At 46.8% G+C, this 72,089-nt stretch overlaps 1 non-coding gene across 1 annotated transcript; it reads right to left on the bottom strand.

Annotated features, from left to right (window-relative positions):
- Window positions 1–27,657: 27,657 nt before the first annotated feature.
- On the bottom strand, window positions 27,658–27,732 carry Trnas-cga (transfer RNA serine (anticodon CGA)). Its single transcript has one exon. It is a non-coding gene; the product is annotated as a tRNA-Ser (tRNA).
- Window positions 27,733–72,089: the final 44,357 nt, after the last annotated feature.

Here is a 72,089-nt window from a genome sequence, read left to right as displayed (position 1 = left end):
ATAAGAAGCAGCCCTCCTTTTCTGAACGCCGTAGCACAACTGAAAGTAAAATGGCCGGCACGAGAGCGGGTGCGGAAACAGTTGTTGCCTTGGCCACTAGATGTCACAAGCTGTCAGTACCGAAGACATTTCGCGCTGTTTTCAAACTTTCTATGCTAGAAAATGAGTGTAGGCTTTATTAGGAACCCGGCCTTATTTGGCACATGTGCCTCATTACTGCTGCCGGGAGTCAGTGTAAGTGTGGAAAAGATGAGCAGGACTTGACTCATGAAGCTGTTTCATCAAAACAATGACAATGGTGCTGGTGCTCCTCTGGAGCGTCGACGCGTTGAAGAAATACGGAGAGGTCCTCTTTCCATACCAGAGTTGACGAACGTAATTCGCAAGTTCGATTAACTGGTGATTTGCGAACTGCTCTGGGAGAGGCCGACGGTCAATTGCGCAACGAACTGTTACTGTTGCCGTGGCTGACAGTGCTGGAGGCAAAGTGTGCTCTTGAAGCAGTGCAAGAGCCGTGTCACTACACCAGAACATTCCATGGATTACCATTCGAAAAGTGCTACAAACAAGTGTGGAATGGAGCCTCTAGTGCATTTCCCGACTGTTGTGGATGCAGATGGTCGTCACATTGAGCAGCATTTGCAACGTGGAACATGAACATGACACGCAGCTAACAAATGCCAGATGCGACAATTTCATGTGGAAATTAAAATGTGTTTCTTTCAACGGTTTTTTTCGTTATTTATCTTCCGAGCTTTCTGACAGATATTCCTACAAGTTTCACGGTCGTACCCTCGTTTTTTATGGAAACTTTCTCAAGCTGCGAAAGTTTAATTATAACTATGCTGTATTCGGATATTAATTTTAGGTATGTTCCCAAGAACTCCGCCTGTGTTCAGTTGCCTTGCACCAGCCACTGCCGGTCCCGAGCCCAGATAAAGAAGGAGCTTTGGGCATTGGGCTAACAACCCAATCCTGCAAAACAATGCTTTGTTACGAAACACAAACTTGCATCGGACATAGATGGATACAATGGAATACGAAAACTGGAAACGAAAAACGGTATACGATTTACAAATTTTAATTTTGGATCATGGAATGTTCAGAGCCTGTATAGACCAGGAATCATCCAGACTATAGTCTCAGAAATTAACCGATATAAACTGGAACTGGTGGCGGCACAAGAGACAAGATGGCAAGGGGAGGGAACTCACAAAGAGGATGGATACAAACTATTCTACGTCGGATGTGTAGATGAACACGAATTCGGCACTGCTTTTGTAATACACAACTAAGCAGCAAATTCGGTTAAAGAATTCAAAGCTGTTCACGTAGTACTTGGAAACCAAGTGTTAGACATCATATTCATTAATTAATTAACTTTTTATACCTGGGATCCACGGTCATGTAGAAATATATAAAAGACATCATATTTACGCTAGTGACTGTAACACTTTCTTTATTTCACGCTTGCAGTTTCGGCCTTAGGCCATTATTAAGTGAAGATGTTTTGGCTATTGAGCCATGTCAACCTAAAATGAGCTGACACATTTAAATGTCGTTGTCATTACTATTAAGTACATTGGTGACGCTGATACATAGTGCGAGCGCACATATACATATGTCACACAACAACATAATCCGTAGCTGTGCGGGATTAGCCGAGCCGTCAGAGGCGCTGCAGTCATGGACTGTGCGGCTGGCCCCGGCGGAGGTTCGAGTCCTCCCGCGGGCATGGGTGTGTGTGTTTGGCCTTAGGATAATTAAGGGTAAGTAGTGTGTAAGCTTAGGGATTGATGGCCTTAGCAGTTAAGTCCCATAAGATTTCACACACATTTCAACAGAACTAAAACTTTTCCTATTCATTACATATTTGAACATTTGAACAAAAAGTCTGTAGACACTCATGTTCGATGGCCCATCACTAGTCATATATGCACTTGATATTAGCCTAAGGCCGAAATTGCAATCGTGAAATAAAGAAAGTGTTACAGTCACTGGCGTAAATATGATGTTTCGCTGGCTCTGTTATTATTTGATTTGTTTTACTATTATTCGCGTACAACTAATATATGAAATAAAATATGTTACTACGAAAAGAGCCCCGAAATACCTTTTAGTGATGCTGTGCTGTGACTTTATTTGGATCATTAATTTTCAACTAAACAAAATATATTATGTTCTTATTATTCTGGATCTGGCTTTCTACTAAAGGAACATTTTTTCGTTACTGTAACTCACTATAAAGTGCAACATATCTTCCTTACTTTATAGTTATTGAAACGGTTAATGCAAATTATTTCGTTATCAATACTGATGTTACAGTACGCAATGATTGTTCAACATCAAAATTTTGCAGTGGATTTTTGTTAACAGTAAAACACCAATAATTACCACGACTAACACGAGAACATGAGACTATTGTCATAGAAAAAGATGTTTTTACTATAAGGTTTGCCAGACCAGAATTACGCACATCCAGATTTCTTTTATGTTATGGAGGTAAATTATCTTTTTGCACTGTTAATAATATATTATCAGCAACCCGCGTCAACCTGTAAAACACATCATAAAATCTGCTGCTCTGCTATTCCGGAAACTGAAAGAAATAATTTTACTTCACTATTACCTACCCGCTTCTTTGCGGTATGATAAATTTCATTTAATGGAGTTTGAATGTGCCGCGGCAGCGGCTCGTTCGTCCGTAGCGCAGCTCTCCACCACGAATAATATTTAAATAACTGAAAATGTCTTAAAGGGATGGGATAAAATACCAGGCAAGCTTATTACAAATCATAATGCAAGGTTTCACTAAGTAACTCTATTCAAAACATTTAAACAAATCAATTAATTACACACCTTTCCGAGGTTATGTCTAATGGCTTCCCTCTAACAATCTTGACAAAAGAATGCTACGCAGGCGTACAATATAACGTCACAGGCTCTTCCTACTCACGTAACTACAAGACGACGACAGAGAAATTAATGTTCTTAAGTATCGTCTGTGGCGGTTTCAGTACTCGCCGACACAGAGATTATCTAAATAAAAAAAAGTGCATAATTCTATACAAGAAAATACATGACACACAATGTTTTCTCTTTATTACATAATATGTCTTTTGCTAAGAGACGTTACAGATGTCTTTTATAACATTCATCAATGTTCATGCCCAGACTGTGCATAAAACAGACGAGGAAAAGGAAGAGTTCTATGACCAACTAGAAAAAACAACTGAGAGCGCACCAACTAGAAATATCAGGATAGTGCTGGGAGGTTTTAATGGAAAAGCAGGAAAAGAAGAATTCTACACACCAGCTATAGGAAGGCCCAGTTTGCATGATGAGATCAATGAGAATCATCAGAGGATGATCAGCTTAGCTATCTCAAAGAACCTAAGAGTAAGTTTGACTTACTTCGAACACAAGAGAATACATAAGGGAACATGGTGTTCACCGGATGGAACAACCACCAACCAGATAGATCGCATCCTGTTGGACCAGAGCTATAGCCATAGAGTCATGGACGTCAGGTCGTATAGAGGAGCGGACTGTGCGTCAGACCACTTCCTCATTGTATGCAGGCTTAAACTCATGTTCACCTACATGCATAAGAAGAAGGGGACACTATAACCTGCATTGAATGCTGAGAATCTACGAGAAAGTGAAATTAAAGAACAATATGCTATAGAAATAAAAAACCGTTTTGAGCTCCTAGAGACCCTAGAAGCAATAGAGAACGTGGAGGAAAAGTGGAAAGAAATAAAGTCCATGGTATTAAGTGTAGTGGACGATATATTGGGAAGAAAGAAGATAATGGAGAAGAGAAAATGGTTCAACGTGACATGCCAGAAGGCCACAGAAAAGAGAGGGAAGGTGAGGGAGAAGTGACTAGCTGACAGGGAGAATCAACAGAAAAGGGAACATTTTATCAACGTCAGAAGGGAGACAAAGCGAATCCTAAGAGCAGAGAAGAGAATATATCTAACCAGTTTGCTAGAACAAGTTGAGGCAGAGAGCCAAAAAAAAGAGTTCAAGGAAATTATTCTAATAAATAGAAAATGGGAAACGAGAATTTCAGAGCCCAGCCTTTTTCGTTAGAGATAAGAGCGCTAACTTGATAAATGTAAGAATTGTAGAAAGATGGAAAGAATACTTCGCAGAACTGCTGAGTCGCCCAGACCTGCACACACTACGGAGGAAAGGAAGGACGAAGAAGAATGGGAAGTTAGTGAAGAAGAGGTGAAGGTTGCAATCAAAGGACTCAGAAACAACAAAGCCCCAGGGGAGGACAGAATAACATGACAATTAATCAAGGAGGGAGTTGAGAGCTTACACTTAGAGATGTATAAACTGATGCAATTGATATGGGAGAAGGGGAGACTGCCAGAAGAATGCAAATTGGCTATAATATGCCCAGTATACAAGAAGGGAAGCAAAATGGAATGTGGTAACTACAGAGGAATCAGCTTGTTGAATGTAACGTATAGGGTACTGTCCATAATTAACCTCAGAAAATTTCAACCATTCACAGAGAGCACCATACAGGAGTACCAAGCTGGCTTCCGACCAAACCGATAGACAATAGATCACATATTCAAACTGAGACAATTGTTTCAAGACTCTGGGAATATGATAAAGATATCTGCAGCCTCTTCTTCGATTTTCGCCGTGCATATGACAGCATTTACAGGAATAGCCTATACAATGCAATGCGTGACTTCAGAATCCCTGAGAAGCTAGTGAGAATGATGCAAGCTTGTATGGAAGGGTTAAAGGCAGCAGTACGTTTCCGAGTAGCCACATCAGAAACATTTGTGATTGAGGAACCGGGCACAAAACAGGAAGAAACAGAGGCAGTTTGTGGAAACAGCGTGTGGTCTGCAGGGTCTGTGATAGCTGGATATCATCTGTCTATGTTTCCAAGACAAGGATTGTTATAGCATAATCGTGTTCGCAAGGTACAGCAACAGTTTTACCACATGTTTGAACTCAGTATTTGCATTAATAAACTACAAAATTTTGCGTAAGAAGGTGATTACCGTTACTGTGAAGAGTGTGTGAGAATAAATCCCGCTTTCAAGCACAGTGCTCAACCTGCAAGATGAAACTGGTAGTAAGAAAGTAGGGACGACCAAGCAAGCTAACAAAGCACAGTGGTTGTTCACAGCTTGCTGCAAAGTTTACAGGCTGATTAAAAAAAAAAAAAAAAAAAAAAATACTCCCACTTTTGACTGTCGGCAATTTTCCTTTAGGTAGCGTTCTTGAAATATGCCTGATACACAGTCTGTCTTTGAAGGCACAGTGCCGTTACTTTATCGCTGTAGTCCGTAGGTAAGCTCCCATTTAGTCCAGGCCTGGCCAAATTGCACTCCGGCTGTCCTACGTAGCACTCCTAGCGTAGCGGCGAATGGGGATGAGGGGTAAGAAAGAAGAGAAAAATAAAGGCTGTAGCCAGACGCCGTTTGAGCAAAGCTTCCACCTTGTCAGACGCCAAGCACTTTGATGGCAATACTACTTGTGTTAGATTTATGTTCTACATCAGAAATATTAGGGCGACTACACATTTGTCTAAAGAAAAATAGGTCGAGTAGTCTCATCGTTCAAAAAAAAAAAATGGTTCACATGGCTCTGAGCCCTATGGGACTTAACATCTGAAGTCATCAGTCCCCTAGAATGTAGAACTACGTAAACCTAACTAACGTAAGGACATCACACACATCCATGCCCGAGGCAGGATTCGAACCTGCGACCGTAGCAGTCGCACGGGTCCAGACTGAAGCGCCTAGAATCGGTCGGCCACCACGGCTGGCTCTCATCGTTCAACGCCGAATGGGAATTGCCTTACTTTTTGTATCGTTTAAAGGCCGTTCGAAGCGTTTAATATCACACTGTATAATTATGGACTGGATAAACACTAAGTCACCATTACAACATACACCAGAAAGACATTGTGACGCACTTGTCTTCTGACGAATCATATTGAAAGCTGACTGAAGTGAAGGCGGTCATCAGAGAAAAAACTGAATTAAAGGTAAGTAGAGTGGTGGAAAAAGACCACGTATTATTTGAATTCATCAAGTGTCTCAGTGCATGGGGGAGAATTATTAGGTGACATGTAGATGGTATGATTAATACCATCAAACAAGAAGCAATCCTATGGAAAAATCAGCTTCAAGTTGATGATTTGGAACATTTCCCGTAATACAAGGCAGTCATTTGTGGACCAGACATGGTTGACTTCGTTTTAGTACTTGGAACATTTCATCATGATTGTCAGATCGTTCCCGAGTTTTCACTGCTAATGTGCATCAATGGTGCCAACCTGAGCTGACAGACGTACAGTACAGCAAACACCTGAACGTTATGTTTGTCCAATGCAGGTCTTTACAAGGCTTTTATAAAATATCATCCCAAGAGGAATATCCTCGACTGCACAGACAAACCGCTAAAGTTATTTCAATGTACGGTTCAACACACGTGTGTGAACTTATTTTTCTGTGATGAAATTGATAATATCGCGCCAACGTTCAGGTGTGACAGATTTTAATCTACCTAACTCCGTGTGTCTGACTGCATCACGAGCCATAGTTCCAGATATATTACATAGTACACAATATAAATGCGTATAAATTTATAAAGGTCTGTATACAAAGATTTCTGTGCATCTGCTCACCAACTTACCACTAACTAACGTATTTCTTTAAACAAGTAATAAAAGTTGTTATTTTGGCAGAAAATAAACATATCCACATCTGCACCAAACTCCGCAAGCAACCTAATAATGTGTGGCGGAGGGTACTTTCTGAACCACTAAATGAGTCTTCCACCCCTATTCCACTCGTGAATAGCGCGGGGGAAGAATGACTGTCTGTAAGCCTCTGTATTGGCTCTAATTTCACGAATTTTCTCCTCATGGTCTCCAGACTATACGTATCTGGCAGAAATGATACGTTGTCTGACTCTTCCCGGAAAGAGCTCCGTTGAAATTTCAATAGTAAATGGGGTATGTTCAGCATCTCGGTAACCCTCTCTCACAGGCTAAACGATCCCTTGACAAAACTTTATGCTCTTCGTTGGACCTTCTCTACCTGTCTATCAGTCCTACCTGGTAGGAATCGCAGATAGATGAACAATACTCAAGAATCGGGCGAACAAGCACGTAATAAGCCACTGCCTTCGAGGAAGAGTTACAATTCCTTAAGATTGTTACTACGAATCTGAGTCTGGCATTTGCTTCTGCCATTATTTGTTTTATGTGGTTATTCCATTTCCTCCTACATATGATGCGGTAGATACGGTTTCAGTTTCCAGAGCCTGCACAATTCATCAATTCTGTCGAGGTCATTTTGCAAATGGTTACTATCTTCTAGCACTTCTACTTTGTTATAAATAACCGAATGATCTGGGAACACCCTTGAAGAGCAACCCACCGTTTCTGTTGGATCATTTGTATTTACTTTAAACAGTAACGGTCCTATCACACTTCCTTGGAGTACTCCGGAAGTTATCTTTACGACTTTTCTTCCGTTAAGAGCGACCTGATGAGTTTATCTGCAAGGAAATCTTGAATCCAATCGCAAATCTGCTCCAGTATTCGATATGTTCGTATGTTTCTTCACTAAATGGCATTTCGGGACGGTGTCAAATGCCTTCCTGAAGTCTAGGAACGCGGCATAAACCTCAGTGCCGATGTCTACGGCGCTGTGTATCTCATGGAGGAACTGAGTGAGATGAGTTTCGCGAGACGTCTGCTTGCGGAACCCATCTTCATGTTTATAGAGGAGATTCTCCAAAAACGTTATAATTCTTATAATTCTTGGGCACAGAACGTGCTCCGTGATTTTACAACACATTGACGTCAGCGTTATTGATCTATAACTGTGTGCACCTGTTCTACGGCCTTTCTTACAAAAGAGAATGACCTGCACTTTCTTGCCACGCGTGGTAGCCGCGACGTCGCAGGTGCGTTGTCACGGTCGGCGCGGCCCTACCGTCAGAGCTTCGAGTCCGCCCTCGGGCATGCGTGTGTGTGTGTTGTCCTTGGCGTAACTTAGTTTCAGTTAGATTAAGTAGTGGGTAAGCTTAGGAACTGATGACCTCATCAGTTTTGTCCCATAAGGCGTTACCACAAATTTCCAAATTTTGCACTTGTCCGGATTCGGCAGGAAAATCGGCCGCTGGCCCAACAAGAGTGGCATCCCGTGCTGGCTCCGAGTTATCGTCAACACCGAGTCGCACCTCGTACCTAACGCTATGGCGTATTGAGCCAGCCGCACGTCCTGGTCCCTTTTTCACCTTCCACCCAGTGTTACGCGAACCCACCATTGTCTGCCACCCAATCTTGAGTGAAGACGAATCGGTCAGATGTTGCATATCAGAAGAGGCAGCGACACCCTGGTCACCTGGAGATTCCAACGACAACAATAGTTCCCAAGTCGCCACTAGCGCCTCGACGTCGCCATAACTTTGGACATTAGTCAGACGCATGTCGACGTAGACAACGCAGCTTCCAGCGTTTTATAGACAGCAGCCAGTTTTCCTTGGGCCCATTCACAACAAGCGCAGTCTCTAGGCCATATTTTACTGTGTATAAATAGATATAACATCTCAAATGGCGCTACTGAGTCTGGAATGTACGCAGGATATAACGAGGAGAATAAAGAAACACTAAAAACTGCTCTGCAGATTTCTTACTATAGCATGAGGCGGCAAGCCGTTAAGCAAAAATAAATTTCTCTGCTGATGTGGATACATCTATAGTTACCTGTTAGTACACTACTGACCATTAAAATTGCTACACCACGAAGATGTTGTGTCACAGACGTGAAATGTAACCGACAGGAAGAAGATGCTGTGATATGCAAATGACTAGCTTTTCACAGCATTCACACAACGATGGCGCCGGTGGCGACACCTACAACGTGTTGACATGAGAAACGTTTCCAACCGATTTCTCATACACAAACAGAAGTTGACCGGCGTTGCCTGGTGAAACGTTGCCTCGTGTACGGAAGAGAAATGCGTACCATCACGTTTCCGACTTTGATAAAGGTCGGTTTGTAGCCTATCGCAATTGCGCTTCATCGTACCGCGACATTGCAGCTCGCGTTGGTCGAGATCCAATGATTGTTAGCAGAATATGGAATCGGTGGGTTCAGGAGGGTAATACGGAACGCCGTGCTGGATCCCAACTGCCTCGTATCACTAGCAGTCGAGATGATAGGCATCTTATCCTTATGGCTGTAACGGATCGTGCAGGCACGTCTCGATCCCTGAGTCAACTGATGGGGACGTTTGCAAAACAACAACCATCTGCACGAACAGTACGACGACGTTTGCAGCAGCATGGACTATCAGCTCGGACACCATGGCTGCGGTTACCCTTGACGCTGCATCACAGACAGGAGCGCCTGCGATGGTGTACTCAACGACGAACCTGGGTGCATGAATGGCAAAACGTAATTTTTTCGGATGAATCGTAGGTTCTGTTTATAGCATCATGATGGTCCCATGCATGTTTGGCGACATCGCGGTGAACGCACATTGGAAGCGTGTATTCGTCTCCGCCATACTGGCATGTCAACCGGCATGTGGTACCGGGTGCCATTGGTTCTACGTCTCGGTCACCTCTTGTTCCCATTGACGGTGCTTTGGACAGTGGACGTTACATTTCAGATATGTTACGACCCGTGGCTCTACCCTTCATTGGATCCCTGCGAAACCCTGTATTTCAGAAGGATAATTCATGACCGCATGTTGCAGGTCCTGTACGGGCCTTTCTGGATACAGATAATATTCGACTGCTGCCCTGTCCAGCACATTCACCAGATCTCTCACCAATTGAAAACGTCTGGTAAATCGTGGCCAAGCAACCGGCTCGTCACTATACGCCAGTCACTACTCTTGATGAACTGTGGTATCATGTTCAAGCTGCGTGGGCAGCTGTACCTGTACCTGCCATCCAAGCGTATCGAGGCCGTTATTACGGCCAAAGGTGATTGTTCTGGGCACTGATTTCTCAAGGTCTATGCCCCCAAATTACGTGAAAATGTAATCACATGTCAGTTCTAGTATAATATATTTGTCCATTGAATACCCGTTCATCATCTGCATTTCTTCTTGGTGTAGCAGTTTTAATGGCCAGTAGTGTAGAAAGTCTGCATAGAGAAACTCTGCGTACCCAGAAGCTACTGCACGAGATGGGTTTGCAAACTAGAATGCATTGATTTAAGCTATATGCTGTGTGCTAGCACGAAATTTAAGCTTAGTGGCGAGACGTGGAGCTTCTGGTGGTGGGAAAATTACACTAATTACACTAGGGTAGCCGCCTTACACAAGGACAGGCGCCAAAACTTCCGCAAAAACAAGAACTTTGGGTAATTTGCTAACCTTTAGTCCCTACAGTAAAATACAAACGTATAGTTCACTTCTTCGCAGAAGTACATAAAAAGAACTAAATTACTGTGTGTCAGGCAACTGATGATGATGCTCCTGTTACCACTACCGGCGCGTCCATTCGGCTTGCCGTGTTGGTTATAAATGTGAGCTACAAATTTCGGCCCAGAATAGTACAGTGGTGGAGGAAGCCAGAGTATTGAGCGGACACAGCTGCACTCGCAGAGCGAGAGCGCGCTCTAGGTGTGCAGGTCTTGCCCAGGCCTGGTTCAGACGTTACGGTGGTAAGAGTGCTAACTGAGCACCGAAGCCTCAGAAGAAAAAGAGAAGCAACTAATACGATAAGCAATTACAGTGATGACTCAAAATATTGTGATCTCGGCCCACAACGAGATTGAATTCCGGCCAGGGGCGTTGTGGGCTTATGACACATCGAAAGTGGGAATCATTCTAACAACGATACAGGCCGCAAACACGGAAATCTACTGATACAAGTGATTTTGGAGAAGGATAGATTGTTGTAGCCTGGAGTCTAGGAACGAGCTTCACGAAAACAGGGAAGCTGGTGACTATTCATATACTACTGTCGGCAGCATCTATGGAAAGTGGTTAAATGACTCAAAAAACACTAATGACCAAAGTGCTGGGCGTACACGCCTCATCACCTCGCTCCTTCTGTAAATCAGGGTAAGCGGCAATCAGCGCCAGATCTGAATACAGACTAAAATGTTGGTGCAGCTCAAATGTTTCGGAGAGCACCATTTTATGCAAATTGTTAAACCTGATTCTCCACTGCAGACAACTGCTACATGCTCCGCAGGTGACAAAATGGCATTGTCAGCCACTATTGCACAAGGGTAATCCCAAAAGTAAGGTCTCCTATTTTTTATAAGTAGGTCTACATAGACCTGATTATTTCTGTAATAGTTTACATCAGTTTACAGCTTGAACATTTACCTATTTTTCGACATCATCACCATTTCTGTCGATTCATTTTTGTAGACGCTGTGGCAGTTTTTGTATGCCCATGTCATACCAGCTCGCCGCCTTGCTGTTCAGAAAGTTATGAACCTCTTCTTTCATCTCGTCGTCGAAGCTAAATCGCTGGGACCACAGATAACGCTGACAGGTACTGTGAGACTGAAAAAATCTCAAATCGGCAATTCAGAACTGGAGAAGAGGAATGTTGAGCAAGGGCGTACATGACAACGCTCGCCCACACATCGCTCGAGAAACCGTTGCACTCCTGCAACAGTTTCAGTGGAACATAATCACCCACCTACCCTATCGTCCTGACTTGGTGCCCAATGACTATCAACTGTTCCCTAGGTTAAAATAACATTTGGCCGAAAAGCGATTCAGCTCCGACGACTAGGTGAAAGAAGAGGTTCTAACTTTCTGAACAGCATGGCGGCGAGCTGGTATGACACGGGCATACAAAAACTGCCATAACGTCTACAAGAATGCATCGACAGAAATGGTGACTATGTCGAAAAACAGCTAAATTTTCAAGCTGTAAACTGATGTAAACCAATGTGGAAGTAAACAAAAATGTTCAAATGTGTGCGAAATCTTATGGGACTTAACTGCTAAGATCATCAGTCCCTAAGCTTACAAGCTACATAACCTAAATAATCCGAAGGACAAACACACACACCCATGCCCAAGGGATAACTCGAACCTCCACCGGGACCATCCGCACAGTCCATGAGTGCAGCGCCCAAGACCGCTCGGCTAATCCCGCATGGCAGAAATAAACAGGTGTAAGGTCTATGTACTGATAAAAAATAGGAGGCCTTACTTTTGGCATTACCCTAGTAGTGCACACAGGTACATCGAGATTGGAACGTGGATCAATGGAAACATGTTGCCTGGTCGCATGAATCAAGTTGCTTGTTACACAAGGTCGTTGGTCACGTCCGGATACGCCATCAATTATCCGAACAGCTGCTCGAAACATGCACAGCGCCGCGGTCATAGGGCGGTGGATATGTATTAGACTGTGTTGTGGAGGACATTCAGCTGAGTTTCAACGGGACCTGTGGTTGTAACAGAAATCGCCATGACAGCTGTGGACTACGTAAATATTATTGACAAGGGAGGAGCAACTGCATCCCTTCATGCTTGATGTCTTCACCGACAATAATGGCATCTTCCAGAAGGGTAACTGATCGTGTCATATGGCCGGAATCATACTGCAGTGCTTTGAGAACCAAGACAGGGAAATTGTTGTCTACTACTTCCTACGCAGCAATAAAGAGATGGACTACAATGTGATGCAACAGCTGTCGTCGTAGGGAAACTGGATAGGCGCAGAAATGATTAGGAGACACGGAAATACAGTGAACAGGAATCTTAACCTGCACCTTTCTCCAAGCGGTATGAAAAACTGTACAATAAAAGAAACGGCAATAAAATCCAGCAATTACAAGCAGCAAACTAAAGAATTATGTGCAGTGTGAGGCTTCTGCTGCTAATGCATGAACCAACTTTCGAAGGCTAAGACTGAAGGCTGTAACTGAGACTGGGGCGTGTAGCTGGCGCCGGCCATCCTCTACCGCGGCCGCACAGGGCGCTACTAGTCGGAGCTGCACGAGGCGTGGCGCAGCCGGCACGCGTCATTGGGCCTGCCAGATCCGCCGCGACTGTTCTCGGCGTTTGTCGCAATTGTACGTTTCCGTCACCGACTGTGAGACACCGGTGAGAGTGGTATCGATCTATGATACCTCAGAAATCACTTTGATATTTTGCCCACCATATTCGCCTAATTTGAATCCAAATGGAACATATCTCGCACGGAATGGGGCACCAGCTCTACATCTGCATCTACATGGTTATTCTGCAGTTCACACTTAAGTGTCTGGCAGAGGGTTCATCGAACCATTTTCATACTACTTCTCTACCATTCCACTCTCGAGTGGCGCGTCGGAAAAAGGAACACCTAAATCTTTCCATTCGAGCTCTGACTTCTCTTATTTTATTATGATGATCATTTCTCCCTACGTAGGTGGGTGTCAACAAAATATTTTCGCATTCGGAAGAGAAAGTTGGTAATTGAAGTTTCCTAAATGGATCTCGTCGCACTGAAAACCGCCTTTGTTTCAGTGAATGCCACCCCATATGCCATATCAGTGACATTCTCACCCCTATAGCGCAGTGGCACGAAACGAGCTGCCCTTCCTTGCACTTTTTCGATGTCCTCCGTCAATCCTGCCTGGTAAGGATCCCATACCACGCAGGAATATTCCAGCAGAGGACGGACAAGTGTAATGTAAGCTGTCTCTTTACTGGGTTTGTCGCATCTTCTAAGTTTTCTGCCAACAAAGCGCAGTCTTGGTTTCGCCTTCCCCATAATATTATCTATGTGGTCTTTCCAATTTAAGTTGCTCGTAATTGTAATTCCTATGTATTTAGTCGAATTGACAGCCTTTAGATTTGTGCGATTTATCGTATACCCAAAATGTATCGGATTTCTTTTAGTACCCATGTAGATGACCTCGCACTTTTCTTTGTTTAGTGCCAATTGCCACTTTTCGCATCATACAGAAATTCTCTATAGATCATTATGTAATTGGAATTGATAGTCTGATGATGTTACTAGAAGGTAAATTACAGCGTCATCTGCAAACATTCTAAGGGGGCTGCTCAGACTATCACCTAGATCATTTATATAAATCAGGAACAGCAGACGGCCTACGACACTACCTTGCGGAACACCAGATATCACTTCTGTTCTATTCCATGATTTACCGTCTATCACTACAAACTGTAATCTCTCAGAGAGGAAATCACGAATCCAGTCATACAACTGAGACGATACTCCATACGCACGCAATTTGATTAATAGTCGCTTGTGAGGAACGGTACCAAAAGCGTTCTGGAAATCTAGGAATATGGAATCGATCTGAGATCCCTTGTCAAAACCACTCATTACTTCATGGAAATAAAGAGCTATCTGTGTTGCACAAGAATGCTATTTTCTGAATCTGTGTTGGTTATGTATCAATAACTAATTTTCTTCAGGGTGATTCATAATGTTCGAGAACATGCTCAAAAAATGATGTGGGTCTGTAATTCAGTGAGTTACCCCTATTTTCTTTCTTGAATATTTGTGTAACCTGTGCTACTTTCCAGTCTTTAGGAACAGACCTTTCGTCAAGCGAGCGGTTTTATATGATTGCTAAGAAAGATGCTATTGTGTCTGCATACTCTGAAAGGAACCTGATTGGTATGCCATCTAGACCAGATGATTTGCCTTTCTTAACTGATATGAGTTGTTTCGAAAGACCTAAGATATCTACTTTTATGTCACTCATACTAACAGCTGTTCTGGTTTCGAATTCTGGAATATTTACTTCGTCTTCTTTCGTGAAGGAATTAGGAAAACTGTATTTAGTAACTCCACTTTAGTGGCATCATCATCGGTAACATTTCCATCGCTATCGCGCAGTGACAGTATTGACTGTCTCACAAACCACCGGCTTGCACAACAACTTGTTGAATCTTTGCAACGCAAAATCGTTACTGTATTGCGTTACAAAGATAGACCAAGGCTGCATTAAGAACACAGACATAACGTTGTAGTTCATCAGAGTATAAAAATGTTTCAAATGGCTCTGAGCACTATGGAACTTAACTTCTGAGGTCATCAGTTCCCTAGAACTTAGAACTACTTAAACCTAACTAACCTAAGAACATCACACACATGCCCGAGGCAGGATTCGAACCTGCGACCGTAGCGGTTTTACGGTTCCAGACTGAAGCGCCTAGAACCGCTCGGCAACACCGGCAGGCGAATATCAGGGTGTTTATTACGTTTTAGTACTTGTGAGTCATGATCACCCATCTGCCAATTTAACGATGGCCGTGGCAACTGGTTATCACCACCTGGCCTCGAAATGAGCTACGCTGCCGCTCAGGCAACCACCAAAATATTCTTCTCTCTCAGAACCGTTACCCATCACTTACTCGCCCCGTTGTTTAATCTTTCTCGTTAACAGTGTATCGCTAGTATTGAATTATAAACGTAATCTACTCCGGATTAGTTCTTTCGCTCATGATTGTCAATTTTTCCACTCTCTGGTACCTTTCTAGCATTAATATTATTATTCAGTCAGTGTCCTTTACTTGTCTGTACTTTCGTTGACTGCAACATGCCTTTTTTCTTTTTTTCTTTTTAGTCCAAATATGACATTGTTTGTAAAACTCCTATGTCATTCTATAATTTTATGTGTGTTATGATCACACAGAACTAGAGTCGTAATGTCCCAACTGTGGGTTCCTTGATTTCTCTCGGGGATGGCTCTTTGGACTACAACATAGGAAATACTATGAATAAAAGCTTCTCGTAACTTGATACACTCCTTCGCCATAGGAGTGCTTGATCATTTACCGCTGTCACTGGTAATTAAAGCATCACTTTCAACATTTACAAAAGTAAATTTTCACCTGAGACTTGAATAACTCTTCAGTCCTACTTGATGATGATGATGATGATGATGATGATGACGATGACGATGATGATGGTGATGATGATACCGCTTCAGCTGAGGTCACGAAATGGGACACAACGTTTTCATGTTGGGCTCTATACTGATCTCCGAGCGAGGTCCGTACTGTGCTGAGACCGTGGGCGTGTCTTTCGTCAGTCTCTCCTATTCGTTGTTGTGGACTCCAGCGAGACATCGCTAATGATTGTGGTATCGAAGCGCGTTGCTGACTTTGTACGATACCACAATGCTTATAGCTAGAAATTCCAACTGTGTTCGATAAGAAAGATGCCAGCAGGAAACGAAATTTTATGTTTCGGTATCTCGATGCCGATAGGAAATTTTCAAGCCAGTTGGTATTTTATTAGGACCTGCTCAACGCCTGAATATATTGTGGGTACTATCTTGTCAGAGCAGAAGGATTGTGTTTTACAATCGGACACCCAGGACGTGATTATCAGTGACATAGGAATATCCTTCAGTCTTTTATCCATACTCCCTTGGGAACTATTGAGACGAAAATTTAAAACAATTCCCATTTATTTTTCACTCTCAGTTGCTCATTTTTTATAACGTGACAGGTTTAGATCACCCGGAATCATCTCGAGATGTAAGTAATTGCGTCAGAAATCTGTCTTGTTTGTGTCAGAACCTCATAATACTATTCAATACTCCACTATTTACATATGAGGTTCTGACACAGAGAAGATACGTTGCTGACACAAATACTTACGTTTAAAACTGATCCTGGGTAATCGAAAAATGTTCTGAAATTAAAAATGTGCAATTGAGTCTGAAGAATAAATGAGAATTGTTTTAAATATCAATACAGTTGCTGATTCTCTCAGGACGAACGTCTCGGATATAATGAATATGCAAATAGGTTGACTTATGCTCATACTTGTGGATTAGTGTATGGAGTTTGCCCAGAATGTAAGGCACCACTTTTTTTTCTCAGCCCATAACAATTCTACGAATGCTAAACCTTACGTATGTATTATTTTAAGTCTCCTGAGTGAGCACGCCAAGTTTCCGTCACTTCCGACAGACAGCGTAGCTGCAGGACAGTTTCAAAATGGCGTCCTTAGGTGATCTACGTTACAAGCAATATGCAATCACTGAATTTCGCACTGTAGGCTGGAGGAGGCAGCGTTATGGTCTGGGGAATGTCTTCTTGGCATTCCATGGGTGATCTGGTCTTTCTGGAAGACACAGTGGATCAACACAAGTATGCATCTATTTTTGGAGACCATGTCGACCCCCCTACATGCTCGAAAAGCATCAGGATGAGTGACCCATATCCCCCTGGCCACTAAACTCATTGGATTTAAACCCACATCTCCGTCGGTATCTTCAAGAACCTCAGTGACTCTCTTGCTGCACATGTCGCATCCATGAGTTTCTCAACAAGTGCAGCAGACCATTTTAATGAAAATTTATTATACTTTAATTTTAGACAATACTTTGTTGTAACAGCCAAGTAACTACCTACTGTGTGAATGATGGATGCATGGAAAGCAGATGTAAGTCTTAAGTCTGTAAATAGTGGAAGTTTAATTTTAAATCTTGTACATAATCTGACTGTTCTTAACTGAGGATCACTGAAATGAATAATTTACTTTAAGTTTTGGCAATACTTGGTTGTAATAGCCAAGAAACTAGCAACTGTCTGAATGATGGATTTAATGAAAGCAGAGGTAAGTATTAACCCTGTAAATATTAGAAGTTTAAATTTTATTCGTGTACATAATTTTACTGTTTTTTGACTAAAGATCATTAAAATTAATAAAACTCAAGTTTTAATAATTACATTTTTGTAATGTGTTTATGTGACATGTTCCACACCCAGGAGGATTCCCTCTTTAATGGGTCTATGGAATGAATAATTAATCTAATCTACCCTAATCTAATCGCAGCGGTCGGCGCTGCAAAAAGGGATTATTGACGATCTTGAATGGTGCTCACATTAACTTTCACTTGATTAATTGAGCGTATGGCACCGATGGCCGAGAGACCTCATCCGGGAAAGTTCGGCCGCCAAGTGCAAGTCTTATTTCAGTCGACGCCACAATGGGCGACTTGCACGCCGGGATGAGGATGAAATGATGATGAGGACAACACAACACCCAGTCCACGAGCAGAGAAAATCTCCAACCCAGCCGGGAATCGAACACGGGCCCACTGCATAGAGGCAAGCACGTTACCATCTATCTAAGCAGGCGTACTACCCTCACTTGGTATCAGGCCTGCAAAAACATATTACAGGTTTGGGAAAATTTTTGGCAACAAATTGATCCCAGCTACTTTATGGCGCTAACATGTAAACGATATGTACAATAATAATAATAAGGATTTATTGAGAGACTCACCAACAATTTTGAAATTACAACGCCACATTAGCTCACTGCGATTAAGTTACGTGTAAGTTGTAAATATGTACTAGCTATTTTTGAAACATGAAGTCCGCAGCTCGTTGTCGTGCGGTAGCGTTCTCGCTTCCCACACCCGGGTTCCCGGGTTTCTATTCCCGGCGGGGTCAGGGATTTTCTCTGCCTCGTCATGACTGGGTGTTCTGTGATGTCCTTACGTTAGTTAGGTTTAAGTAGTTCTAAGTTCTAGGGTACAGTCTGCTTTCGGCTGCCGTGGGGCGAGGACGTCCGCTGCGCCCCGCCGTGCGCGACCGTGAGCGCTTGCTTGTGTTTACCTTCTCGCGGCGCGAGTTGTATTAGTTCCAAGTTCAGTGCGACTATGGCACACACATGGCGCCACGATACGATCAAAATTACTTTCCAACCAGATCACGTGCATCCTCGAGCCTGTGAAATAGAACAGTTCATACGCGACGATCTACGTTTAGATACGGCGACTGTCGTCGGAATACATTTTTCTATAACGGCGAGCGTGGTTTATGTTAAAATGACCAGTGCAGAGGTCTGCGTGACAGTGGTGTCTAAATACTCGAACTCTCTCAGATTCAAACATTCCGACGGGCATATCGGTGCGGTGACGGTGGATCATGCAGGCATGGTCCTAAGGACTGTAAGGGTTTTTGAGCTCCCCTTCGGGGTCCTAGAGGAAGTTGTCTAGGACGCCTTCCGACCATATGGAAATGTTTTCAGGCACGTTGCAGAAAAGTGGCAAACTTTCTCGACGTATAAGGTCTACAACGGTGTGCTCCAATTTGAACTTGAGCTCAAGAAACATGTGCCGTCCTATTTGAACATCGGTGGCTGTCGTGCAATCATCATGTACGACGGTCAACCGCGTACCTGTTCCGGATGTGGGCAGGAAGGCCATGTACGATCGAGCTGCTTACAACGTCGAATTACGCAGATACCAGTGGGAGACTCCGTTTCCCCGACGGGGACGACAATCCTGCCCCTCACGTACGCTCAGACGACGATGCGCACCATAGTTGAGGACGAAACGGGCGATCAGACACACCCATCGACGTCAGAAGCACCAAGGGAGGAAGAGGAAGGACCCCCGGTGTCAACCCATAAGTCGTCCCCTCCACAGCAACAACAGCAGCAAAAGTCCCACGGATTCCAGACGCAACGTAACATTCAGAACGCGATGGACGTGGACGCGAACGTTGTCCCGACCGCGGCTTTCCTAGCGGAAGGTGATACGACGCTGGATTGCCTCCCACATTCGGATACGGATGTCCACGTTCGAAAGCAACGTTCGCCGCGACGACGGAAGCGACGTCGGCGCACTCCTTCTGACGATTGCCTCCTACACACGGCCGGTCAGGAAGGTGACATCTCATCAGACGGCATGGATGCTGCGCCTGCTGAGGATCTAAGTGGTATAGACGGTTCACTTGCCCATAGTACGATTGCAAAGTTACTTCTTGCACCACAGATGCAGCAGGTCGCGTCGATGGATGGCGCTCCGTCTACCTCTACCAAAGACGACGTACGTGCGGGAGATTTAGGTGCCGATCAGCTACATAGCATCGTGTTGCAGCCACTGTGGTCGGACGATGTTGAGGAACTTCCTGAAGAGGGAATGGGTGACAGGGGAGGGGGTAGCATTGGGGATGCCACTCCTAGCGTGTAAGACTTATAATTTGTAACGGGTTTGGTGGGTCCGGCATCTCTTGCGGTTAGCTTTGACTGCCATGGCGTCTACCCTAGGTGAAGAGGCTAGGCAGCACACCTTTCTCCTTGCCACAAGCAATAACGCGTTAAGGGCACCACACAAACTGACAATGCTACACCGCATGCTTGATGCTGCGGACGTCGACGTGGCCCTCTTACAGGAAGTATGTGTCGCTACTTTCCCTGACTTCTACGGATATACCGCCCACATCTCCCACGCCTCTTCTACTGATTGTGGTGTGGCTGTTCTGCTACGGGACGGTTTGGCGGCTACGGACGTATTGTACTTACCGAGTGCAAGAGCCATGGCGGTAACTGTCAACGGTGTACGACTCATCAATGTATATGCCCCTTCAGGATCAGAAAGACGGAGAGATCGGGCCCGCTTTTTTTCGGAAGATATTACGCGTCTATTTATGGGCCGCATAGACGATATGGTGATCGGAGAAGATTTTAACTGTACAGTATCTCCGTCTGATCAGCAGCCACATCACGTCCCGTGTGCGTGATCTCCACCTGATCGACACGTGGCGCCACATCCATGGCCCGGCTCCTGGTTACACCCATTATACAAGTCATTCATCAAGTCGGTTAGACAGGACTTACGTCTCAAGTACCGTTTCGACGGCGACGAGAGGAGCAGAGCTATGGCCCACTGCATTCACCGACCACACAGCCTATATTTGCACCATTGTCCTCCAACCTGCACTTGTGTGGCGCAGTAGGTCCCCCTGAAAACTGAACGTCGCCCACCTGGACGAGCCGGCATGTAAATGTGCTATCAAAGAGTCGTGGAACGCGTCCTTACAGCGTCGTGGTCGTTACCGATCGACCCTGAGTTGGTGGATTGAATGTGCGAAGCCTGCTCTTTGGCGCACCTTCATGGCTTACGGCTGGGAAGCGGCGGCATGGAGAAGGAGCACGGAGAACTTTTATTACACCGTCCTACGGGAATGTCTTGCTATGGAGCCCTCGCCTGCCAGGCAGATCATAGTCAATCGCGCGAAAGAGCAGCTCGTCTCCTTAGCACGCCATCATTTACAAGGCGCTGCTCCAGACATGATACAACCAGAAAGGCCACCTATGCACCACGTGCTCCTAGAACGCAGGAGACGCCGTAGGGCACTGGTAACCGACATGATAACGGACGACGGACGACACGTGGCAGAACAAGCAGATGTAGCAGAAGCCTTCTATGGGCATTACGCTCAACTTTATTCAGCAGTGCTCCCTGACATGGCGACGGTAGACACCATTTCGGCACATGTCCATGGCACAGTTCCACCAGACATGGTACCGACTTTACTGGGAGAAGTGACAGAATAGGAAGTGCTCGACGCCATTGGTAAAGGTGCTCCTCATAAATCACCAGGAATCGATGTATTACCATTAGAGTTCTATCGAGCGTTAAAACAACTGTTGGTACCGTGTTGGGTTGAAATTTGTCAGGAATTGATGTCCCCGGGTATACCGTTGCCTGCACCGTTCTTGGAAGGACTGATTGTCCGCATCCATAAGCCGAAGGGACGGAATCATGTCCGCGATTATCGCCCCTTAACGTTATTGAACAGCGACTTCAAGATCTTTTCGAGGCTGCTATCAGAACATCTTCGCGGCACACTATTGCACGTCCTGTCCAGCGATCAGATGTCCTTGGGGGGACCCAACAACATCATAACTGCGTTATGTCGTTACAGAGATCTCATCTCCCTTGCACGGGTGAGACGTTTGCCGGCAGCCCTGGTGTCTATCGACTTTAGCCAGGCTTTTGACCGTGTGGGCCACACTTTCCTCACGGCCGTTCTACGGCACATGGAATATCCCGACCCCTTTATCTCAGTGTCGACACGCCTTTTGCATGGGGCTACTTCTCGAGTTCTTGTTAATGGAAGACTGACGGTACCCATGCCGATCCGCCGATCAGTACGACAGGGATGTGCATTATCAACATTGTTATTTGCATTGGCCTTAGAACCTTTGTTGTGTGGTCTCCGAGACAGGCTCACTGGGATACAGTTCGGCGGCTCCATCTATCGCTGCACCGCATATGCAGATGATTTGATGATCGTCATACGAGGAGCTGACGATATGGCCGCGGCGTTGGACTGGATTGCAACCTACGGTACAGCTTCTGGTAGCCAAATCAACGTTGACAAGTGTGTCGCCTTGAGCATCGGGATTGGGCTACCGCAGGAACACCTTGCCTCCCTTTCGCTTCAATAATACTGTCCGCTGCTTGGGCTTGGATTTCATGAACGACATGCGACGCGCGACGACGCTCAATTATCGACGCCTTCTGCACCAAATTAGGGCCGTAATTGCAAATCAGCGCTTGCGATCCCTCAACATCGTTCAGCGATGTAATGTATAGCGATGCCAATGTATACCTTGCGTCCCGCATACCGCATGTCACCCAAACGCTACCCATTCCGAAACCCTTGGCTCGTAGCATTATGGCAGCGCTGGGATACTTCATCACCACTGGTATGTTACTGAAGATCAGATACGTATCTCTTACCCTCCCCAAGCAAAAAGGTGCTCTTTGTCTAGTTAACGTCCATGATAGGGCCATTACCCTCTATGTTAGCTCAAATTTATGTCTGCTGCGCCGTTGTCCTGCGAGCCTCACGAGTCTGCTTCTGACGGCGCTACGACCTGCTTCACTAAGAGCGCCGGTGCCACTACAGGACACCCCAACGCCTCTCTTTTATATAGGACGTTTCTATTTAGAACAAAGTTATTGCAGTGTAGCGCTCACGACACCACAAATGGCCACGACTCGACGCCTATATCACGACATGCTGCAACGCCGCCCTATAAATGTGGTCGAACCTAAATATCCTGAAGTACGGTGGCGCGTGGTGTGGAAGACTGTACACGATGCCATGCTTGATTCCGATATTGTTTCCCAATGGTACGTAGTCGTTAATGGGAAGCTGGTGACGCAAGAACGTCTCTATAATATCCACATGGCGGAATCTCCCAATTGTGTGGGTTGTAATACAGAAGATTCTGACGAGCACCGCCTCAGTTAGGCCGGATCATATATCTGCACGCACGTTATTGTTTCCGGATGAGACATTTTACCCCAAGACTCGAAACAACTCTGTCACCTGGATACGTGGACATGCGGTCCATTACCTCTGTCGTGACGGACACAAGAATTACCTTGACTTCTGGCTCTATTTGCAAGAAAGACATCATGCTATTTCCGGGCATACCAGATATCGACAATGCTTTGCAAACTACCTATGGAGTGCCTTTCACAGCCCGCCGTGCAGCTGGAATGTTCCAGGCAGTGGCAGATGAGGTCAGAACGAACTGCAAACGAGCACATATTGAACAATCTTTATCAGTGGGCGCAGTCGCTGGGAAGCCTAACTACGACGTGGTAGCTTTCTTTTCATGTTATTTATGTTTAATATCTTCGACGGTGTCTTCATTCTGTTTTAGTTTTCCAGGCTTTGACAGTTCGCACATTGATATCTATATAAATAAAAAAAGATAAAAAAAGTGGGCAGGAGACCTGCGTTCGTATCCATATAAATACACAAGAACAAACTAAGAACAAAATGAACAACGAATAAAATATAATAAAGTATTATACCGTTTCCTTTCTCCTTTTATTATTTTTTTATAAAACGTTCAGAGGCATATTTAATTTTTGTTTCGTTGGCGGAACCTAAAGTGGTGGCGAACGGCCGTCCTAGTTAGCTGTAGGATGACAGTGGCTGTGGCACTAGCTTTGTTTTTGTTTTTAGGCTAGATAGGTAGTACGGGTGATAGGGGCCAACGCCTCAAGTGGAAGAGGTAATTTTGTTTCTTTATTTATATATAACTAGAAAACCAGAATGGTAAAAAAAAAGTGGCGCAGCGGGGAAAAAAAATGGTCAGCGTGACGAACTGCTGTCCTAAAGGGCCCAGTTTCGGTTCCCGGCTTCGTCGAAGATTTCCTCCCTTCAGGGACTGGGTGTTGTGTTGTCTTCATCATCATTTCATCCCCATCCGGCGCGCAGGTCGCCCAATGTGGCATCGAATGCAAAAAAAAAAAAGGCTCTGATGACCATAGATGTAAAGTCCCATAGTGCTCAGAGCCATTTGAACCATTTTTTTGAAATATGAAAACATATATACTGTTTAGTTTGTTAAGTCCCTAAAATTATTTTAGTACAAGATATTCATGTACCTCACACTAGATAACAGTATTGTAATTAATTAATCTTGGAAAGTTCATTGTGGTTTGGTTGGAAAAACAGGTAACCAAGGTTCATCTGGCCAAAATTGATTCAAAGGTTTCTCACCCGCCTTGTGTAAGCCAGTTGTTATTAGTAGACCAAATAATGTCTGCAGTTCTGTAGAGTCAGGCGCAATCCAGCGTTCAAGATATGGGTATAAGATTTTACTGTCATCTGCAAGATTATTGATATGCATTACTATTACACTCAGCATGTGATTGATAGTAAAAAGTCTGACACAATCTGCCCTTGTGTGTAACTGTGGTCCAAGATGAAGTGAAATACTTCACGTACTACAGTCCTTGAGACCTGCTTGCGCACGGTAGATGGTCATATGTCATATGTTACCTGTCAACTTCCAGATAAAACTCTGGAGCACTACTCTGCTGAATATCATTATCATCTTCTTGACATTCATTCACATCAACTTCATCTCCGACCTGTATATCTTCCTCAATCATATCTACCTCAGCAACATTCTCATCCTCATTTCATAAGACTGATTTATTATCACTATAAGTCTTATGCAAATCTGCTAAAGCCTGCTCGATAGCATAGCTCCTTTCATAACATTTCTCATCATTTCTCATCATCCATAACGAATAAAACACCACGTCCTACTTCAGCAAAATGCAATTCCTAATTGTGAATTTGCCATAACAATGCACATGTTTGTATTTTCTACGAATTGTTTACAAAAATGGACATACAAATGTCGATTTAGAATATACATTGCCGCCAAGCTTTTATTTTCGTAACAAAGTTGCAGTATAACACTGAAAATACCTGGGGTACCTTCTGAACCCACAGCAAGAATTACAAATTATTGTACTAAAGGCTGTTATACAACGATTAATATTATAAAAAGGATATAAAAAGCATATCTGGTGGATTAGAAGTCTATATCCACATTAAAACTTTTTTTTTCTCTGCCGTTAAACGAGCCCTGGGTTCTAAGAATATCCCATACACCATGCGAGGATTAATGCGAATTGGCAGTGGTCACGTCCTATTGAAACAAAAGTGACATGTGTTATGTAAAATTAAAATACATAAGTTTCTTATGAGCGAAGTTTTCATAAAAGTCGTTAACTAAACTGATGAGAAAACTCGCTGAATTTACTTCAATACTTTTCGCATTAATAGCTTAAAGTCACATTTGGCACCGACCCACGTAACTACCGTCTTCTGAGAGAAAAAAAAAAGTTCAAATGTGTGTGAATTTCTAAGGAACTAAACTGCTTAGGTCATCGGTCACTAGACATACACACTAATTAAACTAACTTATGCTAAGAACAACACAAACCCATGCCTGAGGAAGGACTCTAACCTCTGTCGGGAGGGGCTTCTCAGAGAAACACGTGGTCAGTAACGACACGTGGATCCCAAGTCCACAAGCGCTGTTCATAGTAATTTCGGAACTTGAATTAGGGATAATTTAACCATGAAATACAAGTACCTCACTAATGATTAAGAACTAGTGTTTCAAATATGCATTACCTAGCACACCACAATTACATGAACCATCTAACCAAACAGCAAGTCAAGGACCAGTGCATTCAACACCAGACTCGTCTTGTGTTCCCCTCACCAGGCCAGACTGTTTGAAAGAGAGTCCCAGCATGCATTGTGATGGGGACATCCGGAAGTACTGATCACGCTTCCCGTAAACCTCACGGAGAAAAACTCTAAACATAACCAGTATTTGTAGGCGATAATTGTTCCAGATTCATCTTTGCACTAATACTGCAATAATTAATTCGTCAAGTATTTGAGATGTACAAAAAGTAAAACTGAATATTGAAAATGGTGATTTAACAAGTGACTTTTAAGCTAATCAGATCTTTGGAGGAGCAACGCATCTAGGATCTAGAAGAGGATGGACTTCCCGGGAACTGTTTTGGCAACCAGCGTCCTGATAGCCGATTTTAGCCTTTCCAGGCTACATCATTTGTGCAATGGGAGACTAGTGAATTGACTGACCAGTGATAACAGAAATTAGATAAATTTTGTGATTAAATCTATTAGATTGCTCGAAGGGGTGGCTCGTATCTTTTGTTCCAACAGAAACTTACGTTTTGTAACGCAGTTATCAGAAAGTGCTGGTTGCGTCCCTTTCTGATGTGCAATAGTTCCATTACTATAATGAGCTAAACCATTTTTCCCGCTTCGTTTCTAATAAGCCTAACGAGCGATCGATGTCTATCGAAATTTGATGTACACAATTTCCAAACGGTTTCATTTGCAATTTGAAGCTGAATTATGCGAGCGGTATAATGTTCCTGTAGTAGCACAGGTAGAGCTTTAATCGCCATTAATAGAGCTTAATTCAGTAATATGACCGCTCTGGATGCGAATCTTGGTTTATTAGTATTGTGTGAGAAATGAGAAGATTAAATAATGCCATACAGTCTCAGTACGGTTATACAAGTGGCTATGAACTTGTTTTACAGTGTCGCTCGACTCATAATAAGCTGATTGCAGCGTCCGTAGTAGAAGATACGGTCCCTGGTAGTACCTAGCGCCACTAGCAGATTCTGCAAATACTTTAAAAAATCTATTGTCACTTGTAGCCAATGGTATATGTTTCCGAATCACACAATGCTTAAATACAGCCAGATCTCTTCATAAATCCCGTTTTGTTCACCATGTACAGGATGCACCAGAAGGAATGGTAAATATCCAGGGATACGACTGAAACGATCGTTCGAAGGAATAACGTTTAGTAAACGTGTGATATAAAATTAATTCATCCTCGATATTTCCAGAATGAGATTTTCACTCTGCAGCGGAGTGTGCGCTGATATGAAACTTCCTGGCAGATTAAAACTGTGTGCCCGACCGAGACTCGAACTCGTGACCTTTGCCTTTCGCGGGCAAGTGCTCTACCAACTGAGCTACCGAAGCACGACTCACGTCCGGTACTCACAGCTTTACTTCTGCCAGTATCCGTCTCCTACCTTCCAAACTTTACAGAAGCTCTTCTGCGAAACTTGCAGAACTAGCACTCCTGAAAGAAAGGATATTGCGGAGACATGGCTTAGCCACAGCCTGGGGGATGTTTCCAGAATGAGATTTTCACTCTGCAGCGGAGTGTGCGCTGATATGAAACTTCCTGGCAGATTAAAACTGTGTGCCCGACCGAGACTCGAACTCGGGACCTTTGCCTTTCGCGGGCAAGTGCTCTACCAACTGAGCTACCAAAGCACGACTCACGTCCAGTACTCACAGCTTTACTTCTGCCAGTATCCGTCTCCTACCTTCCAAACTTTACAGAAGCTCTTCTGCGAAACTTGCAGAACTAGCACTCCTGAAAGAAAGGATATTGCGGAGACATGGCTTAGCCACAGCCTGGGGGATGTTTCCAGAATGAGATTTTCACTCTGCAGCGGAGTGTGCGCTGATATGAAACTTCCAGGCAGATTAAAACTGTGTTCCCGACCGAGACTCGAACTCGGGACCTTTGCCTTTCGCGGGCAAGTGCTCTACCAACTGAGCTACCGAAGCACGACTCACGTCTGGTACTCACAGCTTTACTTCTGCCAGTATCCGTCTCCTACCTTCCAAACTTAACAGAAGCTCTTCTGCGAAACTTGCAGAACTAGCACTCCTGAAAGAAAGGATATTGCGGAGACATGGCTTAGCCACAGCCTGGGGGATGTTTCCAGAATGAGATTTTCACTCTGCAGCGGAGTGTGCGCTGATATGAAACTTCCTGGCAGATTAAAACTGTGTGCCCGACCGAGACTCGAACTCGGGACCTTTGCCTTTCGCGGGCAAGTGCTCTACCAACTGAGCTACCGAAGCACGACTCACGTCCGGTACTCACAGCTTTACTTCTGCCAGTATCCGTCTCCTACCTTCCAAACTTTACAGAAGCTCTTCTGCGAAACTTGCAGAACTAGCACTCCTGAAAGAAAGGATATTGCGGAGACATGGCTTAGCCACAGCCTGGGGGATGTTTCCAGAATGAGATTTTCACTCTGCAGTGGAGTGTGCGCTGATATGAAACTTCCTGGCAGATTAAAACTGTGTGCCCGACCGAGACTCGAACTCGGGACCTTTGCCTTTCGCGGGCAAGTGCTCTACCAACTGAGCTACCGAAGCACGACTCACGTCCGGTACTCACAGCTTTACTTCTGCCAGTATCCGTCTCCTACCTTCCAAACTTTACAGAAGCTCTTCTGCGAAACTTGCAGAACTAGCACTCCTGAAAGAAAGGATATTGCGGAGACATGGCTTAGCCACAGCCTGGGGGATGTTTCCAGAATGAGATTTTCACTCTGCAGCGGAGTGTGCGCTGATATGAAACTTCCTGGCAGATTAAAACTGTGTGCCCGACCGAGACTCGAACTCGGGACCTTTGCCTTTCGTGGGCAAGTGCTCTACCAACTGAGCTACCGAAGCATGACTCACGTCCGGTACTCACAGCTTTACTTCTGCCAGTATACGTCTCCTACCTTCCAAACTTTACAGAAGCTCTTCTGCGAAACTTGCAGAACTAGCACTCCTGAAAGAAAGGATATTGCGGAGACATGGCTTAGCCACAGCCTGGGGGATGTTTCCAGAATGAGATTTTCACTCTGCAGCGGAGTGTGCGCTGATATGAAACTTCCTGGCAGATTAAAACTGTGTGCCCGACCGAGACTCGAACTCGTGACCTTTGCCTTTCGCGGGCAAGTGCTCTACCAACTGAGCTACCGAAGCACGACTCACGTCCGGTACTCACAGCTTTACTTCTGCCAGTATCCGTCTCCTACCTTCCAAACTTTACAGAAGCTCTTCTGCGAAACTTGCAGAACTAGCACTACTGAAAGAAAGGATATTGCGGAGACATGGCTTAGCCACAGCCTGGGGGATGTTTCCAGAATGAGATTTTCACTCTGCAGCGGAGTGTGCGCTGATATGAAACTTCCTGGCAGATTAAAACTGTGTGCCCGACCGAGACTCGAACTCGGGACCTTTGCCTTTCGCGGGCAAGTGCTCTACCAACTGAGCTACCGAAGCACGACTCACGTCCGGTACTCACAGCTTTACTTCTGCCAGTATCCGTCTCCTACCTTCCAAACTTTACAGAAGCTCTTCTGCGAAACTTGCAGAACTAGCACTCCTGAAAGAAAGGACATTGCGAAAGGCAAAGGTCCCGAGTTCGAGTCTCGGTCGGGCACACAGTTTTAATCTGCCAGGAAGTTTCATATCAGCGCACACTCCGCTGCAGAGTGAAAGTCTCATTCTGGAAACATCCCCCAGGCTGTGGCTAAGCCATGTCTGCACAGTATCCTTTCTTTCAGGAGTGCTAGTCCTGCATGTCTCGCAGAAAAGCTTCTGTAAAGTTTGGAAGGTAGGAGACGGATACTGGCAGAAGTAAAGCTGTGAGTACCGGGCGTGAGTCGTGCTTCGGTAGCTCAGTTGGTAGAGCACTTGCCTGCGAAAGGCAAAGGTCCCGAGTTCGAGACTCGGTCGGGCACACAGTTTTAATCTGCCAGGAAGTTTCATATCAGCGCACACTCCGCTGCAGAGTGAAAATCTCATTCTGGAAACATCCCCCAGGCTGTGGCTAAGCCATGTCTCCGCAATATCCTTTCTTTCAGGAGTGCTAGTTCTGCAAGTTTCGCAGAAGAGCTTCTGTTAAGTTTGGAAGGTAGGAGACGGATACTGGCAGAAGTAAAGCTGTGAGTACCGGACGTGAGTCGTGCTTCGGTAGCTCAGTTGGTAGAGCACTTGCCCGCGAAAGGCAAAGGTCCCGTGTTCGAGTCTCGGTCGGGCACACAGTTTTAATCTGCCAGGAAGTTTCATATCAGCGCACACTCCGCTGCAGAGTGAAAATCTCATTCTGGAAACATCCCCCAGGCTGTGGCTAAGCCATGTCTCCGCAATACCCTTTCTTTCAGGAGTGCTAGTTCTGCAAGTTTCGCAGAAGAGCTTCTGTAAAGTTTGGAAGGTAGGAGACGGATACTGGCAGAAGTAAAGCTGTGAGTACCGGACGTGAGTCGTGCTTCGGTAGCTCAGTTGGTAGAGCACTTGCCCGCGAAAGGCAAAGGTCCCGAGTTCGAGTCTCGGTCGGGCACACAGTTTTAATCTGCCAGGAAGTTTCATATCAGCGCACACTTCGCTGCAGAGTAAAAATCTCATTCTGGAAACATCCCCCAGGCTGTGGCTAAGCCATGTCTCCGCAATATCCTTTCTTTCAGGAGTGCTAGTTCTGCAAGTTTTGCAGAAGAGCTTCTGTAAAGTTTGGAAGGTAGGAGACGGATACTGGCAGAAGTAAAGCTGTGAGTACCGGACGTGAGTCATGCTTCGGTAGCTCAGTTGGTAGAGCACTTGTCCGCGAAAGGCAAAGGTCCCGAGTTCGAGTCTCGGTCGGGCACACAGTTTTAATCTGCCAGGAAGTTTCATATCAGCGCACGCTCCGCTGCAGAGTGAAAATCTCACTCTGGAAACATCCCCCAGGCTGTGGCTAAGCCATGTCTCCGCAATATCCTTTCTTTTGGGAGTGCTAGTTCTGCATGTTTCGCAGAAGAGCTTCTGTAAAGTTTGGAAGGTAGGAGACGGATACTGGCAGAAGTAAAGCTGTGAGTACCGGACGTGAGTCGTGCTTCGGTAGCTCAGTTGGTAGAGCACTTGCCCGCGAAAGACAAAGGTCCCGAGTTCGAGTCTCGGTCGGGCACACAGTTTTAATCTGCCAGGAAGTTTCATATCAGCGCACACTCCGCTGCAGAGTGAAAATCTCATTCTGGAAACATCCCCCAGGCTGTGGCTAAGCCATCTCTCCGCAATATCCTTTCTTTCAGGAGTGCTAGTTCTGCAAGTTTCGCAGAAGAGCTTCTGTAAAGTTTGGAAGGTGGGAGACGGATACTGGCAGAAGTAAAGCTGTGAGTACCGGACGTGAGTCGTGCTTCGGTAGCTCAGTTGGTAGAGCACTTGCCCGCGAAATGCAAAGGTCCCGAGTTCGAGTCTCGGTCAGGCACACAGTTTTAATCTGCCAGGAAGTTTCATATCAGCGCACACTCCGCTGCAGAGTGAAAATCTCATTCTGGAAACATCCCCCAGGCTGTGGCTAAGCCATGTCTCCGCAATATCCTTTCTTTCAGGAGTGCTAGTTCTGCAAGTTTCGCAGAAGAGCTTCTGTAAAGTTTGGAAGGTAGGAGACGGATACTGGCAGAAGTAAAGCTGTGAGTACCGGACGTGAGTCGTGCTTCGGTAGCTCAGTTGGTAGAGCACTTGCCCGCGAAAGGCAAAGGTCCCGAGTTCGAGTCTCGGTCGGGCACACAGTTTTAATCTGCCAGGAAGTTTCATATCAGCGCACACTCCGCTGCAGAGTGAAAATCTCATTCTGGAAACATCCCCCAGGCTGTGGCTAAGCCATGTCTCCGCAATATCCTTTCTTTCAGGAGTGCTAGTTCTGCAAGTTTCGCAGAAGAGCTTCTGTAAAGTTTGGAAGGTAGGAGACGGATACTGGCAGAAGTAAAGCTGTGAGTACCGGACGTGAGTCGTGCTTCGGTAGCTCAGTTGGTAGAGCACTTGCCCGCGAAAGGCAAAGGTCCCGAGTTCGAGTCTCGGTCGGGCACACAGTTTTAATCTGCCAGGAAGTTTCATATCAGCGCACACTCCGCTGCAGAGTGAAAATCTCATTCTGGAAACATCCCCCAGGCTGTGGCTAAGCCATCTCTCCGCAATATCCTTTCTTTCAGGAGTGCTAGTTCTGCAAGTTTCGCAGAAGAGCTTCTGTAAAGTTTGGAAGGTAGGAGACGGATACTGGCAGAAGTAAAGCTGTGAGTACCGGACGTGAGTCGTGCTTCGGTAGCTCAGTTGGTAGAGCACTTGCCCGCGAAAGGCAAAGGTCCCGAGTTCGAGTCTCGGTCAGGCACACAGTTTTAATCTGCCAGGAAGTTTCATATCAGCGCACACTCCGCTGCAGAGTGAAAATCTCATTCTGGAAACATCCCCCAGGCTGTGGCTAAGCCATGTCTCCGCAATATCCTTTCTTTCAGGAGTGCTAGTTCTGCAAGTTTTGCAGAAGAGCTTCTGTAAAGTTTGGAAGGTAGGAGACGGATACTGGCAGAAGTAAAGCTGTGAGTACCGGACGTGAGTCGTGCTTCGGTAGCTCAGTTGGTAGAGCACTTGTCCGCGAAAGGCAAAGGTCCCGAGTTCGAGTCTCGGTCGGGCACACAGTTTTAATCTGCCAGGAAGTTTCATATCAGCGCACACTCCGCTGCAGAGTGAAAATCTCATTCTGGAAACATCCCCCAGGCTGTGGCTAAGCCATGTCTCCGCAATATCCTTTCTTTCAGGAGTGCTAGTTCTGCAAGTTTCGCAGAAGAGCTTCTGTAAAGTTTGGAAGGTAGGAGACGGATACTGGCAGAAGTAAAGCTGTGAGTACCGGACGTGAGTCGTGCTTCGGTAGCTCAGTTGGTAGAGCACTTGCCCGCGAAAGGCAAAGGTCCCGAGTTCGAGTCTCGGTCGGGCACACAGTTTTACTCTGCCAGGAAGTTTCATATCAGCGCACACTCCGCTGCAGAGTAAAAATCTCATTCTGGAAACATCCCCCAGGCTGTGGCTAAGCCATGTCTCCGCAATATCCTTTCTTTCAGGAGTGCTAGTTCTGCAAGTTTCGCAGAAGAGCTTCTGTAAAGTTTGGAAGGTAGGAGACGGATACTGGCAGAAGTAAAGCTGTGAGTACCGGACGTGAGTCGTGCTTCGGTAGCTCAGTTGGTAGAGCACTTGCCCGCGAAAGGCAAAGGTCCCGAGTTCGAGTCTCGGTCGGGCACACAGTTTTAATCTGCCAGGAAGTTTCATATCAGCGCACACTCCGCTGCAGAGTGAAAATCTCATTCTGGAAACATCCCCCAGGCTGTGTCTAAGCCATGTCTCCGCAATATCCTTTCTTTCAGGAGTGCTAGTTCTGCAAGTTTCGCAGAAGAGCTTCTGTAAAGTTTGGAAGGTAGAAGACGGATACTGGCAGAAGTAAAGCTGTGAGTACCGGACGTGAGTCGTGCTTCGGTAGCTCAGTTGGTAGAGCACTTGCCCGCGAAAGGCAAAGGTCCCGAGTTCGAGTCTCGGTCGGGCACACAGTTTTAATCTGCCAGGAAGTTTCATATCAGCGCACACTCCGCTGCAGAGTGAAAATCTCATTCTGGAAACATCCCCCAGGCTGTGGCTAAGCCATCTCTCCGCAATATCCTTTCTTTCAGGAGTGCTAGTTCTGCAAGTTTCGCAGAAGAGCTTCTGTAAAGTTTGGAAGGTAGGAGACGGATACTGGCAGAAGTAAAGCTGTGAGTACCGGACGTGAGTCGTGCTTCGGTAGCTCAGTTGGTAGAGCACTTGCCCGCGAAAGGCAAAGGTCCCGAGTTCGAGTCTCGGTCGGGCACACAGTTTTAATCTGCCAGGAAGTTTCATATCAGCGCACACTCCGCTGCAGAGTGAAAATCTCATTCTGGAAACATCCCCCAGGCTGTGGCTAAGCCATGTCTCCGCAATATCCTTTCTTTCAGGAGTGCTAGTTCTGCAAGTTTCGCAGAAGAGCTTCTGTTAAGTTTGGAAGGTAGGAGACGGATACTGGCAGAAGTAAAGCTGTGAGTACCGGACGTGAGTCGTGCTTCGGTAGCTCAGTTGGTAGAGCACTTGCCCGCGAAAGGCAAAGGTCCCGAGTTCGAGTCTCGGTCGGGCACACAGTTTTAATCTGCCAGGAAGTTTCATATCAGCGCACACTCCGCTGCAGAGTGAAAATCTCATTCTGGAAACATCCCCCAGGCTGTGGCTAAGCCATGTCTCCGCAATATCCTTTCTTTCAGGAGTGCTAGTTCTGCAAGTTTCGCAGAAGAGCTTCTGTAAAGTTTGGAAGGTAGGAGACGGATACTGGCAGAAGTAAAGCTGTGAGTACCGGACGTGAGTCGTGCTTCGGTAGCTCAGTTGGTAGAGCACTTGCCCGCGAAAGGCAAAGGTCCCGAGTTCGAGTCTCGGTCGGGCACACAGTTTTAATCTGCCAGGAAGTGTCATATCAGCGCACACTCCGCTGCAGAGTGAAAATCTCATTCTGGAAACATCCCCCAGGCTGTGGCCAAGCCATGTCTGCGCAATATCCTTCCTTTCAGGAGTGCTAGTTCTGCAAGTTTCGCAGAAGAGCTTCTGTAAAGTTTGGAAGGTAGGAGACGGATACTGGCAGAAGTAAAGCTGTGAGTACCGGACGTGAGTCGTGCTTCGGTAGCTCAGTTGGTAGAGCACTTGCCCGCGAAAGGCAAAGGTCCCGAGTTCGAGTCTCGGTCGGGCACACAGTTTTAATCTGCCAGGAAGTTTCATATCAGCGCACACTCCGCTGCAGAGTGAAAATCTCATTCTGGAAACATCCCCCAGGCTGTGGTTAAGCCATGTCTCCACAATATCCTTTCTTTCAGGAGTGCTAGTTCTGCAAGTTTCGCAGAAGAGCTTCTGTAAAGTTTGGAAGGTAGGAGACGGATACTGGCAGAAGTAAAGCTGTGAGTACCGGACGTGAGTCGTGCTTCGGTAGCTCAGTTGGTAGAGCACTTGCCCGCGAAAGGCAAAGGTCCCGAGTTCGAGTCTCGGTCGGGCACACAGTTTTAATCTGCCAGGAAGTTTCATATCAGCGCACACTCCGCTGCAGAGTGAAAATCTCATTCTGGAAACATCCCCCAGGCTGTGGCTAAGCCATGTCTCCGCAATATCCTTTCTTTCAGGAGTGCTAGTTCTGCAAGTTTCGCAGAAGAGCTTCTGTAAAGTTTGGCAGGTAGGAGACGGATACTGGCAGAAGTAAAGCTGTGAGTACCGGACGTGAGTCGTGCTTCAGTAGCTCAGTTGGTAGAGCACTTGCCCGCGAAAGGCAAAGGTCCCGAGTTCGAGTCTCGGTCGGGCACACAGTTTTAATCTGCCAGGAAGTTTCATATCAGCGCACACTCCGCTGCAGAGTGAAAATCTCATTCTGGAAACATCCCCCAGGCTGTGGCTAAGCCATGTCTCCGCAATATCCTTTCTTTCAGGAGTGCTAGTTCTGCAAGTTTCGCAGAAGAGCTTCTGTAAAGTTTGGAAGGTAGGAGACGGATACTGGCAGAAGTAAAGCTGTGAGTACCGGACGTGAGTCGTGCTTCGGTAGCTCAGTTGGTAGAGCACTTGCCCGCGAAAGGCAAAGGTCCCGAGTTCGAGTCTCGGTCGGGCACACAGTTTTAATCTGCCAGGAAGTTTCATATCAGCGCACACTCCGCTGCAGAGTGAAAATCTCATTCTGGAAACATCCCCCAGGCTGTGGCTAAGCCATGTCTCCGCAATATCCTTTCTTTCAGGAGTGCTAGTTCTGCAAGTTTCGCAGAAGAGCTTCTGTAAAGTTTGGAAGGTAGGAGACGGATACTGGCAGAAGTAAAGCTGTGAGTACCGGACGTGAGTCGTGCTTCGGTAGCTCAGTTGGTAGAGCACTTGCCCGCGAAAGGCAAAGGTCCCGAGTTCGAGTCTCGGTCGGGCACACAGTTTTAATCTGCCAGGAAGTTTCATATCAGCGCACACTCCGCTGCAGAGTGAAAATCTCATTCTGGAAACATCCCCCAGGCTGTGGCTAAGCCATGTCTCCGCAATATCCTTTCTTTCAGGAGTGCTAGTTCTGCAAGTTTCGCAGAAGAGCTTCTGTTAAGTTTGGAAGGTAGGAGACGGATACTGGCAGAAGTAAAGCTGTGAGTACCGGACGTGAGTCGTGCTTCGGTAGCTCAGTTGGTAGAGCACTTGCCCGCGAAAGGCAAAGGTCCCGAGTTCGAGTCTCGGTCGGGCACACAGTTTTAATCTGCCAGGAAGTTTCATATCAGCGCACACTCCGCTGCAGAGTGAAAATCTCATTCTGGAAACATCCCCCAGGCTGTGGCTAAGCCATGTCTCCGCAATATCCTTTCTTTCAGGAGTGCTAGTTCTGCAAGTTTCGCAGAAGAGCTTCTGTAAAGTTTGGAAGGTAGAAGACGGATACTGGCAGAAGTAAAGCTGTGAGTACCGGACGTGAGTCGTGCTTCGGTAGCTCAGTTGGTAGAGCACTTGCCCGCGAAAGGCAAAGGTCCCGAGTTCGAGTCTCGGTCGGGCACACAGTTTTAATCTGCCAGGAAGTTTCATATCAGCGCACACTCCGCTGCAGAGTGAAAATCTCATTCTGGAAACATCCCCCAGGCTGTGGCCAAGCCATGTCTCCGCAATATCCTTCCTTTCAGGAGTGCTAGTTCTGCAAGTTTCGCAGAAGAGCTTCTGTAAAGTTTGGAAGGTAGGAGACGGATACTGGCAGAAGTAAAGCTGTGAGTACCGGACGTGAGTCGTGCTTCGGTAGCTCAGTTGGTAGAGCACTTGCCCGCGAAAGGCAAAGGTCCCGAGTTCGAGTCTCGGTCGGGCACACAGTTTTAATCTGCCAGGAAGTTTCATATCAGCGCACACTCCGCTGCAGAGTGAAAATCTCATTCTGGAAACATCCCCCAGGCTGTGGTTAAGCCATGTCTCCACAATATCCTTTCTTTTAGGAGTGCTAGTTCTGCAAGTTTCGCAGAAGAGCTTCTGTAAAGTTTGGAAGGTAGGAGACGGATACTGGCAGAAGTAAAGCTGTGAGTACCGGACGTGAGTTGTGCTTCGGTAGCTCAGTTGGTAGAGCACTTGCCCGCGAAAGGCAAAGGTCCCGAGTTCGAGTCTCGGTCGGGCACACAGTTTTAATCTGCCAGGAAGTTTCATATCAGCGCACACTCCGCTGCAGAGTGAAAATCTCATTCTGGAAACATCCCCCAGGCTGTGGCTAAGCCATGTCTCCGCAATATCCTTTCTTTCAGGAGTGCTAGTTCTGCAAGTTTCGCAGAAGAGCTTCTGTAAAGTTTGGCAGGTAGGAGACGGATACTGGCAGAAGTAAAGCTGTGAGTACCGGACGTGAGTCATGCTTCAGTAGCTCAGTTGGTAGAGCACTTGCCCGCGAAAGGCAAAGGTCCCGAGTTCGAGTCTCGGTCGGGCACACAGTTTTAATCTGCCAGGAAGTTTCATATCAGCGCACACTCCGCTGCAGAGTGAAAATCTCATTCTGGAAACATCCCCCAGGCTGTGGCTAAGCCATGTCTCCGCAATATCCTTTCTTTCAGGAGTGCTAGTTCTGCAAGTTTCGCAGAAGAGCTTCTGTAAAGTTTGGAAGGTAGGAGACGGATACTGGCAGAAGTAAAGCTGTGAGTACCGGACGTGAGTCGTGCTTCGGTAGCTCAGTTGGTAGAGCACTTGCCCGCGAAAGGCAAAGGTCCCGAGTTCGAGTCTCGGTCGGGCACACAGTTTTAATCTGCCAGGAAGTTTCATATCAGCGCACACTCCGCTGCAGAGTGAAAATCTCATTCTGGAAACATCCCCCAGGCTGTGGCTAAGCCATGTCTGCGCAATATCCTTTCTTTCAGGAGTGCTAGTTCTGCAAGTTTCGCAGAAGAGCTTCTGTAAAGTTTGGAAGGTAGGAGACGGATACTGGCAGAAGTAAAGCTGTGAGTACCGGACGTGAGTCGTGCTTCGTTAACTGAGTTGGTAGAGCATTTGCCCGCGAAAGGCAAAGGTCCCGAGTTCGAGTCTCGGTCGGGCACACAGTTTTAATCTGCCAGGAAGTTTCATATCCGCGCACACTCCGCTGCAGAGTGAAAATCTCATTCTGTAAACATCCCCCAGGCTGTGGCTAAGCCATGTCTCCGCAATATCCTTTCTTTCAGGAGTGCTAGTTCTGCAAGTTTCGCAGAAGAGCTTCTGTAAAGTTTGGAAGGTAGGAGACGGATACTGGCAGAAGTAAAGCTGTGAGTACCGGACGTGAGTCGTGCTTCGGTAGCTCAGTTGGTAGAGCACTTGCCCGCGAAAGGCAAAGGTCCCGAGTTCGAGTATCGGTCGGGCACACAGTTCTAATCTGCCAGGAAGTTTCATATCAGCGCACACTCCGCTGCAGAGTGAAAATCTCATTCTGGAAACATCCCCCAGGCTGTGGCTAAGCCATGTCTCCGCAATATCCTTTCTTTCAGGAGTGCTAGTTCTGCAAGTTTCGCAGAAGAGCTTCTGTTAAGTTTGGAAGGTAGGAGACGGATACTGGCAGAAGTAAAGCTGTGAGTACCGGACGTGAGTCGTGCTTCGGTAGCTCAGTTGGTAGAGCACTTGCCCGCGAAAGGCAAAGGTCCCGAGTTCGAGTCTCGGTCGGGCACACAGTTTTAATCTGCCAGGAAGTTTCATATCAGCGCACACTCCGCTGCAGAGTGAAAATCTCATTCTGGAAACATCCCCCAGGCTGTGGCTAAGCCATCTCTCCGCAATATCCTTTCTTTCAGGAGTGCTAGTTCTGCAAGTTTCGCAGAAGAGCTTCTGTAAAGTTTGGAAGGTAGGAGACGGATACTGGCAGAAGTAAAGCTGTGAGTACCGGACGTGAGTCGTGCTTCGGTAGCTCAGTTGGTAGAGCACTTGCCCGCGAAAGGCAAAGGTCCCGAGTTCGAGTCTCGGTCGGGCACACAGTTTTAATCTGCCAGGAAGTTTCATATCAGCGCACACTCCGCTGCAGAGTGAAAATCTCATTCTGGAAACATCCCCCAGGCTGTGGCCAAGCCATGTCTCCGCAATATCCTTCCTTTCAGGAGTGCTAGTTCTGCAAGTTTCGCAGAAGAGCTTCTGTAAAGTTTGGCAGGTAGGAGACGGATACTGGCAGAAGTAAAGCTGTGAGTACCGGACGTGAGTCGTGCTTCAGTAGCTCAGTTGGTAGAGCACTTGCCCGCGAAAGGCAAAGGTCCCGAGTTCGAGTCTCGGTCGGGCACACAGTTTTAATCTGCCAGGAAGTTTCATATCAGCGCACACTCCGCTGCAGAGTGAAAATCTCATTCTGGAAACATCCCCCAGGCTGTGGCTAAGCCATGTCTCCGCAATATCCTTTCTTTCAGGAGTGCTAGTTCTGCAAGTTTCGCAGAAGAGCTTCTGTAAAGTTTGGAAGGTAGGAGACGGATACTGGCAGAAGTAAAGCTGTGAGTACCGGACGTGAGTCGTGCTTCGGTAGCTCAGTTGGTAGAGCACTTGCCCGCGAAAGGCAAAGGTCCCGAGTTCGAGTCTCGGTCGGGCACACAGTTTTAATCTGCCAGGAAGTTTCATATCAGCGCACACTCCGCTGCAGAGTGAAAATCTCATTCTGGAAACATCCCCCAGGCTGTGGCTAAGCCATGTCTCCGCAATATCCTTTCTTTCAGGAGTGCTAGTTCTGCAAGTTTCGCAGAAGAGCTTCTGTAAAGTTTGGAAGGTAGGAGACGGATACTGGCAGAAGTAAAGCTGTGAGTACCGGACGTGAGTCGTGCTTCGGTAGCTCAGTTGGTAGAGCACTTGCCCGCGAAAGGCAAAGGTCCCGAGTTCGAGTCTCGGTCGGGCACACAGTTTTAATCTGCCAGGAAGTTTCATATCAGCGCACACTCCGCTGCAGAGTGAAAATCTCATTCTGGAAACATCCCCCAGGCTGTGGCTAAGCCATGTCTCCGCAATATCCTTTCTTTCAGGAGTGCTAGTTCTGCAAGTTTCGCAGAAGAGCTTCTGTTAAGTTTGGAAGGTAGGAGACGGATACTGGCAGAAGTAAAGCTGTGAGTACCGGACGTGAGTCGTGCTTCGGTAGCTCAGTTGGTAGAGCACTTGCCCGCGAAAGGCAAAGGTCCCGAGTTCGAGTCTCGGTCGGGCACACAGTTTTAATCTGCCAGGAAGTTTCATATCAGCGCACACTCCGCTGCAGAGTGAAAATCTCATTCTGGAAACATCCCCCAGGCTGTGGCTAAGCCATGTCTCCGCAATATCCTTTCTTTCAGGAGTGCTAGTTCTGCAAGTTTCGCAGAAGAGCTTCTGTAAAGTTTGGAAGGTAGGAGACGGATACTGGCAGAAGTAAAGCTGTGAGTACCGGACGTGAGTCGTGTTTCGGTAGCTCAGTTGGTAGAGCACTTGCCCGCGAAAGGCAAAGGTCCCGAGTTCGAGTCTCGGTCGGGCACACAGTTTTAATCTGCCAGGAAGTTTCATATCAGCGCACACTCCGCTGCAGAGTGAAAATCTCATTCTGGAAACATCCCCCAGGCTGTGGCCAAGCCATGTCTCCGCAATATCCTTCCTTTCAGGAGTGCTAGTTCTGCAAGTTTCGCAGAAGAGCTTCTGTAAAGTTTGGAAGGTAGGAGACGGATACTGGCAGAAGTAAAGCTGTGAGTACCGGACGTGAGTCGTGCTTCGGTAGCTCAGTTGGTAGAGCACTTGCCCGCGAAAGGCAAAGGTCCCGAGTTCGAGTCTCGGTCGGGCACACAGTTTTAATCTGCCAGGAAGTTTCATATCAGCGCACACTCCGCTGCAGAGTGAAAATCTCATTCTGGAAACATCCCCCAGGCTGTGGTTAAGCCATGTCTCCACAATATCCTTTCTTTCAGGAGTGCTAGTTCTGCAAGTTTCGCAGAAGAGCTTCTGTAAAGTTTGGAAGGTAGGAGACGGATACTGGCAGAAGTAAAGCTGTGAGTACCGGACGTGAGTCGTGCTTCGGTAGCTCAGTTGGTAGAGCACTTGCCCGCGAAAGGCAAAGGTCCCGAGTTCGAGTCTCGGTCGGGCACACAGTTTTAATCTGCCAGGAAGTTTCATATCAGCGCACACTCCGCTGCAGAGTGAAAATCTCATTCTGGAAACATCCCCCAGGCTGTGGCTAAGCCATGTCTCCGCAATATCCTTTCTTTCAGGAGTGCTAGTTCTGCAAGTTTCGCAGAAGAGCTTCTGTAAAGTTTGGCAGGTAGGAGACGGATACTGGCAGAAGTAAAGCTGTGAGTACCGGACGTGAGTCATGCTTCAGTAGCTCAGTTGGTAGAGCACTTGCCCGCGAAAGGCAAAGGTCCCGAGTTCGAGTCTCGGTCGGGCACACAGTTTTAATCTGCCAGGAAGTTTCATATCAGCGCACACTCCGCTGCAGAGTGAAAATCTCATTCTGGAAACATCCCCCAGGCTGTGGCTAAGCCATGTCTCCGCAATATCCTTTCTTTCAGGAGTGCTAGTTCTGCAAGTTTCGCAGAAGAGCTTCTGTAAAGTTTGGAAGGTAGGAGACGGATACTGGCAGAAGTAAAGCTGTGAGTACCGGACGTGAGTCGTGCTTCGGTAGCTCAGTTGGTAGAGCACTTGCCCGCGAAAGGCAAAGGTCCCGAGTTCGAGTCTCGGTCGGGCACACAGTTTTAATCTGCCAGGAAGTTTCATATCAGCGCACACTCCGCTGCAGAGTGAAAATCTCATTCTGGAAACATCCCCCAGGCTGTGGCTAAGCCATCTCTCCGCAATATCCTTTCTTTCAGGAGTGCTAGTTCTGCAAGTTTCGCAGAAGAGCTTCTGTAAAGTTTGGAAGGTAGGAGACGGATACTGGCAGAAGTAAAGCTGTGAGTACCGGACGTGAGTCGTGCTTCGTTAACTGAGTTGGTAGAGCACTTGCCCGCGAAAGGCAAAGGTCCCGAGTTCGAGTCTCGGTCGGGCACACAGTTTTAATCTGCCAGGAAGTTTCATATCCGCGCACACTCCGCTGCAGAGTGAAAATCTCATTCTGTAAACATCCCCCAGGCTGTGGCGAAGCCATGTCTCCGCAATATCCTTTCTTTCAGGAGTGCTAGTTCTGCAAGTTTCGCAGAAGAGCTTCTGTAAAGTTTGGAAGGTAGGAGACGGATACTGGCAGAAGTAAAGCTGTGAGTACCGGACGTGAGTCGTGCTTCGGTAGCTCAGTTGGTAGAGCACTTGCCCGCGAAAGGCAAAGGTCCCGAGTTCGAGTATCGGTCGGGCACACAGTTCTAATCTGCCAGGAAGTTTCATATCAGCGCACACTCCGCTGCAGAGTGAAAATCTCATTCTGGAAACATCCCCCAGGCTGTGGCTAAGCCATGTCTCCGCAATATCCTTTCTTTCAGGAGTGCTAGTTCTGCAAGTTTCGCAGAAGAGCTTCTGTAAAGTTTGGAAGGTAGAAGACGGATACTGGCAGAAGTAAAGCTGTGAGTACCGGACGTGAGTCGTGCTTCGGTAGCTCAGTTGGTAGAGCACTTGCCCGCGAAAGGCAAAGGTCCCGAGTTCGAGTCTCGGTCGGGCACACAGTTTTAATCTGCCAGGAAGTTTCATATCAGCGCACACTCCACTGCAGAGTGAAAATCTCATTCTGGAAACATCCCCCAGGCTGTGGCTAAGCCATCTCTCCGCAATATCCTTTCTTTCAGGAGTGCTAGTTCTGCAAGTTTCGCAGAAGAGCTTCTGTAAAGTTTGGAAGGTAGGAGACGGATACTGGCAGAAGTAAAGCTGTGAGTACCGGACGTGAGTCGTGCTTCGGTAGCTCAGTTGGTAGAGCACTTGCCCGCGAAAGGCAAAGGTCCCGAGTTCGAGTCTCGGTCGGGCACACAGTTTTAATCTGCCAGGAAGTTTCATATCAGCGCACACTCCGCTGCAGAGTGAAAATCTCATTCTGGAAACATCCCCCAGGCTGTGGCTAAGCCATGTCTCCGCAATATCCTTTCTTTCAGGAGTGCTAGTTCTGCAAGTTTCGCAGAAGAGCTTCTGTTAAGTTTGGAAGGTAGGAGACGGATACTGGCAGAAGTAAAGCTGTGAGTACCGGACGTGAGTCGTGCTTCGGTAGCTCAGTTGTTAGAGCACTTGCCCGCGAAAGGCAAAGGTCCCGAGTTCGAGTCTCGGTCGGGCACACAGTTTTAATCTGCCAGGAAGTTTCATATCAGCGCACACTCCGCTGCAGAGTGAAAATCTCATTCTGGAAACATCCCCCAGGCTGTGGCTAAGCCATGTCTCCGCAATATCCTTTCTTTCAGGAGTGCTAGTTCTGCAAGTTTCGCAGAAGAGCTTCTGTAAAGTTTGGAAGGTAGGAGACGGATACTGGCAGAAGTAAAGCTGTGAGTACCGGACGTGAGTCGTGCTTCGGTAGCTCAGTTGGTAGAGCACTTGCCCGCGAAAGGCAAAGGTCCCGAGTTCGAGTCTCGGTCGGGCACACAGTTTTAATCTGCCAGGAAGTTTCATATCAGCGCACACTCCGCTGCAGAGTGAAAATCTCATTCTGGAAACATCCCCCAGGCTGTGGCCAAGCCATGTCTCCGCAATATCCTTCCTTTCAGGAGTGCTAGTTCTGCAAGTTTCGCAGAAGAGCTTCTGTAAAGTTTGGAAGGTAGGAGACGGATACTGGCAGAAGTAAAGCTGTGAGTACCGGACGTGAGTCGTGCTTCGGTAGCTCAGTTGGTAGAGCACTTGCCCGCGAAAGGCAAAGGTCCCGAGTTCGAGTCTCGGTCGGGCACACAGTTTTAATCTGCCAGGAAGTTTCATATCAGCGCACACTCCGCTGCAGAGTGAAAATCTCATTCTGGAAACATCCCCCAGGCTGTGGTTAAGCCATGTCTCCACAATATCCTTTCTTTCAGGAGTGCTAGTTCTGCAAGTTTCGCAGAAGAGCTTCTGTAAAGTTTGGAAGGTAGGAGACGGATACTGGCAGAAGTAAAGCTGTGAGTACCGGACGTGAGTCGTGCTTCGGTAGCTCAGTTGGTAGAGCACTTGCCCGCGAAAGGCAAAGGTCCCGAGTTCGAGTCTCGGTCGGGCACACAGTTTTAATCTGCCAGGAAGTTTCATATCAACGCACACTCCGCTGCAGAGTGAAAATCTCATTCTGGAAACATCCCCCAGGCTGTGGCTAAGCCATGTCTCCGCAATATCCTTTCTTTCAGGAGTGCTAGTTCTGCAAGTTTCGCAGAAGAGCTTCTGTAAAGTTTGGCAGGTAGGAGACGGATACTGGCAGAAGTAAAGCTGTGAGTACCGGACGTGAGTCGTGCTTCAGTAGCTCAGTTGGTAGAGCACTTGCCCGCGAAAGGCAAAGGTCCCGAGTTCGAGTCTCGGTCGGGCACACAGTTTTAATCTGCCAGGAAATTTCATATCAGCGCACACTCCGCTGCAGAGTGAAAATCTCATTCTGGAAACATCCCCCAGGCTGTGGCTAAGCCATGTCTCCGCAATATCCTTTCTTTCAGGAGTGCTAGTTCTGCAAGTTTCGCAGAAGAGCTTCTGTAAAGTTTGGAAGGTAGGAGACGGATACTGGCAGAAGTAAAGCTGTGAGTACCGGACGTGAGTCGTGCTTCGGTAGCTCAGTTGGTAGAGCACTTGCCCGCGAAAGGCAAAGGTCCCGAGTTCGAGTCTCGGTCGGGCACACAGTTTTAATCTGCCAGGAAGTTTCATATCAGCGCACACTCCGCTGCAGAGTGAAAATCTCATTCTGGAAACATCCCCCAGGCTGTGGCTAAGCCATGTCTCCGCAATATCCTTTCTTTCAGGAGTGCTAGTTCTGCAAGTTTCGCAGAAGAGCTTCTGTAAAGTTTGGAAGGTAGGAGACGGATACTGGCAGAAGTAAAGCTGTGAGTACCGGACGTGAGTCGTGCTTCGTTAACTGAGTTGGTAGAGCACTTGCCCGCGAAAGGCAAAGTTCCCGAGTTCGAGTCTCGGTCGGGCACACAGTTTTAATCTGCCAGGAAGTTTCATATCCGCGCACACTCCGCTGCAGAGTGAAAATCTCATTCTGTAAACATCCCCCAGGCTGTGGCTAAGCCATGTCTCCGCAATATCCTTTCTTTCAGGAGTGCTAGTTCTGCAAGTTTCGCAGAAGAGCTTCTGTAAAGTTTGGAAGGTAGGAGACGGATACTGGCAGAAGTAAAGCTGTGAGTACCGGACGTGAGTCGTGCTTCGGTAGCTCAGTTGGTAGAGCACTTGCCCGCGAAAGGCAAAGGTCCCGAGTTCGAGTCTCGGTCGGGCACACAGTTCTAATCTGCCAGGAAGTTTCATATCAGCGCACACTCCGCTGCAGAGTGAAAATCTCATTCTGGAAACATCCCCCAGGCTGTGGCTAAGCCATGTCTCCGCAATATCCTTTCTTTCAGGAGTGCTAGTTCTGCAAGTTTCGCAGAAGAGCTTCTGTAAAGTTTGGAAGGTAGAAGACGGATACTGGCAGAAGTAAAGCTGTGAGTACCGGACGTGAGTCGTGCTTCGGTAGCTCAGTTGGTAGAGCACTTGCCCGCGAAAGGCAAAGGTCCCGAGTTCGAGTCTCGGTCGGGCACACAGTTTTAATCTGCCAGGAAGTTTCATATCAGCGCACACTCCGCTGCAGAGTGAAAATCTCATTCTGGAAACATCCCCCAGGCTGTGGCTAAGCCATCTCTCCGCAATATCCTTTCTTTCAGGAGTGCTAGTTCTGCAAGTTTCGCAGAAGAGCTTCTGTAAAGTTTGGAAGGTAGGAGACGGATACTGGCAGAAGTAAAGCTGTGAGTACCGGACGTGAGTCGTGCTTCGGTAGCTCAGTTGGTAGAGCACTTGCCCGCGAAAGGCAAAGGTCCCGAGTTCGAGTCTCGGTCGGGCACACAGTTTTAATCTGCCAGGAAGTTTCATATCAGCGCACACTCCGCTGCAGAGTGAAAATCTCATTCTGGAAACATCCCCCAGGCTGTGGCTAAGCCATGTCTCCGCAATATCCTTTCTTTCAGGAGTGCTAGTTCTGCAAGTTTCGCAGAAGAGCTTCTGTTAAGTTTGGAAGGTAGGAGACGGATACTGGCAGAAGTAAAGCTGTGAGTACCGGACGTGAGTCGTGCTTCGGTAGCTCAGTTGTTAGAGCACTTGCCCGCGAAAGGCAAAGGTCCCGAGTTCGAGTCTCGGTCGGGCACACAGTTTTAATCTGCCATTAAGTTTCATATCAGCGCACACTCCGCTGCAGAGTGAAAATCTCATTCTGGAAACATCCCCCAGGCTGTGGCTAAGCCATGTCTCCGCAATATCCTTTCTTTCAGGAGTGCTAGTTCTGCAAGTTTCGCAGAAGAGCTTCTGTAAAGTTTGGAAGGTAGGAGACGGATACTGGCAGAAGTAAAGCTGTGAGTACCGGACGTGAGTCGTGCTTCGGTAGCTCAGTTGGTAGAGCACTTGCCCGCGAAAGGCAAAGGTCCCGAGTTCGAGTCTCGGTCGGGCACACAGTTTTAATCTGCCAGGAAGTTTCATATCAGCGCACACTCCGCTGCAGAGTGAAAATCTCATTCTGGAAACATCCCCCAGGCTGTGGCCAAGCCATGTCTCTGCAATATCCTTCCTTTCAGGAGTGCTAGTTCTGCAAGTTTCGCAGAAGAGCTTCTGTAAAGTTTGGAAGGTAGGAGACGGATACTGGCAGAAGTAAAGCTGTGAGTACCGGACGTGAGTCGTGCTTCGGTAGCTCAGTTGGTAGAGCACTTGCCCGCGAAAGGCAAAGGTCCCGAGTTCGAGTCTCGGTCGGGCACACAGTTTTAATCTGCCAGGAAGTTTCATATCAGCGCACACTCCGCTGCAGAGTGAAAATCTCATTCTGGAAACATCCCCCAGGCTGTGGCCAAGCCATGTCTCCGCAATATCCTTCCTTTCAGGAGTGCTAGTTCTGCAAGTTTCGCAGAAGAGCTTCTGTAAAGTTTGGAAGGTAGGAGACGGATACTGGCAGAAGTAAAGCTGTGAGTACCGGACGTGAGTCGTGCTTCGGTAGCTCAGTTGGTAGAGCACTTGCCCGCGAAAGGCAAAGGTCCCGAGTTCGAGTCTCGGTCGGGCACACAGTTTTAATCTGCCAGGAAGTTTCATATCAGCGCACACTCCGCTGCAGAGTGAAAATCTCATTCTGGAAACATCCCCCAGGCTGTGGTTAAGCCATGTCTCCACAATATCCTTTCTTTCAGGAGTGCTAGTTCTGCAAGTTTCGCAGAAGAGCTTCTGTAAAGTTTGGAAGGTAGGAGACGGATACTGGCAGAAGTAAAGCTGTGAGTACCGGACGTGAGTCGTGCTTCGGTAGCTCAGTTGGTAGAGCACTTGCCCGCGAAAGGCAAAGGTCCCGAGTTCGAGTCTCGGTCGGGCACACAGTTTTAATCTGCCAGGAAGTTTCATATCAGCGCACACTCCGCTGCAGAGTGAAAATCTCATTCTGGAAACATCCCCCAGGCTGTGGCTAAGCCATGTCTCCGCAATATCCTTTCTTTCAGGAGTGCTAGTTCTGCAAGTTTCGCAGAAGAGCTTCTGTAAAGTTTGGCAGGTAGGAGACGGATACTGGCAGAAGTAAATCTGTGAGTACCGGACGTGAGTCGTGCTTCAGTAGCTCAGTTGGTAGAGCACTTGCCCGCGAAAGGCAAAGGTCCCGAGTTCGAGTCTCGGTCGGGCACACAGTTTTAATCTGCCAGGAAGTTTCATATCAGCGCACACTCCGCTGCAGAGTGAAAATCTCATTCTGGAAACATCCCCCAGGCTGTGGCTAAGCCATGTCTCCGCAATATCCTTTCTTTCAGGAGTGCTAGTTCTGCAAGTTTCGCAGAAGAGCTTCTGTAAAGTTTGGAAGGTAGGAGACGGATACTGGCAGAAGTAAAGCTGTGAGTACCGGACGTGAGTCGTGCTTCGGTAGCTCAGTTGGTAGAGCACTTGCCCGCGAAAGGCAAAGGTCCCGAGTTCGAGTCTCGGTCGGGCACACAGTTTTAATCTGCCAGGAAGTTTCATATCAGCGCACACTCCGCTGCAGAGTGAAAATCTCATTCTGGAAACATCCCCCAGGCTGTGGCTAAGCCATGTCTCCGCAATATCCTTTCTTTCAGGAGTGCTAGTTCTGCAAGTTTCGCAGAAGAGCTTCTGTAAAGTTTGGAAGGTAGGAGACGGATACTGGCAGAAGTAAAGCTGTGAGTACCGGACGTGAGTCGTGCTTCGGTAGCTCAGTTGGTAGAGCACTTGCCCGCGAAAGGCAAAGGTCCCGAGTTCGAGTCTCGGTCGGGCACACAGTTTTAATCTGCCAGGAAGTTTCATATCAGCGCACACTCCACTGCAGAGTGAAAATCTCATTCTGTAAACATCCCCCAGGCTGTGGCTAAGCCATGTCTCCGCAATATCCTTTCTTTCAGGAGTGCTAGTTCTGCAAGTTTCGCAGAAGAGCTTCTGTAAAGTTTGGAAGGTAGGAGACGGATACTGGCAGAAGTAAAGCTGTGAGTACCGGACGTGAGTCGTGCTTCGGTAGCTCAGTTGGTAGAGCACTTGCCCGCGAAAGGCAAAGGTCCCGAGTTCGAGTCTCGGTCGGGCACACAGTTCTAATCTGCCAGGAAGTTTCATATCAGCGCACACTCCGCTGCAGAGTGAAAATCTCATTCTGGAAACATCCCCCAGGCTGTGGCTAAGCCATGTCTCCGCAATATCCTTTCTTTCAGGAGTGCTAGTTCTGCAAGTTTCGCAGAAGAGCTTCTGTAAAGTTTGGAAGGTAGAAGACGGATACTGGCAGAAGTAAAGCTGTGAGTACCGGACGTGAGTCGTGCTTCGGTAGCTCAGTTGGTAGAGCACTTGCCCGCGAAAGGCAAAGGTCCCGAGTTCGAGTCTCGGTCGGGCACACAGTTTTAATCTGCCAGGAAGTTTCATATCAGCGCACACTCCGCTGCAGAGTGAAAATCTCATTCTGGAAACATCCCCCAGGCTGTGGCTAAGCCATCTCTCCGCAATATCCTTTCTTTCAGGAGTGCTAGTTCTGCAAGTTTCGCAGAAGAGCTTCTGTAAAGTTTGGAAGGTAGGAGACGGATACTGGCAGAAGTAAAGCTGTGAGTACCGGACGTGAGTCGTGCTTCGGTAGCTCAGTTGGTAGAGCACTTGCCCGCGAAAGGCAAAGGTCCCGAGTTCGAGTCTCGGTCGGGCACACAGTTTTAATCTGCCAGGAAGTTTCATATCAGCGCACACTCCGCTGCAGAGTGAAAATCTCATTCTGGAAACATCCCCCAGGCTGTGGCTAAGCCATGTCTCCGCAATATCCTTTCTTTCAGGAGTGCTAGTTCTGCAAGTTTCGCAGAAGAGCTTCTGTTAAGTTTGGAAGGTAGGAGACGGATACTGGCAGAAGTAAAGCTGTGAGTACCGGACGTGAGTCGTGCTTCGGTAGCTCAGTTGGTAGAGCACTTGCCCGCGAAAGGCAAAGGTCCCGAGTTCGAGTCTCGGTCGGGCACACAGTTTTAATCTGCCAGGAAGTTTCATATCAGCGCACACTCCGCTGCAGAGTGAAAATCTCATTCTGGAAACATCCCCCAGGCTGTGGCTAAGCCATGTCTCCGCAATATCCTTTCTTTCAGGAGTGCTAGTTCTGCAAGTTTCGCAGAAGAGCTTCTGTAAAGTTTGGAAGGTAGAAGACGGATACTGGCAGAAGTAAAGCTGTGAGTACCGGACGTGAGTCGTGCTTCGGTAGCTCAGTTGGTAGAGCACTTGCCCGCGAAAGGCAAAGGTCCCGAGTTCGAGTCTCGGTCGGGCACACAGTTTTAATCTGCCAGGAAGTTTCATATCAGCGCACACTCCGCTGCAGAGTGAAAATCTCATTCTGGAAACATCCCCCAGGCTGTGGCCAAGCCATGTCTCTGCAATATCCTTCCTTTCAGGAGTGCTAGTTCTGCAAGTTTCGCAGAAGAGCTTCTGTAAAGTTTGGAAGGTAGGAGACGGATACTGGCAGAAGTAAAGCTGTGAGTACCGGACGTGAGTCGTGCTTCGGTAGCTCAGTTGGTAGAGCACTTGCCCGCGAAAGGCAAAGGTCCCGAGTTCGAGTCTCGGTCGGGCACACAGTTTTAATCTGCCAGGAAGTTTCATATCAGCGCACACTCCGCTGCAGAGTGAAAATCTCATTCTGGAAACATCCCCCAGGCTGTGGCTAAGCCATGTCTCCGCAATATCCTTTCTTTCAGGAGTGCTAGTTCTGCAAGTTTCGCAGAAGAGCTTCTGTAAAGTTTGGAAGGTAGGAGACGGATACTGGCAGAAGTAAAGCTGTGAGTACCGGACGTGAGTCGTGCTTCGGTAGCTCAGTTGGTAGAGCACTTGCCCGCGAAAGGCAAAGGTCCCGAGTTCGAGTCTCGGTCGGGCACACAGTTTTAATCTGCCAGGAAGTTTCATATCAGCGCACACTCCGCTGCAGAGTGAAAATCTCATTCTGGAAACATCCCCCAGGCTGTGGCTAAGCCATGTCTCCGCAATATCCTTTCTTTCAGGAGTGCTAGTTCTGCAAGTTTCGCAGAAGAGCTTCTGTAAAGTTTGGAAGGTAGGAGACGGATACTGGCAGAAGTAAAGCTGTGAGTACCGGACGTGAGTCGTGCTTCGGTAGCTCAGTTGGTAGAGCACTTGCCCGCGAAAGGCAAAGGTCCCGAGTTCGAGTCTCGGTCGGGCACACAGTTTTAATCTGCCAGGAAGTTTCATATCAGCGCACACTCCGCTGCAGAGTGAAAATCTCATTCTGGAAACATCCCCCAGGCTGTGGCTAAGCCATGTCTCCGCAATATCCTTTCTTTCAGGAGTGCTAGTTCTGCAAGTTTCGCAGAAGAGCTTCTGTAAAGTTTGGAAGGTAGGAGACGGATACTGGCAGAAGTAAAGCTGTGAGTACCGGACGTGAGTCGTGCTTCGGTAGCTCAGTTGGCGAGTCGGCCTTTGGCTGTGGAGCGGTGCGGTACGTCCCGGCCGCTCCGTGTCGCGTTTCCGGGTGTGTTGTTGTTTACCGCGCCGGCGCGCTAGTGTTACGTATTGCCGTCACGTTCCTGACACACGATGGCTCTTTCGTATCGGAAAGCCACGATCAAGCTGCAGTTCGACACTACGTACTCTAGACCGAAGGCCCACGAAGTAGAGCGTTTTTTACGCGATGTGATACATGTTGATCCTAAGGAGCTGATCGGTATCCACTTATCTATTGTTTCCAGCGTCGTATAACTTAAGTTCACTGACGACGAAGCATGTGACAAACTTCTCAGACGCTCGACGGCAGGTTATCGGTTCTGCCACTCAGACGGAAACGTGGGTTTGGTGACGCTTGAACGTGCTGGATTGGGAATCCAAAATGTGCGCGTGTTTGAGCTTCCTTTTGAAGTTCCAGCGGATGTGGTCACCCTTGCTCTTCGACCCTATGGGACAGTTCTCGGCCACACGGCCGAAAAATGGAAGACCTTCGACACCTACCCTGTCCTTAACGGGGTGCGACAAGTCCGTATTGACCTGCATCGCCATATTCCTTCGTATCTCACGATCGCTGGTTGCAGGGCAATAATTATTTACGACGGTCAGCCGAGAACCTGCTCCGGTTGTGGCCAGACGGGACACATGCGTACCGAATGCCTGCAACGCCGTCTCGTGCAGACATCCTCGACCGACCAGATTCGTCCGTCGACACCGACCTCTCTGCCGATTACGTATGTTACGGCGGCGAGACGGGAGACGCCAGCTGTATATGACGACCCCACTGTATTGGTGCGAGCTTTGGAGGACCCTGCAGTAGCTTCCACGGAGCCCCAAGCGTCTTTCAGTGCTGATGCTACTGATGTCCTTTCGTCGGACCCCGGCGCACCGTCACAACGGCTCGCCGACGGTGCGATGGAAGTTGAAGCACAGGATGCAGCGTCCTCCCCTTGCCCTACGTCGGAAACAGAGGCGCGGCAGCGTAAGCAGAAATCACCCAAGCGTCATAAGAAGCGGCGCAAGACAACCGACGACGTAGAACAGCCCGAGGCGACACCGCTGGATGACGAGGTGCCTCAACCGCTCCACCGCGCCGACACAGGCGACCCTACCGTCTCACACGGTTCGACGTCTTCTCCCACTACCGCTGTGTCTGGACCACATGGGGATGCGGGAGATCACCGCAGCTCCGACATCGGGGATGCACCCTTGCCTCCGTCTGCCTCTCGAGATCCAGTGGTGTCAACGTCCCTGGGCGACTGGGCGCAGGAGATGGAGTTGCAGGATGCGTTTCAGGACCAAGACGATGCACCGATGCCGATGGCAGCGTCTACGTGGCCGGCGACAGACGCCTAGGGCGGCATGAGCACCTCTCGTCGCTGCCTAGCACTTCGCAAGACCGGCGCTCCACGTCACGACTACTGCCCTCCTGTCATACCATGGTCACCTCCCGAGACTTGATGGACCAGGCATACCGCCTCGCCACGATCAACGTCAATGGCATTACGTCTGATGTCAAGACCCGTATGCTGAAGGATACGTTACGCGCTGCGGATCTGGACGTTGTTTTCCTTCAAGAAGTCCGATCAGGACTCTGTCTCGATGCCTACGGATATGACGCCTACACTATGCCTGCAGATGTGGGCGGCGGAGGTACGGCGATTCTACTGCGGGAAGGGATAATGGCCACTGATGTCTCCTATTTACCGTCGGCCCGGGGGGTCGCACTCACGATTGGTACAGTACGTCTGGTGAACTTATATGCTCCTTCAGGCACCGGCAAAAGGAGAGAACGGCGCACCTTTTTTGCCGAAGATATAGCCCCGCTCTTCCAGGACAATACCGACCACTTGGTAGTAGGCGGCGATTTTAATTGTGTGCTCCGCCCATCCGACCAGGAGCCACACTATACCACCTGCCCGGCACTCCAGGCACTTGTACAGGACTTGGCCTTGTTGGACACCTGGATCATCCAACACGGCGACCGTCGAGCACACACCTACTTTACTAGTCACTCCGCGAGCCGTTTGGATCGAGTCTACGTCACCCGCGGCCTACGATCGGCCGTTGTAGACGCTGAGATGTGGCCGGCAGCGTTCACGGATCACCTCGCATATGTGTGTACTCTCACCCTTCCCCGCCAGCGCGTCCGCCGAAGTAGGGGTCCGTGGCGCCTCAATGTGGCCCTTCTTGATGAGATAAATTGCAGACGCGCAGTCGAGTCCACATGGAGCAATTGCCACCGGCGTTTACCCGCCTACCGTTCTGTACTTCAATGGTGGTTACGGTGTGCAAAACCCGCACTGTGCCGAACATTAGTCAGCTATGGACGCGACCGGGCGCGCTGGTATATTGCGACTACTGATTTTTACTATACTGCGCTCCGCGAACTGGCTGTACAACCGCCGTCGCCAGAGCGACAATCAGCAGTACAACGCGTCAAGGCACAATTGCTTCGTATCAACGCCGTACGTCTTGCGGGTGTGCGGGTGCGAGCGAGGACGACTGATGATGTTCGTGGGGAACGACCTTCCCTCCACCATATCATTCAAGAACGCCGAAGACGCAAGAGGCAGCTCATTACCGAGGTTGAGACGGAGGACGGGCGACGCGTTGTCGCACAAATGGATATCGTCCGAGCGTTCACACAGTCATATAAACTTCTTTACGAGAGGGAGTCCCACATGAATGTAGGGGTCAGGGAAGTTCTATCTGACCTACCAGTCTCTCGGAACCTACAAGATGATGATACGCTCTTGTCGGCGGTGACTTTGGAAGAACTGCGAGAGGCTCTGTTGCGTGGCTCTCCCAACAAAACGTCTGGCCCTGACGGCCTCCCTCTTGAATTTTACAAGCGGTTCTTTGATCTCATGGGCCCAATGTGGGTCAGGATGTACAGTGAACTCCTGGACGCCGATTTTCAGGTACCATCTGACTTTACTGAGGGTCTCTTGATCCCTGTGCCCAAACCCGGCGGAGGCCGTCGCTCTCTTGATTTTCGCCCGTTGACAATGCTAAACACTGACTATAAGCTGTTGACACGCATGCTCCGTGAGAGGCTCAAACCTACGGTATTGGCGGCCATTCACTCTGATCAAACCTGCCTCGGGGGCGCCACTAATGTGTTTACGACTTTAAGCACCTATAGAGACGTGGTGGCGCTCATGGAAACTTGCCGCCTCCAAGGCGCTCTTGTTGCGCTGGACTTCGACCATGCTTTCGACCGCGTTAACCATGGTTTCCTGCGTGCTGTTATGGAACACATCGGTGTCCCGCGTCTGACGACGTTTGTTGTGCTTCGATTGATCCATGGGGCTGTCACGAGGATTATGATCAACGGCTGTCGGTCCGCCCCCGTCTGTGTCAACAGGTCCGTCCGGCAGGGTTGTCCTCTTTCTGCCATGCTCTTCGCCGTTGCCCTCGAACCAGCTCTTCACGGACTACGGCGACGCTTAGAAGGACTTACCCTCCGTTCCGTAACCTTTCGATGTGGTGCATACGCCGACGATGTGATGTTCTTAGCACGGTCTGGTGACGAAATACACACGGCGTTTTCCTGGCTCCACCAGTATGGGGCGGTGGCAGGCAGTGTGCTCAACCTTCGAAAATCACGCTACATGGAGGTAGGACGAGGAATGCCTGCAGGTCTGGCCGTACCTCTGACAAAGGTCCCGATGCTCAAGTGTTTAGGGATATCACTTCATCGACAAATACAACGCACGGCGGCCTTTACGTATCGTATGGTCTTACGACGACTCCGTTTAGAGGCTCGTCTCAATAAATTCAGATCATTGAACATTTTGCAACGCGCCCAATACGTTAATGAGTACATGGCTTCTCACCTTAACCATTACGCCCATGTACTGCCGATAACGGACACGATGGCTTCCAGGATACAGGCAGTGTTTGGATACGTGGTGAACGATGGTGCTGTTTTCAAGATCCGTTTTGTTACGCTTACTTTACCCTTCGACAAAGGCGGTGTTGGACTCACTCACGTCAAGCACAGAGCGCTGGCACTGTATCTCCGTTCCATGAGGCGACTCTGGCTTTCACCAACAGCCAGTCTCCCAGGCCTACTGATTGAAGAAGTGGCCCCACGTACGCTGTACCCACCGATACCAGTTGGACATTTATCGCCCTCGCTGTCACACATTAGAACGTTTTTCGTAGAGCATAGCTATGTGTTGCGGGTTATATCGGAGACACGGAATCCGACAGCGAAGACTTATTATAGTGCTCTCCAGCACTGGACTCCGGATAACGACATTGTACGGCGCCACCCTACGGTCGACTGGCCACGAGTATGGCGAGCTATCCACGCGCCGTTCCTGTCTACTTTCGTGCGGTCGACGTGGTATGTGGTCGTTAACGAGAAACTTCCAACCCGACAACGGCTGCATGCCATTCACCTAATTGACGACCCTGTGTGCCCCCGTTGCACGACGTTAGACACGGACGAACATAGACTGAACTGTGGCCCCGCGCGTGAGTGCTGGAAACTGATCCGCCAGATCCTGGCTTTCCTGCTCCGCCGCCCCTACGTTTCGATTTTACCCCAAGAACTCTTTCATCCCGACGCTGTCTGTTTCCCTATGACCCGGATGAATGCGGTTAATTGGGTACGAGGAATGGCGATACACTACATATACCGCGATGGAGACAAAGACGTCCTCGATTTATGGTACTATATGATCGACGAGTTTCTGGTCTTAACGAACAGACAGGATTACCGGAACCTTTTTGCGAACTATTTGGGTTCGTCATTCATGGACCCACCACCCAGCTGGGGTGTGCCGGGTGTGAGAAGACATTAACTTGTAGATGTGATCTTTCCACGATTCCCCTATGGTAACAGAAACAGTCTCTGACTGTGTGCAGCGGCCCCGGGCGCTCCAACGATTGGTGGCTGGTGATGTCCAATGCAATGACGACCGCCCGTTCCTGGCCGCCCGCCTAGCAATGTGACCGCGGCGAGCAAGATGGCCCTTTTTAGTTCACTTTATTGGCAACTTTTTGCTCATGGCTGCCTTGTTTTTTTTATGCATTCTCAAAAAAAAAATGTAGTTAGTAGTTTGTGAAATAAGCATTGTAGGCTGTGATTATATTTTTGTTGAGCTTAATAATTAGTGTGTGTCGAAACACCATTTTCTTTAAGTATTCATTGACATATTTCTGTACATGTTATTTGCGTAAGTGCCTTAGTACAACTTCAGTTTTGTGGCTTTGTCATCGCATTTCCATGAAAGTAACCAAAAAGATGGGAGGTTATTTTATGCACAGACAGATTTTTTCTTTTCTTTTTTTGTAATATTTTTATTTTCCATTTGAAGTGTAAAATTTGAGCTTAATTGTTATGTTCTGCACCACAAAGGTGAAGCTTTGTGAGACTTTTCCCAATAAGTTGTTTTCTTGTGTACTATTTTGTAATTGAATCTCATTTGTATTAAAAAATAAATTTTGTACTATAAAAAAAAATCCCGGCACTGTCAGGGAAAAAAAAGAGGGTCTAAAAAAAAAAAAAAAAAAAGTTGGTAGAGCACTTGCCCGCGAAAGGCAAAGGTCCCGAGTTCGAGTCTCGGTCGGGCACACAGTTTTAATCTGCCAGGAAGTTTCATATCAGCGCACACTCCGCTGCAGAGTGAAAATCTCATTCTGGAAACATCCCCCAGGCTGTGGCTAAGCCATGTCTCCGCAATATCCTTTCTTTCAGGAGTGCTAGTTCTGCAAGTTTCGCAGAAGAGCTTCTGTAAAGTTTGGAAGGTAGGAGACGGATACTGGCAGAAGTAAAGCTGTGAGTACCGGACGTGAGTCGTGCTTCGGTAGCTCAGTTGGTAGAGCACTTGCCCGCGAAAGGCAAAGGTCCCGAGTTCGAGTCTCGGTCGGGCACACAGTTTTAATCTGCCAGGAAGTTTCATCCTCGATATTTTGAACCAAATCTCCTCTACTGCAAGCTCTTTGATTTCTATACCTCGGGAGGCGCTAACGAGAAAAAAAAAGAATCAGGTACACATCTACTGTAATGCCCATACGTGAACAGATACTGCTAAGAACATTTGCCCAGTAGAAGAAAAGTATTTCACAGTAGCGAACATGAAGAAGTGCTAATAGCTCTGAAAGTCTGCACTTTACAGCCCTTGTTTACGTAACTTTTTTGCTTCGAATGATCGTTCCTATTTTATCCTTGAATATTGCCCATTCCTCGTGGGACACATTGCATAGTAGCCTTTTTTCTAAACAGTTCTTTCAACAAATTGCCTTTAACTGTGAAGCTCTGGACTTTACTTGACTAAACGTTTGACATCTGAACTTACTTTCTTCCTAATTAGTTAAAGATGTTTATTTTCTGAGTGTTATATCCTTGCTAACTTGTTTATGTTCTTCCTACCGTTTTATACACTTCTCTTTGTTCTCCTTCGCCATGTCCGTCTGCTTAAATAAGTGCCGGCACGGTATCTCAGCGTGTTCGGTCAGAGAATTAACTGCCCTCTGTAAAAATAATTAAAAAACTGAATGAACGGATTAACAATGAACTTGAACGGTAGTCATAGGATGTACTCCGAGAACAAACACAACAAACAATACCGAACAAAATGAGATTTTAAAAAAGTGGTAATGTTGCTTGCCTACAATGCAGTGGGCCCAGGTTCGATTCCCGGCCGGGTTGGAGATTTTCTCCGCCCGAGGACTGTGTGTCCTCATGTCATCATCACCGACGCGCCAATCGGCCGGTGTGGCGTCACCTGAAATAAGACTTGCAAGCAGGCAGCCGAACTTCCCCGGACGCGACCTCCCGGCAAACAATGCCACACGATCATTTCATTTCATTTTTCCTTAGCAGATTTTATCGATTTCCAATTAATTAACTTTTAACCGTTCCATATCCTTTTACCATTGTTTAACGTCTTTCGTAACAAAGATTGGAATGCACCTAGAAAATAATTGAGGACGTACACTCATGCTCATAAATGAAGGCTATTTGCAGAATGTGGTGTCACACAACGTGGCACTACACAAAACTGGCGCTAATAGCAGAGGCACATAGCGAAATCGCATGACACAGATATGTAAGGCTACGGTATTGGTGATAAGTTGAGAAATACGTCCCGAAACACTTGTACTACAAAACGCCACTGTTTCTGTCGCATATACCCCGACATCAATATCGGACATGATCACCATGCACACGTACACAGGCTCCACAACGGGTTGGCATATTCTGAATCAGGTGGCCGATCAGCTGTTGAGGTATTGCCTCCAATTCTTGCACCAGTGCCGGTTCGAACTCCTGAAGTGTACTAGGGGTTTGAAGACGTGCAGCGATACGTCGACCGAGAGCATCCCAGACGTGCTTGATGGGGTTTAGGTCTGGAGAACAGGCAAGCTACTCCATTCGCCTGATACCTTTTGTTTCAAGGTACTCCTCCAAGATGACAGCTCGGTGGGGCTGTGCGTTATCATCCATCAGGCGGAAGGTGGGACCTAGTGCACCCCTGAAAAAGCGTACTTACTGGTGCAAAATAACGTCCCGATACGCCTGACCAGATGCAGTACTTCTGTCAAAGACATGTAGGGGTGTACGTGCACCAATCATAATCCCACCCCACCCCATAAAACCACGACCTCCATGCAGGTCCCTTTCAAGGACATCAAGTGGTTGGTATATGGTTCCTGGTTCACGCCAGATGAATACCCAGTGAGAATCACTGTTCAGACTATACCTGGACTCGTCCGTGAACATAACCTGAATGACCATGTACTGTGTTCTTGACACCAGGCTTTACGGTCTCTCCTGTGACCAGGGGTCAGTGGAATGCACCTTACATGTCTCTGGACGAATAAATCATGTCTGTTCAGTCGTCTGTAAACTGTGTGTCTGGAGACAACTGTTCCAGTGGCTGCGGTAAGGTCCCTTGCAAGGCTACCTGCAGTAATCCTTGGCCGTCTGCGGGCACTGATGGTGAAACATCGGTCTTCTTGTGGTGTTGTACACTGTGGATCTCCAGTACTGTAGCGCCTGGAAACTTTTCCTGTTGTGCTGGAATCATTGCCATTATCCTGAGATCACACTTCGTTGCACACGGAGGGCCCATGCTAGGACCTGCTATGTTCGACCAGCCTTCAGTCGCCCTAGTATTCTACCCCTCATAACATCATCAATATGTGTTCTTTGAGCAATTTTCAACGTACAGTCACCATTAGCACGTCTGAAAACGTCTGCACACTTACTCGCTGTACCGTATTCCTACATGCACCAACACACCTCTGCATATGTGGACGCTGCCAGCGCCACAGTGCGACGACCGTTGGTCAAATGCACAGCATGGTCATACCTCGAGGTGATTTAAACCCACAAACCGCCCACCAGAGCGTTGTTTCACCATGTATCAGCATTACCCTTAATTTATGAGCATGAGTGTAGGTTGCAAGTGCTACTCTGAGATGAAAAGGATGGCGCAGAATCCGTGGCGGGACATAAAAAAAAAGTTCAAATGTGTGTGTAATCTTCTGAGACTGAACTGCTGAGGTCATCGTCCCTAAGCTTACACACTACTTAACCTAAATTATCCTAAGGACAAACACACACACTCATGCCCGAGGGAGGACTCGAACCTCCGCAGGGACCAGCCGCACAGTCCATGACTTCAGCGCCTCAGACCGCTAGACTAATCCCGCGCGGCGGGACTTCAAACGAGAAATCGGATGGCTCAAAGAAATTTACTGTTACGAAGGTAGCTCATCACTTTCGCACAAACAAATCTTTTTTCTTTCTTTATTTACTTGTCCAAAGCCTCACGTTTGGCGTACTTACACATTCTGCCATGCGATGGAGAAGAAATGTATGTAGGCGCCTCTTTAATAGATTCGTGGGATTGTGTTAGTATCACTACCTAGCCAAGAAAATCTACAGAATTATAAGGGGCAACCCAGAAGTTTCCTTTTGAGGACCCAGCTACAGTACAAGTGCGAAGCAGCGCGTCTCCGATGCGGGTATAAGAGTACCGACGCGTAAGCGAGGGATATAGTGTCGCATTCCTGTCTTTCCGAGGGGCGTGGGGTAGATTTGGAAAAGCGAACTATGTTAACGTTATTACCAAACGCGTCCAAACAGAACCAGCGCCTTCTTCTTCTTTTCTTGGATGTCGAAGGGCAAACACCGTAGACATTCATTGGAGAATGGGTAATGTGTGTGGGGCAGCACGTCTGCCGGAAACTACCGTTTTTGAGTGGTATTCCAAACTTTTTTTATTTACTTTTTCTTCATAATTGCAGCCTATTACGAGAGAACCTAAAATTGGTAATACGAACTACATTTCCTTGTATAGTAATAAATTATGTACCAACTATTCCTGATACTTAATTCTTAAAACATTAGAACTGCTTCTGCCACTACAAAACTACAATAAAATCTGCAACTACAGAATCTGTTCTATGTTTGTTCGTTTATTTTGGTGCATGTTACTTGCAGATGGCTGTTTCTGCTACTGGGCGCGCTTTCATACTACCCCGGTCAACAGCCATCGTCTGCTGGATTCCATAGGCGTCGGGCAGCACTCCAGCAGCGTTTCAACTATAGCAAGTAATTTACCCTCACTGTTACGTCTTAAAAGTTTACGCTTCCACTATCGCTGGCACCAGCGCAGTTTAGCTTCTTGGGGCACTATTTCATTCGGTGGTCGCCGACCTATGTTACCTCCTCTCCATCTGCAGACTGTGTCGTCAACCTACATGGCAGCATGATGACATGGTTGACTGCCTCGTGAAGTCTTCCTCGGATTTCCTGGATACTGTGGCTGTAGCATCGTCCAAGATGCGCCAAATCGACTCGCTGCTTAATGCTGCTTTGGGATCCAACATCCTTAATACCTGACGTTCATTACCCGGTGCGTCTTCATCGAACAACGTGTGTTCTGGTGTGTCCATAGTGACGCAGACGCAGCTATCGTTCATCTGTCTTCTGATTTTGTGTACATTCGTAGCTTATGGGCCATGGCCAGTCAGGTAATGTGTTAATCCACTCAACTGGGTTAAGAAATCTCCTAGATGTCAGGGAGAAATACGTGTGTTCTCCTGAAGCGTTCCACTCATTTTGTCACAGTAGTAATATGCAATCTTTTATTGCCTTTTTCGAAATGGCCTCAGTTCCAAGCGCCCTTTGTAGTTCCATTTGATTGCCTTCTTTTTAACCAGTAAACGGCTCCATTTTCCTAATTTCAAAGTCCAATGGGCGTATTAATACAATTACTAAAATGATCATTTGGGGTAGTGCAGGAGGCACCCGTTAATCTTAGTAGCACTGTTCGCTGAGTTCTAACTAATAAGGCTGGCTTCACCAGCTGCAATCTATGAGCACAAACGCTCGCTTCTTGTCTTACGACTGATGCAAATATAGATTCGTTGTATTCTCTGATTCTAAGGGAAGCCCAAATTGCCTATTTGTGGTGCTTATAATTTTATTCATCACATTCGTAGCTTTTATTCCTGGTTCCTTCTTTATGATGTGCAAAGTTACGACGTTCGTCCAGAAATACCTCTAGACACCTAGTTACTACGCTTCTCCTAATCATTAATCATTTAATTTTATTTTAGGGCTTCTTACTAAGCTCCCTTTCAGCAGAAGGTGCGTTGTTTTGTGATGTGCTATTGACAATTTAACACTTCGACGCCAGCCCTCAAGTTCGTAGAGCGTGACATTACATTTGTGTTCTACAATTCTTCTGGAGTCACACTTACAACGAACAGCACATCTGCAAATTCTACCAGTCCGCTTATGTTACAGCTGCAATGTGACCTCTGTAGCATGGGATCCAGTGTTATATTCCAAAACTCTGGACCACGAACTGTGTAAGGCAGCTATAATTTCACACCTTACAAGCATTCATTTACATACTTTGCCATTATTTACAACCGCAATTAGGGTATTTTTCGATAGGTTGCATATCGTATATATGAATATTAAAGAAGACTGACATTGTCACGTACAGCTTGTAAACAGATGTTAACGCTTATTGCACGAAAGGCGACGGAGTGTCTTTATTATCAAAACTGCGTAATGAATGATTGCCTATACTAGTAGAGGTTGGAACACCAGTGGAAATGAAACGGTAGGCGTAACTCAAGCCCTGGTTGGAAAAGCCCGTACATGTGTGTTGGTCCTGCTTCAGACAGGAAGTGTCTAGACGGACGGTCTGGGCACTTGAGTGTAGAAACACAATACAGCGGTGGCCTGCTGGTATTGTAGTAGGGCCGAAAGGATAACCAGATAATACTTTGGAAATCTGAAAATCTTGGACTGAGCAGAGAGGAGCGAGGAAGCGTCACCTCGTAAATCACGCAGACTCGGTTATTTCCGAGCATTTTTTGCTCTGAGACGCGTACCATTGTTTGAGAATAGGTATTTCCTCGCAAATTTTCCGCGCTGGACGACAAAACACTGAAAGATGGTTGGTAGGCGTTCGGAAGAATCTGTAGAGAGGGAAGCACTATGGGACTTAACATCTGAGGTCATCAGTCCCCTAGATCTTAGAACTACTTAAACCTAACTTAGCCTAAGGACATCACACACACCCATGCCCGAGGCAGGATTCGAACCGGCGACCTTAGGAGTCACGCGGTTCCGGACTGAAGTGCATAGAACCCCTCGGCCACCGCGGCCGGCAGAGGGAGAATATTCTGTAGTTTCGAGAATATGATTTGCTTTTTGAGTTACGAGGGAGGGGAACTGAGTTTTTCTGGGAAGCTAGCGGTGGAGAGAAGAGTTCTTGCGATTTGAGTGCCCATGTTGGATGGTAGCTCAGTATCAGCTTTTTTGTTGGTACACACGGACTCGCTGTCTTTGCTCTCAGGAGATTTTATAGTGAGAACGGTTAGGCACAGTACTGATGCGAACTTATACGATTCTGGAATTCGCCTCCAGGTTGGGAGTCGTCGATGAGTACGCAGCGTTCAGTGATTGAGAGCACTGCCTACACTCAAGTTGAGACGTTATCTGAACTCCGTCCTTGTGGCTGGGAGTTCGCGTTTCTCATCTGTAGAACACAGAGAGAAGACAGTATTAGATTATACTAGCCAGAGGACCGTCTTGTGCCGTCCTAGTGTTTGTATGAGTTTTTTTATATATATTTTGTGGCTGGAATTCTTCCTTCGTCGCAGACGACACACCGGACGCAGTACATACGGTGATATTGCTAATTGCTTCGGCTTATTAGGCCTATAAAGCTAAACCGCTGTGATCACGTAAATTTTATTTCCACTGAGGTTGCACACCACTGTAGATCACCTTTGAAAGTAGCGTTTTCTAGTATTTGGTACGTAGATGACGTCAGTCATTATTTATATTAGATCGCGTGGCCATAAAAGGGGCAGATTTGGGCAATTGATCAGTCGTATTAGTTGAAAATTCATTTGTATCCTTTAATGTCGACTGGACATTGATATATAAACATTTGTAATATAAAGGGATTTTAAGCTACAGTAAATGTATAAGCAGAAACAGCATTTATCATTTGGTAGTTACTAGTTCCCTTAATCATTCATTTATGGTTTTGTTGTAATTTATATGTTAAAGTCAAAGAAGGAGGAGGTAATCACCATTAAGAGATCCCAAGATATGCTTCAGGTGGTAGTCAAACAGCGGTAAATCTTCATTTTTGCGTTCAGTATTTCCTTTGCGCACATTCATTTTACACCCGCCTGGAGTAGCATCTTGGAACTGATCCCTGCGGTAGCCTTTTCTTAGTGTTATTGTATTAGTTTATTTCCTGGTCATGTTATAGAAGGGCGAAGTGTATTGTTTCTGTATTCTTACCATAACAGTTTTCATGACCTACGCTGATTATCTGTCTCGCTTTACGCCGGTTATCTGTCTCGCCTTCTTCTCCATTGTCAGGAAGTAGTGTGTCCATTAGCAGGGCAGCTCCCTGTTCCCTACTTTCTGTGACCATCTCATCATTCCTTTAGAGCTTGGAGAAGACTGTTGGTGATCGTATTTTCTCGCAGACTATTTTATACGGTACACACCATGGATCGGTATATAAGTTAGCCTTCACGAACTGCTTCCATCCTTCCATTTTTGTTTCCCACAACTCTTCCTTAAAGCGTTCTTTAAGTTACCGGTATCTACGCAATCTATCTCTTCTTGGGTCATGCTGCTCTGGTATAGCTTCCTGGCTCTTCTTGTTTCACATCTTAATTTCTGTAGCGCCTCGGTCCAGATGCACGCTACTCATTTATAATGACCTTTGCTGACAGGTATCGATGCCTCCATTGTGTAACCGCTGTTAGTTCTTGCCCTTTAACATCTGCATTATGACCCAGCGATGGACTTCCGGACACTAAAACAGCCTTCTTCCAGTTAGCATTCTTGATGTTGTTTTTGGGCCTCATGCGCGCGTCTTCTGTGGCGCCTTAGATTTCCCTCCCAGTGATGGTATAGTCCGCGATATAGTGGTCACATCATGTCATTCCAGTCTCATTCTTCCAGCATTTCAAAGGGCGCTCCGCTGCCGTATTTGCTAAAGCAACGGCAATATTTGACGTTGCTCCGACCTTCCCTTTGTAGGTTGGCGGACTTTGAGGTGCATTCAGTATCTGTGTCTTCCACAGTCGTCAGTCAGATGGAATGCCACAATATTGACTTCTAATTTGCGTCAGTGGAGTAGACAAGGGGCTTAGTTCGTCCTAGGTGACTAATATCTTTTAGTCTTGGCAGATATTTGTCGATCTCATCTCTAAATTGGAAGTACATGGACAGCAAGCTGTAACTGTCTCTTCCGGTTACCATTTCCACACAAATTACGTATTAAGAACAATACTGTCATATTTGTGTGACTGTTATGGCCTTATATACATATTTTTATTGCTGGACTTTGCCCTTGTATGACTATCTGATCAGTTATAGGCATACTGGGGATGTTTCCTGCAATCGTATACGGTTCTTGGAGGCAAAATCTATCTAACTGAAACTCTTCTGCCGCTCTTTTAGGATCATGCCATACGGTGACATTATTTCTCGTGGCATTAAGACGTCCTATGTGTATCTCAATTCGGAATGATGGGTATATATTCGACAGTCTTGCCCTACCCTCCTGCAACCCTATGCTATACGACCAAGTGGCACCACAAAGTGCTTGTACAACGTAAATAAGGAGAATGATTCACTTTTATCTACGAAATTAGGTCCAGAAAACGTAATATACCTTACTAGATGTCTTACCGTTGTAGTAAGCGTTATCGGCTCTAACGGTTTAGTGAACTGCATAACGTTCTCTATACTCTCGCGTATCTGTCGCTCATCTGTTCCCGTTTGTGTTTTATTGTCTGCCTGTTGATAGTAGTGGTTTTTTTCCTGTACGAACTGGCTTTGAGTCCTGTACCATATTTGTTGCAGATTCACGTCCTGCAATGGCGGATTTTCTTTTACTGCGGTAGGCAGCGCTGTGTGTTCCTCTGAAAGTGTGCTATCGCATTCTACGTAGAACTGCATAGTTTGCACGACCAAATACTGATCTCCTGTTTCATGTCACTCCTACATCCGCCTCTAGTCTAGCTGCTCTGTTATAGCACATAGTTCTAAATTTACTCCAAAGACTTCTTTCCTGCTTTCTCGGAGGTGTATGATGCTCTACGGTCTGTGTTGTATGCTCTTTTCTATGGTACGTACTCCTCACGTTTTACCATAAATTCCTCGCTCTTTCGGCATTCCTCCTCGTCCTCGATGGTGATTTATGTTTCTTACGTAGACGGAGCACAGACGGCACTTGATGGTGTCATTAGTATCCTCATTGCTTTCTAAAGTTGTGAGACGCCTGCCCAAAATCCGTGCTTAACATCTGCCTTGTAAGGAGTGTTTGATATGTGTGGCATTCATCGCTGCTCTCCGTGGACTTTTTACCCCTATTTTTGCATGACACACACACTGCCTCTAGTTTGATTTTATTGCAGTCTGTTATAATGTGGCCTTCATCCCCACTATGTCCATAAATTACTACTTGTTCAACACAATGCTTTGCCGAATGACCAAGGTCTTGGCACTGAACGCACCGCGTCGCTACTAAACAGTCATTCTCAGCAACCGAACGAAACCCAAAATATAATTTCTGTCGCTTCATGAGAGGCGGTCTAACCTTAGGGCTCACTTCAATAAATTTGATGGACCACTTTTCTTCCCATTGCTCCTGTCGTGAATCGATTTCGAAGCTTTCCTTACTCGGTTCATCGTTAAATTCTGCATATATATTGTGTCTTTTAATGTTTTTGCATCTGTGTCCTATGAGATGCTGTACACTACCATTAAAGCTCTCTTTTCCTTCGACTGTTCACACATCAGTGTCTCTTGCACCTTTTTGTTGTTCATAACTATTTTTGGTGTCACCTTGCGTGTCTGTTTCCAGAATGACTACTGGTTTGCTTGATCGTCCTTATAAAAGTTTTCTCTTGGTGGGGTTAATTAAGGTCGCTGTTTTTTGTTGTATTATCTTTGCCTCTTTATTTGTTCTTGATTTTTATGAACATAATATTTTGTTGGATTGTTTGCGCTGCCGCGATTTTAGTTGCAGGAGCTCCTTTCATTACATCTCTACTAGGTGGCATCGTTAGCATCGCACTTGCGTATGTTTTCGGTGTTTTTTCTGAATCATCTCTATAACTTTTGTTTCCTTTTGTAGTTGTTCCAACCTGCCAAATAATAACGCTTGCTCTGTCTCCCATTGCGATATTTTCTTCTTCAATTCCACATTCATTTCGCTGCTGCTTTCCTGTGCCCTCTTATGCCCACCACATTCATTTTCAATAAATGTGATCAAGTCTTCTTGTCGCTGTTGTATATTCACTGCTTCTCTCATTGTTGCAGTTCTCCCTTCGGCATTATCATTTGAATTAGCTATGTCTGCCTCCACTGCCCCCTTCAGGGTAGCCATCTAATTACATCTCTTGACCCACTTGATGTGGGACACGCTGCACTGCACGGCCTCTCCACGTTAAGCTGCGCCGCAGATTTACTTACAGCGCTCTCCTCTGAGCCGCCAGAAGCAGCGCCGTACGCGTCTGGTGCGCCCGCCTCGCACCAGTCGCGACTCCCGCGCACGAAAACACTATGTAAACACAGAACCTACGTCGAGATACAACCATCTTGCTTCACCAAATGCGCCAAATGCCGTCCTGGTCGCCATTCGACCCCAATCGTAGAAACGCAGAAGTAACGACAACTCAAGTGGGAGATACAGCAGCTAGCCGGCCGCTGTGGCCGAGCGGTTCTAGGCGCTTCAGTCCGGAACCGAGCTGCTGCTACGGTCGCAGGTTCGAATCCTGCCTCGGGCATCGATGTGTGTGATGTTCTTAGGTTAGTTAGGTTTAAGTAGTTCTAAGTTCTAGGGGACTGATGACCTCAGATGTGAAGTCCCATAATGCTCAGAGCCATTGGAACACAGCAGCCACGGCGTGCCGTTAAATCCAAAAGCCGCTTCCGCTACTGAGTTCTGGCCCTGGTACGTACTCGCTGACTGTTTATAACCCGACTCCTTGCACTGCTCGCTGTTCTACAAAGTGAAACGTCTGCTTAGAAAAATTTATGAATGACTGTGCTGATAGACCTTTTACATTATTTGATTTTCAAACAGCTGAGCAGAACTGAACGCACTCATACATTTCGTTCTTCAACTATTTTAATCAACACTAAACTGACACACAATATTTTTAGCGCAACGCAATCTGACTTTCAATAATCCCTACAAAAGAATGGCCCTAACTAACATTAACCTATACCTTTCACAAATCACTTACCTCACAAAAATCTTCGTTACTGGAACTACTGCAATACAGCGAGCGCCACTACTGCCACCTAAATAAAAGATTCAAACTACTGAAGGCACTAACTACTGATAGGCATAGTTGGCAAATGAAAGATTTTGATAGAGGACAAACAATGTATTTACCTTAATAGTGTTCAAAAGTCATAATATATATATATCACTTCATGACATCCAGCCCTACAAATTTACTGTCTCTGATGGACACACGTCCAGATCATCCGCTCTAAAAACTCCGCCATTTCTCTCCCCACATCCACCACTGCTGAAGGCTCACCTCCAACTGCGCAACGCTACGCGCTGTTTACATCCAGCTGCCCAACACTACAATAGTAAACAACAATGCCGACCAGCCTCAGACTGCGCACAGCAGAGCCAGTGATTGTCATACAGACCGCTACGTGGCTTTACCAATAAAAAAGCCTAAACAGCCTACTTACAGAAGGTTCGCTCGGTGGTGCCTGTGTCGCGATGCAAACGTCACACCGCCGCCACCGAGCTGCTCAACCACGTATGCCGCACAGTAGCGCAGGTTTTAAAGTGTGGCGGCTGCGTGACGTGTTTTGGCGGCACATCCTTCCCTCTGAAAGCTCTGAGGACTGGGGGATGTATCATAGGTCTCCTAAACTTGCGCACAGCATCAAAGCTACGCCGAGCACCTTTGTCCACAACTTTGTTCATCCCTAAAAAGATACAAAGGTACTTCTAACAGACTTAAACACTAATTGCTATACAAGACAACTTATATAATTAATGACCAATCCTGCTCCGATTTGGTTTTGTCTGAGAAATATGAACTGTATAGATACATTTGGTTTTTGGGTCCCTCACTAGTGAGGTAAATGGAGTGAGAGATCTCAAAATTGCAGCCGGCTCCTTAAAGCAAGGCAACAATTTCGCCGCAACCTTCTCGGCATCCTTTCTTACTCTCCCAGAGTTCTTAACAAGTACCTGGTCCCCTGCGTTCAAGACAGTGGGCCTCCTATTCTCCCACATTACAGCGCAGAGCAAGTCTTTGATCTTAATATTTTTTCTTAGTTCTTTTCCACGACTCGTTAATGTGCACAGTATCAACTCTCTCCTGTAATAAATCATTTAAAGCCTACAGATTGGAGAGAGGTGAATTTGATTTCAAAAAATGGTTCAAATGGCTCTAAGCATTATGGGACTTGACTTCTGAGGTCATCAGTCCCCTAGAACTTAGAACTACTTAAACCTAACTAACCTAATGACATCACATACATCCATGATCGAGGCAAGATTCGAATCTGCTACCGAAGCGGTCTCAGGTACCAGACTGTAGCGCCTAGAACCACTCGGCCATCCCGGCCGGCCAGTTTCGTTTTAGGTGCAAACATAAGACTGGCAGGTGCGACGGCTTTTTTTTTTTTCAAGTATGAGATTTTCACTCTGCAGCGGAGTGTGCGCCGATATGAAACTTCCTGGCAAATTAAAACTGTGTGCCGGACAGAGGCTCGAACTCGGGACCTTTGCCTTTAGCGAGCAAGTGCTCTACCAACTTTTTTTTCACTTTGTTCGGTATTGTTCGTTGTGCGTTTGGTCTGGGCGGATATCACAAGATATCCCTTTAAATTGATCGTTGATTCCTTTGCTGAGGTTTTTATTACAGCAGGCGAGCAGCTCTCTGACCGCACACGCTGAGCTACCGTGCCGGCACCAACTGAGCTACCCAAGCACGACTCAGGACTGTTCCTCACAGCTTCAGCTCTGCCAGTACGTCTTCTCCTATCTTCCAGACTTCACAGAAGATCTTCTGCGAACTTTGTAGAGTGGAACTCTCGTTCTGGAAACATCCTCCAGTCTGTGGCTAAGCCGTGTTCCCGCAATATCCTTTCTTTTAGGAGGAATATATATATATATATCAGCTTAATTGAGCAGCCCAGAGGTGTGGCTGGTTTCAATGTTTGGCTACGTTTTTCTCCGTAGGGTGCCAGCTCACACCTATCGTATAGTCAGTTTATAAGCTATTATAAAATATATAAAAAACAATGCAGGCAGGTATTGCAGTGAAATTTTAAAATATTGAGTCACTCATGTTGATTTATAATTCTAACATATAATTTATTTCATTAAACGCAGTCTGAGGGGCTTTTACGTAAGGGGCGGCCGTTAGTAACTGATGATACAACACTTCACTATAAAATTCATGTTTCGCGATCACGGCACGTGACAATTTGTTCACAGTTCACAAAATACACTGTTGTCTGCTGCTCTAAACCAGTATACTGCACTCAACTTGATCGTTTTCGAGCGTCGCTACATACATACTTGTCCCCGAACGTGGCTACCAACCCACTACATCCCCCAGATGGGCGGCACGTCCGGCTCTCAGCGTCTCTCAAACTCAACTGTCCTCAAAGATGGCCTACCCTCGAAACGACTGCCTAACTCAAAATAATGTTTGACAAAAATTACGATTATTCTAAAACTAAATACAAAAACACATAAGATATATTGAAAAATATGGAAGTTTCCCGGGGCATAACAATTTAAAGTCCAACCCTTGGTATCTCCCACCGTTTTTCACAAATAATGTTCTTGTGGTGTGGTATTGCTTTTCGAAGAGTTTTGATAGTAAACATAAATAAACAAATAAAAATACATAATTATTCATCTATTTATTATCAAAAACACAGTTTCTCTCAGTCGAATCCCATACTCCGACCTCTCATTCAAAAATGGTACACATTCAGCTAAATCGGCTATGATTGCTCGATGCAGTTGTTCTGGCCACATCCGTACACACTTTGTTTATATTAATCAACCGAAACATTGCTTTGCGGCGGGAAACTGCCGCTCTACTCTTCTCACACAGCTAGTACGCTCACACAGGCGATTCCTAGCGCGCATCGTAAGTAGCAGTGCTAAAGCCATAACTTAACCAACACAAGAATGTGACCCATTTGGAGCGGTCAGCATGACCGAAGGCGACAAGCGCTGCACTCAAGTTTCTGTTAACTCTATCAGCGAATGATGGGTTTGGATAATAAGGTGTATGGTGGTGCAGCCTATTCTCATCTCAAAACAAAGATTCCTGAAAGCCGCAAAGGTAAAAGCCGTTGTGTTATCAGATACAACAATCCCACATAGACCAAAGGCCCCGAAAATACTCTTCAAATATTTTATCATAGTTGGTGGATTAACGTTTCTTGTTGGGAGTAGTCAGCAAAAATGCGTGCACGCATCCATGCACACCAGTGCAAATTTATTCACCCCTTTCGATCACGGAAAATGAGCAACGCAGTCGATATAAATTTTACTTTTTGACGCTAATGCTACGTCAGAGAACAACAACCCTGCAGGGAATTCACAGCCAGTTTACTAGTAGTACAAGCCTCACATTCTGGAACCAATTTATGAATATGCTTATCCATAACCCTCCAGATGAATTTATCATGTATTTTTATCCGAATCTTAAAGTTACCAAAATGTCCTCCCAACAGTGTTCCAAGGAAATATTTATATACACACGGCGAAAGCTCAGATGGCAAAACAACGTTGTCACCTTTGCGACTTCGGGCAGCACAATGTAAGACATTGTTTCTCATTATATAAGGCTTGACTTTCCTTAAACGCTCCTTAATGTGTGCCAACTCAGTGTCCTTATCTTGCTGTTGACCGATATCTCGAAAAAGGAGGAGTAATCCTGTCAAAATATGGCATACAACTACGTCAGGATCAACACCAAGGACCTGCATTAAATCATTGATACCAGCATGCGTGTCATTGACATCACCAAACATACGGGTTACACCGTTCGTGTCTACGTCCTCAGTTCCTCTGATATGTTCAAGGTTAAACTGAAAAGCAGATATTCTTGTGGCCCACCATGCGATACGCGCTGTGCGCCTAGACCCTATCAGCATTAAGGTGGGAGCTTGGTTAGCTGTCTCTATGTAAAAAATACATTTTAAATTTCTCTAGAGAAAAGTGCCAAAGCTTCAAGTTCGTGCACCGAGAATTCAGCTTCAAGTGGTGACAGACTACGAGAGGTGTACTCCGCCGATCCTTCGACCAGGATATCTTTGCAGAAACATCATGTTCACCACCAATGCCAATGTGTCCATCACTTGTCAGTGAAGTTTTGACACTTTTCAAAGCTTCCAGTTACACTTTTTTCTCTTTGTATGCAGCTCCTTAAGAGAAGGTTACTGTTGCGCAAAATTAGGAACGTATTTTATTTAAAAAAATATGCTAGGCATACAAAACGGCCGACTCCTTTAACATTACTTGGTTTAGGAGAGGTATGAATGTGCTCACTTCGGGTCTGATCAATAATAACACACGATGGCGACATAATGTGTCCCAGAAAGTAAATTTTGGCCTGGACAATTACTTTTTCCAGACAAAAACTGTTACAGTATGAGCAATCAAATCAGTTTTGTAGGTACTCGAGAAGAATAACTTCCTCAACACCAAAATTGTCATTTAACAGTATGAAATTCCAGTAAAATGAAAATACATCAAGTATCAATGCTGCTGCGTGACAAATAAAATGATTTAAAATACACATATCTTTAAAATTACACACAAAACGACTATGTAAGGAGCAAATTCTACTTCAAATCTTCAAGAGAATTTTTTTAATAAAAA

This window comes from Schistocerca gregaria, chromosome 2 (assembly GCF_023897955.1).
Source record: "Schistocerca gregaria isolate iqSchGreg1 chromosome 2, iqSchGreg1.2, whole genome shotgun sequence".
NCBI classification, from domain to species: domain Eukaryota; kingdom Metazoa; phylum Arthropoda; class Insecta; order Orthoptera; family Acrididae; genus Schistocerca; species Schistocerca gregaria.
This window is presented reverse-complemented; position numbering and strand designations above follow the sequence as displayed.